This window comes from Leopardus geoffroyi, chromosome C3, assembly GCF_018350155.1.
Source record: "Leopardus geoffroyi isolate Oge1 chromosome C3, O.geoffroyi_Oge1_pat1.0, whole genome shotgun sequence".
NCBI classification, from domain to species: Eukaryota; Metazoa; Chordata; class Mammalia; order Carnivora; family Felidae; genus Leopardus; species Leopardus geoffroyi.
The window spans coordinates 17,512,184-17,584,272 of NC_059338.1; the positions used below are offsets into that span (position 1 = coordinate 17,512,184).

Genomic DNA, 72,089 nt, shown 5'->3' on the forward strand with positions numbered 1-72,089 from the left:
TTTCTTATTGAACATCAGTCTAAATATTTTAATGTGTAAGATCTTTCACAATATAATAATAATTTAGGTTTTCAAAACTTAATTCCAATTTTTCCTGCATAAAATCTTTACACATTTCACATGCACTTAAAATAGGGGTACTACAGGAGGGAAGGGCCAATTCTTTCAAATACTGTTACAACTCATATAATACTATTCTCTGTGCTCTTCAGACACTAGCTCAAAATAGTAATCTTTTATTTTCTAGCTAGAAGTAATTTATCTTTTGTTTGATATTTGTGAATTAACTGTTCTATTGCAAGTATATTGCTCTAAACTTTTAATTTTGATGAAATTCAACAAGGATTTGGTAAATATCTGCTCAATTCAGAGGACCGTGTTAGGATATAAAAATACAAAGTTTTATCAGCCTCAAGTGTCAGAAGTACCTAAATGTTATTTCAGTTTTACAGAAACAAAATGCCAATTGTGAATTTGGGAAAGGGCACTAGGCATCATGTTTGTGACTATTACTTTTATATTATAAAGCTTGAAAATTGGAAGATTAGAAATTGAAAATTAGAAGTTTGTTGAATGGATATGTCACATTTTATTACACATTATTATTGGCAAGTCTCCAATGGCTCCTAGTATTTGGAACAAGATCCTGTAGTTCTATAATATGAGGAATGAGCTATACCAAAACTTAGCTGAAGAAAGAAGCCTGACAAAGTAAGATTAAATGCAGCAGATGATAATGTAACTCCCTGAAAGTCTTTTTCTCCACCCTCCAAATGTAGTTCTCTGTGCCTATTGGTGTGTCAACATATGGTTGTTTTGTTGGTTTCTACAAGCTGAATTTTGTGCTTCATCATAGTCATTTTATACCTACAGCTTATATCACCGGTCTGTAAGATTCTTTGCAAATAACCAGTTTGAGATATGAACATAGCTTATGAATTACAAGCTAATGTTTCTTCGTATGTGTATCTTTTTATAAATGAGGAAACCTTTCTTGTTTAAAAAAATATTTATCTTTGGGAGAGAGAGAGACAGAGAGAGAGAGAGAGAGAGGCTAATGTTTCTTCGTATGTGTATCTTTTTATAAATGAGGAAACCTTTCTTGTTTAAAAAAATATTTATCTTTGGGAGAGAGAGAGACAGAGAGAGAGAGAGAGAGAGAGAGAGAGAGAGAGAGAGAGAGAGAGAAAATGAGTGGGGGACGGACAGAGAGGGAGAGAGAGAAACCGAAGCAGGCTCCAGTGCTTTCAGCACATAATCCAACGTTGTGTTTGAACCCAAGAACTATGAGATCATGACCTGAGCTGAAATCAAGAGTCGGATGCTTAACCGACTGAGCCACCCAGGTGCTCCAAATGAGGAAGCCTTTCTAAGAATTCTCAACAACTTTGCCCAAGTCTCATTGTCAGAAATGTTATACCAGCTACCTCAAAGTTAGTAACCAGTTAATATGGGGAACCATATTGTCCAGATTTGCCTAATCAGGACTTAGCTCTGAGCTTTTTAGAGGGTCATATTCCTTTTCCAACTATTTTAGAATAACCTTTCATAAATGATGAAACACTAGTCCCAAGTATTTTTAATATGCTTTTTTTCAAGCATAAATTTCCCTACAAGAGGAATTTTATTGATGACACTCATTTATTTCCCTCTCGAAAGACCAACTGCAATCAAATGAAGTGAACATAACCTGTAGATTTTATTTTCTTCATAATATAACAAAATATGAAGCTTGGAACTGGATCACTTGACCGTTTCTCTTCTTACCTCTTCATACTTCAAAATGCTTGTATCTCTTAATAGCCAGCATTCTCTTAGATCAGCAGTTGGGTTCAGCACATCGAAGCCTCAGTACAGTCTTCTTTATATTTTTTTTCCTTTTTCTGGATAATTGGCTGAGCTTGCCCAACAAAGCCACTCTGCTCCCTGTCATAATGTCACTTTTCCTGGGCATAAAGAGAATCTTTGCCTTTCTTGTACTATGTCACTCTGTGGGTTGGTGCTTGCCACACTTCTCACAGAAAGTCTGGTGGGTTTTAGGAACATTCACCATGGTTGTGAGAGTGCTATCAGCAAAGAATGACAATATGTGCTTTTAAAAACAAAGATTTAATGATGACATTTTTAGATAAACAAGTCTGAGAATTCCCGTGCTAAGCAAAGTCAAATACTTTTCCTTCCTTCAGGCATTCTCAGAGCCTTTAATATACTAAATCACTTTGTGGAGAACATAACTGGAAGCCTTTTTTCTTTCTTTCTTTCTTTTTTTTTTTTTGTAAAGTTTTAACTAATTAATTAATGTTTTAGTTCCAGCATTGCTAACATACAGTGTTATATTAGTTTCAGGTGTACAATATAATGCTTCAACACTTGTATACATTACTCAGTACTCATCATGATAAGTATACCCTTTATTCCCCTTCACCCATTTCACCCATCACCCCACCCACCTACCCTCTGGTAACCTTCAGGTTGTTCTTCATAGTTAAACATCTGTTTTTTTTTCATTTTTTCTTTTTTCTTTGTCCATTTGTTTTATTTCTTAATTCCACATATGAGTGAAATCGTATAGTATTGGTCTTTCTCTGACTTTCTTATTATTTCACTTAGCATTATACCCTTTGGATCCATTATGTTGTTGCAAATGAAAAGTTTCCATGATTTTTTATGACTAATATCCCATTGTATACATATACCACCTCTTTTGTGACCATTCATGTATCAATGAACACTTGGGTTGCTTCCATATCTTGGCTACTGTAAATAATGAGGCTTTAAATATAGAGGAGCATGTATTTTTTTGAACTAGTGTTTTCCTACTCTTTCAGTAAATACCCTGTAGTGGAATTACTGGATCATATGGTAATTCTACTTTTAGTTTTTTGAGGAACCTCCATCCTGTTTTCCAGAGTGGCTTCACCAGTTTGCATTCCTACAGATGGTGCATGAGCGTTGCTTTTTCTTCACATCCTCGTGATTGCCAGCATTTTCAAAACTGACTTTCCCTTCTCACGAAACGCTTGTTAAATCTATGTTCTGTAGAACACATTTCCATAAATATTACTCTAGTAAATGACCACAATGTAAAAATGTTTTTCTCTTCCCTATAGAATTCAAGCTTAGGAACTGCCAGTTGGTGTTGGATCAGGGCTTAATAGCTATTTAAAATAATTTCATATAATGAAACTAGTTAGAAGAGCAGTATATTACTTTAGATAATGTTACATAAATAAGAGCTACCAAGAAGGGATGACTTAGTGAATTCACTTGAAAAGTGGGTAGTTAAATAGTGATATCACAAGACATTTATCTAGTTTATATTGCCAGCATAGGAAAATAATTAGTTGAATGGAATGAAGATTCTTTTACAGAAATCATGCATTTTGAAGTTGGTTTCTCAATAACATTCAAACAGCTGATCTCCTAGTAAGACTACTTGGAGAACTAAGGTTTTGTGCAGTCACACACTGTGTTTAATTCTGTTTAATTTGGGATATGTAAAAAATAAAGATGTGAGCACTTTGAGGAGAATTATGATAAAAATGGAGGAGAAATAATTTGAAGAAATGAGATTAACTATAAAAGTAAAAATGTCAGGTCTTAATAGTATGTTTCTGATTCAAGGCTAATGAAAGTATTCATTATATGGTGAGAGAGATTGAGCAGAATAGAAAGTGTAAGAGAGGTCAGCAGTTGCGAGACTAGTTGCTCCATTAAACTAGTGAGTAGATCACCTTGGTGACCTTCCTGATTGGAGAATAAGAACAAGAGCCTTTAAAAAATTATGAAAGGAGACTGACCTCTGATCTCGTCTTGAAACTTTTTACTATTATAAAAAGTAAAGATAAGGAATGTATAAATGCAAGCAAAAAAAACAAAAACAAAAAAACCCTGATGTTCTTAAATAATCCTAAAGAGGTAAGCAGGAATTATGGGGAGGCAAAAGAACTCCCCATTAAAGAATAAAATGGAATTAAATAAAATCATTCAAAAATAATTAATCTATGGAAATAAAAAGACAAAGGAACTCTAATCTCAGTAGTTTTTTAAATGTTTATTTATTTTTGAGAGAGAGAGACAGAGACAGAGAGAGAGAGAGAACAAGCAGGGAAGGGGCAGAGAGAGAGGGAGACAGAGAATCCGAAGCAGGCAGGCCCCAAGCTCCCAGCTGTCAGCGCAGAGCCTGATGTGGGGCTTGAACTCACAAACCGGGTGACCTGAGCCAAAATCAGACACTTAACTGACTGAGTCACCCAGTTGCCCCAAATCCCAATACGTTTTTAAAAGGGTATGTGACTGCATATCAACTTCATCAAAGCCATTTGATTTTATACCAGCACAATATAACAACCAACTATGGAAGGCTCTTCACCATTGGAAGAGAACTTACTAAACTGTTACTTAATGTAACAACGAAATTCCATCTCAAAATACATGAGTATGCAAAGAAAATACATGAGTATGCAAACAAACAGATGCAGTCAAATCCAGAGCCAATCATTATTTATCTGAAGATCTCGATATGATATTGTGATTTTTAACATCAATGTGTTTTAAAATAAACATGTTTTGAAAAGCATTATCAGCTTTGCAGAGTTTGGCAAAATGTAAATAGGAAAGAAATATGCTATTGCAAATAATAACAAGTTCTTACTACTCCCAGAAGAAAATATTCCCATGCATGGTTTCTACAGAGGTTATATTGGGACTTACCAGTATCTAAGCTACATGTTTTTTCATGGACATACCATATCAGGTGGCCTGCCCTTGGAAATGTACAGAAGTTGAATGTAAATGCCGTGGGGTGTTTCTTGTTGAGCTAATCCAACAATTCTTCCCATAAATATATTTATTAGCCTCGTCTTCAGTATAGTATAGTCTCAGCAATATGTCACTTTTTTTCAAGAAAATCAAAATGTAACTAAAATTTTTGCAGGCCTTGACTAGTAGGAAATATGTTAAAACTTTTATAACCAAACCCTCCACTTTCTGTTTGCTTCACCTGAATTCCTGTGGTAATCAAGTCACAAAAATAGTCTCCATAAAATATTTAAATATGTGACACAACCGAATATATATATTCATGGTATCTTACTACCTGAATCAAATGCATCCTCTTGTCTTGACATTTTTCCATGAGAATTCAGCTAACATTACCCTAGAAGATGTTGTCTAAAAATGTTACATGAATTTTTTCCCATGATGTCTTTTTGACAATTGAGAAAGAGCAAACAATTATAAAAAGGCTTTTGCCAAAAATAAAACATCTCAGTATGAAATAAATCTTGTGGGATGCTCAAATCACTGTACCTAGTGAGGGAAAGAATTTTGATTGAATATTATTTAGCCTTTCACAAAGTTCTAAAATCCTTAAAATTATTTTAATTCATTATGAGTTTTAAATTAAATATTTGGAGTTTGTATTCATATTCACTCTGAATCTTTTTTAGGAAAAAGTAATCAGGTAACTAATTTATTTCAACCAGACTTCTATAATTAATTGTATGGTTGAGTGTGCTGGTGTTACAGCAATAAAAAGAGAAATCCCTCCCTTCACAGAACTTAACCTCTGAGCTGTGAGAGGTGGACAAACACCTATAATAAATACGTAAAAAATTTACCTACCATCATATTTAATTTTTAGCATTATTCACTCTTGTTTTTCTTCCATAATTCACCACTGGTGTAGGTTATGGACACTTTTGTATTACTAAAAGAATATCCAAATGGTTGATATTTGTTTCAGTATCATGATAACTGTGAGCAATTCTTTTGAAATTTTTACTTTTCTTCACATTAGCTACCCCTGCTGTTTCTAAATAAATAACTACTCACTCCTCTATCTCAGTTATTCCTTCTCCTGTTTTCCACAAGTCACATGTGCTCTTTTGGAACTCTTCTCTATGTACAGAACCTTTTTTCTTCTCGCTCTACACACATCACATGAGTGACCTCATCTCCTCTTGCCTCACTTATGGTCCACATGTTCCTGAGTTATACATTTATATCCCTCTCCTGAGGACCAGAGATTGATGTTCACTACCAACTGGTCTTCTGTATTTGGATTTTATGAAGGCGTTTCAAATTTAGTATATTCAGAACACCATCTCATCCTTTTCTCTAAAAGCTCTTTTCAGTTCTTCCCAATGTCATCCCCCTACATAAGTCAGGCTCCTTCGTTTTTTGAATCTCATCCCTTCAGATACTCAAGGAACACTATCTTTTCTATTTTGTTTCAGTGTTTCTGTAATCTATTTATTTTCTGCCATTCCTGTGTAACTGTCTCAAGCCACCAGTATTTCTCAGCTGGATCATATCATTTTGATATACAGCTTCTTTATACTGGCCTTTCTGCTTCTAGGCTTTTCCCATTCTAGTCTTTTTTGCTTCCTAGTAGTGTGAGCTTTCAATGTAAATCTCTCTCTAATCATTTCTCAGTTTAAATTCCTTGGATATAGTCCAGATTCATTAAAACAGTTCATTAGCTGACCCCTGATTATTTCTCTAACTTCATCTCTTGTCGTTTCTCTGATTTATACTCTAATGTCCCGATGTACATTTCTTCGTGTTATGTATTATGTGTCAGTCTTTTTGCAAGCTTTTTCCTCTTCTTGGAATGCATTTTCCATCCCTTTCCACAAGTCTAATTTCTACTTAATGAAGTATGTGGCTAAAGAGCACAGAATTTCACATCAGACAAATCTGAGTTCAGATATTAACTCTGTCATTTATATTGAAATATGAGTTGAAAAAAATTTAAGACTCTATAAGTCTTTAAAATGAGAGTAATTGTGGTACTTACTTGATCAGGTTGCTGCAAGAATTAAGTGTCATAGTGTATGTCAAGGTCTAGGTACAGTGTCTTCTGAAGGGGTACAGAATATGCCACCCCAAAATATGTGATTTTGGCATAAGGATTATTTTGAGCTAAAACCAGTTTAGAATCAACAGATTCAGGAAGTTTTCTGCGATCCCCTTATTTGCTTAAAAGCAGGGCATACATTTCCCTTCGTGAAGGTGTCCCTCTTGTATCAGGAAGAGAAGATCACTCATCTTTAGAGACTGAGAGTCGACACGGAAATGGGTTTGCATCAACAGACCTTACTAAAGTATAGATAAAATAACATTTGTCTTCCATTAGTTTATTAGTACCATATTTTCCTAGTTACTTCCCGTGATTTATCATCTTTTGAAGCCCCAAAACCCCTTTGCTGTGTTAAAATGGCATATAAGTCCCCGAGACTACTTTTTTGAGTTTCACTTCTTTTCTGTGAACTTCTATGCACATAAAATCTTAATAAAATTGTATGTTTCTTTCTTCCTTTAGTCTGTCCTTTGTTAGTTTAATTTGCAGGTCCCAGTGTCGAGATTTAAGATGGTAAAAGGAGAAGTTTTTTTTCCTTCCTGACACTTGCTTACCAGGGCAAGAATCATGTCTAATCACAATTCTCAAATGTTTGCTGGGAAAAATTTAATAAATAAACTTAAATATATATGTTTTTGTAAACAGTTTTTAATTTTACTAATTTGTTAAACAGTATATAGATATTAATAATTCCACATAACAATTTTATTCCAAGGATTTTTGGCTTTTATTTTTATCTTTATTTTTGCACGTACGAGAAAAGGCTAAAGATACTTTCAATAACAAAAAATAAATCTACTGAAAAGTCTAAAATCTTCCTGTGCAACATGGTCTGTCTTATTGAAGTATAGAAATTACTAAATACCTTTAAAATTTTGACAATTAGTTATCCTGTTCCCCTGATCACAGTGCCTTTGAGAGGGATAAGAGGCCTCTGAAAATTAAGTAGTCCTTGAAATTAATATACCTGAGATGTTTTCTATGGATACTTAAAAATAGATAATGGCTTCTTTATGTCCTTTAGTTCTGTCCATTGTCACTGTTTTGTGTCAGAGTTTTGTCAGTGACTCACCACAATATAAATAGATCAGATCAACAGTTTGATAGCAGTCATGTAAAGGGGTAAATAGTCATTAATATAATTACTGGCACCTTATTATCATACAAAACATAAGATGATGATGCTCCTTGAGAGGATGTAACTCTGAATTACATTCTCTTCCACTACATAGTCAGATAGTGGGCAGTACAGAGATAGGGACAAAATAATCGAAAACAATACACATATCATTCTAATTTCTCCATAACAATAAAAAATATGTAACACGCTTAATGCAAATATTATCTTGCAGAAATCTTACATTTAGCAGCATTTCCAGTTGGCAGTGCATTTAATAGCTATATGTATAGCTGCTGCATACAAGATAGGAACTATGATCTGATACATCAAGTGAAATTAAATTAAATATAAATATTTCACATGTAAATTCCATCTATTATTAATTCATGATTATCTGGCTCATTTATTTGATTTCAGTACCAGAATGTTCTGCACAGTTTATCCCACAAGATCCCTCATCCTTGAGGTGATTATAATGTACAGAGGGTTATCTTATTTCTAGTAAAATAAATGATGCTATTCAAATGCTTCAAGACATACAGCAGGTAGTTTCAGAATTTATTAAAGGTTTCTTTATCAGTAAGCATATTTCTGATATGGTTATGCCTATCTCGTTTTTGTATGGTAAAGAGTACATTTGTTTTCTTTTGCTGCTGTAACAAATTACCACAAACTTAGTAGCTTAAAACAACAAACATTTATTATCTTGCAATTCTGTATATGTTTGAAGCCCAACACAGTTCTCACTGGGCTAACAGCAAGGTGTCAGCAGAGTTTTGTTCTTTTATTCTAGAGGCACTATGGGGAAATGTTTCCCTTGTCTTTCCCTTGTCCCTCCAGTTTCTGTTGACTTTTGGGCTTCTTACCCCATCTTCAAAGCCATCAAAGGTGGGCCGAGTCCTTCTCACATTGCATCACTATGGTGTCTTCTATACCTCCATCACTCTGACTCTCACTTCCTTTTTCACTTTTAAGGATCCTTGTGATTGCATTGAGCACACCAATACAATTCAGGATAGTTTTCTTATTTTAACATCATATGATCAATGTATTAGAGTTCACCAGAGAAACATAATAAATAGGATGTGTGCACATATTTGTAGAGAAAGATTTATTTTAAAAAATTGGCTAGGGGTTAAATGGATGATGGGTTTATTAAGGATGGCACTTGTGACGAGCACTGGGTGTTGAATGTAAATGATGAAATCACTAAATTCTCTGGAAATTACACTTATATGTTAACTGACTAGAATTTCAATAAAAAGTTAAAAAGGAAAAGAAAGAAAGAAGATGGCCTCAAAGGGGAAGGAAGGAGGGAGGTAGGAAGAAAGGAAGGAAGGAAGGAAGGAAGGAAGGAAGGAAGGAAGGAAGGAAGGAAGGAAGGAGAAAAAAAGAAAAGAGAGAATTGGGTGATGTGAGAGTAAAGGCAGGCAGGTCCAACATCTGTGGTGAAGACTGGAAGGATAGTGCCCCAGGGGAGAGTTTATGTTGCAGTTCAAGTCTGAAGGCAGTGTAGGGCAGAATCCCCTCTTTCTCAGGGCACTTAGGTCTTTTCCTCTTAAACCCTTAAACAGATTGGATGAGGCCCACCTACGTTTTGGAGGGTAATCTTCATGTAAAATCTACTGAATTAAATGTTAATCTCATCTAAAAAATACCTTCATAGCACATCTAGACTGGTGTTTGACCAAACATTTGGATACTGTGGCCTAGCCAAGTTGACATACAAAGTGGTAGCCTCGTTTCCATCTGTAATCTTAACTCCCCTTTGCCATATAATTTAATTTACCTGCAGGTTTCAGAGGTCTAGGATGTTGACATCACTTGGGGGGTCCCTGTTCTGCATACACAATGTGTGTGTGTGTGTGTGTGTGTGTGTGTGTGTGTGTGTGTGTGTTTATTCATATCTGTCCCTTGACCACATTTTTTTTTATCTCTTCTTTTGCCCACAACTCCTTGTGCAGTGCCTAGTTAGACCAAAAGGTTACTGCATAAATAGGCAATCATATCATTTCCTTTTCTCCAATTTCTTGCTTCCTAACCTGCTGTCACAATCTAAATTCAATCTTGGCAATGTCTTTTGGTTCTTTGGCTTCTCCTAAACTGTCTGATTGCTATTGTTGAATTTCTTTTCTTTCCTTAAAATTTTTATGAATTTTGTGGTCTTAGGCAAATTACTTTCCTTTTTCTAAACCTGAGTATCCTCATCAATAAAATGATACTAACAGTCACTGAGACTTATTTTAAAATAAATAAGAAAATACATGAATAACTTTTTTGAAAATGTGATACCTGGCACGTTAAAAATAGATAATATTAATCTTAATATTTTGAAATTTTTTAATCTTAATACTTTGATAATAATTGTTAATGTTTTTGCCATATTTAGTGGGGGTATCTTCCCAAGTAATGTTTTTTGTATAAATATTTTCTAGATCATGTTTTTCTATATATTTTAAATTTTCATTTAGTACAAAATATATCTTGGTGATTTTTGTGTACTTTATTAAGAATTGAAACATCATTCCTTCTCTTAAAATCCACAAAATATCTACCTATGTTTTCTTTTTTATGTTTTCATTTTTATATATTACCTTTGAAGCATAGGCTCCATGCCTGTTCTAAAGCTCTCTTAGCAGGACTCACAGAGATTTCTGAGGAATTGGCAGGGCTATACAACCACCAAGTCACTTTCCTTTCTTTATGGAAATTTAGACTTCACTGTCCAGCCCTTAAAGTTAGATGCCACTGTATAACTGAGTTCAAGTTGAGACATGAAGTGAGGGAGTGATGAATGCCACTTTCATAATGTGTCTAATAAAACTCTCTCCATAGTCCTCTGTACCCTTCCCCACCAGGTCCTTGTCTGTTGGCCAGATCATAAGGCCCTGGGGAATGGAAGAGCCTCTAGACAGAAACAATCTGAGTTCCTGAGTAAATGCATGAACAAAAGCCCTGGCCACTAACATACAGTGATGTTAGTGAGAGAGAAGGGAAATAAACACAAATGAAAACCAGCTCTTTTTCCGTTGAGCCACTGAGGGGCTTGTTAGAGTAGTTAGCCTGTGTAGACTAATAAATACTCCTGTTCTAGTTCTACTGCTCTGAGTTCAAGAGAGCACTTGAATTAGGCTGCCTTGGTCTGGGAAGGCTAAAGATTGAAAAGTGAGGACTGAGATTTATGCAACTGTAATATGTACTTCATTAAATTAGATATCACATGCATGGTTTTATGAGAGTATTGTCACATAAAAGGAGGTTAATAGCAGTTTTACTCTTTTGAAAGTGTTTATAGATCATGGATATTAACAACTTCTTCCCACCAAATCCTGTATTCACATTGAACATTATCTAAACTAAACATGTAAGATAGCCTTATCACAGAACAATTCTAGCCTTGGTTCCATGAGGCTGCAGAATCCAGAGGATTGAAGACCTGATGTGCCTCTGGTTCACTCACATGTTATTATCTGCAGCTCATCTCTCCAGGTGAGGATTTTTGAAACCTGATAGTGTGTGGTGTCATCTTTCCTAGCAAATCCTGTTGATCATTCCACTATTTATCTTGGATTGACTAACTTCCTTCCCTCTATACTTTAGGTAAGTAAATCTTGTTTGATTTATCCAAGAGTGTGCAGGGCACCCCTCACAATGTTGGCATGCCATCTTTCCGTCAGTCTGAATACACTATTCACATATATCAAGACAAGTTGCACACTGCCTTTTCAGCCTGATTTTATTTTGGTGCGTGGTGCAAACCAATGGCCTAATTGATATAGGCATTTTTCATTTTTCCAAACAATTTGTTGAAAATTAAATTGCTTTTTGTTATGAACTAAACTTTTTTGCTAGCAAAATTTATATGTTGAAGCCCTAACACCTAATGTGATGATATTTGGAGGAGGAGCCTTTGGGAGATAATTAGGTAAAGGTTAGGCCATGAGAGTGGAAACTTCATAATGGGATTAGTGCCCTTATAGCAGGAGGAAGAGAGAGAGAAATCTCTTTCTCCAGGAGTAATTACTGAAGAAAGGGCAGGTGAGCACATGGTGAGAAGGTGTTGTCTACAAGATAGAAAGAGGGCCTCACCAAGAACTGAATCTTCTGGCACTTTGATCTTGGTTTTCCTAGCCTCCAGAACAGTGAGAAATACATGTCTGTTGAAGGTGCCTGGTCTGTGGTGTTTTGCCATAACATCTGAGGCAGACAAAGACACTTTCCATAAAAATTTGACAGTTGTATTAAATAAGATCATTATCAGTTAGTTATGCCTTATGATTACTTCCCAGTTTCTACACTATTTTGCTAGACATATAAAACAGTCATACATATTTTCTGAGTACACACACTGTACCTCACACTCTCTCTTATTTCCAACCACCAAGTAAACCGATGTTAATAATCAATGTGAGTTAACCAATGTGAATTATCTTCCTAATGTGTTATGGAAAAATTAGACTAGCAGGAAAGAAAAAGAGATAGAGGATGTTAGATAGAAATCCCTATTTCACTTTTCACAAAAACAAACTTATAGTATAGATATTATTCTCACTCTTGTTTTATTAACAATTTACTATTTGTTTTTGTTTAATATGTATCGCTTTACCGTCATCATACAAAATAAATTTTTACTTTTGTAAATGGTTTCAAAGCATTGACATAGTAGTATGCCCAATAAATACAGTGGTTTTGCTATCAGTAGACATTCTGGACGGTTAAGTTTTGCTTGTTTGTTTTTTTCTTTTTTCTGTTATGAAGCAAGCTGATACATATCATTGCATACCAATCCTTGTATTTGTGATTTTTTTCCCTGACTGCATTGTTGAACTATTTCTGACGTCTTGAATGAAATAATTAGTTTATTTTTTATTACCTCCATCATATGGCAAATCCATTTCAAGTTATACATTGCCATACAAATAAAGGCGGTTTTCACTATACCCAGTTCCTCTACGCACAAATTTTTACCATAGCTTAGTTAAATGTCTCATTCCCCCTCTAACATGACACAGGTTTTAGTTACCATAATAGATCAGCCATGTGTAATTTCATGTTATAAACTTGGCTGCTACCTCTTCAGTCCATAAATACTATGTAAATAACAGACACACGTTATGGTCAGTGACCGGTCACATCCATTCTATCAAAGTTGGTCAGTATTTGGTCACTATGCTACTTAGCTCTTGCACAAACAGCAAAGTGTGTATTTATAATTGTCCAACAAAGATGAAACTGCAACAAACAAATAAACGTGATAAATCTGAAAGGAAAATTTAAATTGAATATATAGTAAACCATAGCTGACCACAGGCATGTTAATATGGTTGCCTATCTAGAGATTCTGGGTATGTAGACAGAGAAACTTACTCTACACAAACTTATCAACATAAATGAGAGAAGTAATTGTGACAAAAAGGATGAAGATGTCCCAGAGGAAATAACATCCACAAAAACTTTCCGTTAAAGACCCTGAGAGATATTTTATGACATTAAAACTTCGAAGGATAAATGGAAGCTTATCCAAAATGAGAAAGTAATTATAATTCATCAAGGCATAGAAAGATGTTCACTGTGTATCATAAATCATATGGTAAGAAAAGAAGGAGAGCATTATTCAAATTTGTTTTTTTGTTGTTGCTGTTTTTTAAACAGAAGAAAGTAACACTATAATTCTCAGTGTGTCTGATGTTTACCATTACAGTGCCCTAAATATTATTAGTTGTACTAGTTTGTTAAATTTCTTTATTCATATTTGACCAACAGAATTTTTAATGCTTTAACAAGAAAATAAGTGTCACAGAAGTATTATCATTTTCACATTGATTTTTTTAAATATAATTTATTGTCCAATTGGTTTCCATATAACATCCACTCATCCCAGCAAGTGCCCATTTTTAATATCGCTTTGCACTGTAATTTTTGTGGTTTAGATATTGTTTTTCTGTTCACAGATTTTCATATATAAATTTAATTTTTTTTAATGCTTGGTATTTCTGACACACAGTTAACACCCCCAATATAGTTTTAGATAATACAATTTAATAACAAAATAAAAACAGATTTACATAAATAGGTGGCAAATTCTAGAATTTTGGTTAAGGAAATGCTGTATTTTATTTTATTTTTAAAAATTTTTAATGTTGGGGCGCCTGGGTGGCGCAGTCGGTTAAGCGTCCGACTTCAGCCAGGTCACGATCTCGTGGTCTGTGAGTTCGAGCCCCGCGTCAGGCTCTGGGCTGATGGCTCAGGGCCTGGAGCCTGTTTCCGATTCTGTGTCTCCCTCTCTCTCTGCCCCTCCCCCGTTCATGCTCTGTCTCTCTCTGTCCCAAAAAAAAATAAATAAACGTTGAAAAAAAAAAAAAAGAAAAAATTTTTAATGTTTATTTATATTTGAGAGAGCGAGAGAGAGAGAGAGAGAGAGAGAGATCATGTGTGGGGGAGGGCACAGAGAGAGACACACACACAGAATCCAAAGGAAATTCCAGGCTCTGAGCTGTCTGCATAGAGCCTGACATGGGGCTTGAACTCATGACCATGAGATCGTGACCTGAGCCAAGTTGGATGCTTATCCAACTGAGCCACCCAGGCGCCTGTGAGAGAATGCTGTATTTTATAAAATAGTACAGCTTATAAAGAGTGAGTCCATACCAGCATTTAGACCTACATCTTTTTAAATCTTAGCCAGATAAATCCTGATAAATGAATAAATGCTTTTCTAGTATGCCATTTACTTTTTGATGAAAACGTGGATTTTTTAAAAAAATTTTAATGTTTATTTATTTGAGAGAAGGGGGGGAGGGAAGGAAGAAGCATGAGTGGGGGAAGGGCAGAGAGAAAAGGAGACACAGAATCTAAAGCAGGCTCCAGGCTCTGAGCTGTCAGCACAGAGTCCAATGCAGGGCTCAAACTCATGAACTGAGAGATCATCACCTGAGTGGAAACCAAGAGTCGGACGCTTAACCCACTAAGCACTGACTGGTGCCCCCATGATAACCTGGAATTTTAAAAATATAATGCCTGCAACAAATTAAGAATTCCTTGGCCCTAGCAGTTAGTTATATTTTAGATAACCTGTCTCAAAAATCTTCAATTAGACAAAAATGAATTCTAATGACTTTATCAATTAGAATTTTTATTTACATAACCAGAATACAAACAAGAGAACTACTTTTATTCAAAAAATACAAAATATATGTCAGACAACACAGATGTACGGGCATTTATTGTAAACAGCACTAATTTGTGTTTAACAAAAATTTACAATTAAACAATGATTTAAACTTTTTATTATTTGTTTGAATTCAGTAACTTATTAATATAGATTGACAATCTTATTTTCAGTAAATCATTTAATTTTCCTATGCTCATTTTCACCTGTTTAGTCATATAGTAATTCCTAAATGCATTCAAGTTATTTTTGTATAATTACATGTTACCAATAAATGTGAGTACTGCATATGAAGCTAGCTATGTCTACTAATGTCTTATATGCCATATTGGGAGTAAAGGCAAACTGGCAATCTCTACTGGACTACCAATAATCTTGGTATACTATATATACATATTTTTCAATATTTTAATATTCTTTTTTGTTTTTAGTTTTCTCAGCTTTGAGTAGTTTTTTAAAATAAGATTTGCAATTCTTGTGACTGAAGAAAAGTATATTAGTACAAAGTATGTTTTCTTTAAACTCCTTTGATGTATGGAAGTTGATATTTTCTACTTCATATCATTTTGAAAGATCAAGTTTTGATTTTGAAAGACTTAAAATACTAATGAAACATATAGATATTCTCTCATGTATTTTTGTCCAATGTAAAATACGAGTATATTTGGGTGTTTATGTGTATATAATAGATATTTTATATCTATACACATATATATATACATACACATACATGTGCTATATATGTACACTATATGCTTTTATCACATGTAATACAAAGAAAAAATACATTTGTTGAAATCTGATTTGTAATTGGCTGTCAGATTTTGCAACAACTAAAATTATATAATGTCTAAATTTCTCCTGGCTACATAAGGTTGTCCTATGGACAAGATAGTCCTTTGGAGTACCCTGTAGAAGTTTTGGGATTTGCAATAGCTCTCAGGATTCAAAACTTAATCTTATATTGCTAAAATTTTTTTACAGTATTATATTAGCTTTGGAGCCTGGTTTCACTAGGATACTTTCTACTGATGTTTTGAAAAACCCAAATGTGTTTGCTTGAAACAGTGAAAGCTTTCTTGGATATGAGCATTTAGGTAATGCAGTGGGTTTTATTTAAATTATACTTTCAGATTACCATCTAAATCTTTGAAGGTGGAATATTTAAATACACAGTGCTTTGATCAAATGATAAACCATTGATTGAATAAGTTATATGTTATCCAGGAGATACTTCTAGGATGTTGGATTTTTGCTATTAATGTACAATATATAGCAGTAAACAAAACAAATATTTGACTAAACTGTAGAAGACTATGTAGGGCTATCAAATTTCCTGAAACGTGACTTATGGCATTAATATTTTGAACCTTGCAGAAGATCTAAAAACTAGACATAATTTTAGTTGAACAAATGACACCAATTATCTGCTTGTCGACAGTTGACAAATCATTTATTTTCATGGTTCAGTGTGGTAGTAAAAAAATAAAAATGTCTGTTACTATAATCAAAGTGTATTGCTGTATATCATTCAATGACAATATGGAGCAGTTTTCAATTACTCTAAGGACAGAATTTTTTTGGCAATTGACTGAACAGAAAGTGTAAGAAAGATTTAAGAAACATCTTGTAAGTGCTGAGCTCAGAACTTAGCACTGAATATCATCAATCTATATCCTCCTGAGACCAGAAGACTTACCAAAGAGTTATATCAAACTTACATAAGTTATTCTGCTTCACAGGCTGATACTGGGTAGTACAAATTCCTGAAACAGTATTGCAGACAGATACGGAATAACTAAATAACAGGTATTTACTTTCTTATAAATGAAAGCTATTAATGATCAAAACACTAATGCAAATATCTAATCGTCATCCAGAACACTTTAGAAAGATATTGTTAATTTTTTTTTTTAGCTTTATTGTACAAATGAAGTTTCTGGAACATAGTGTCATGTAGTAGTTACAGACACACCTTTGGGCAAGGCACGGCAGACCTGAATCTTGGTTTTGCAAATTTATTAACTTAGAGCAATTACTTAAATGCCATGGGTAGGTTCTTTTTTGTCTGTAATATAAGGAAAATAATATGGAATTTGAGAAATAAATAATATATAAAATGTGCTCATCACAAATTAGTGTTCAGACAATTGAGTTAGTCTTCCTGCTTTTTATTACATACGTTATTCTAGACACAAGTTTCATGTAAATACTGTTATCGCAAAAATCCTGTGATAAATTACTTTGCTATGATTAATATATTCTTTATGACAGCTATATTTCTGTAAATATTGAAAGACAAAAGGAAAGGAATTAGATAGAATGACAGGTTTAAAATTGTTTATTTTGTATATATTTTTTAAATTGAGTATTAGTTGACACATTACATTGGAGACATTTTTCCAAAGAAAACAGATGGCCAACAGACACAGTTTAAGATAATTTAGTGAAATAAACTTGCTACATCCTGTATCTATATTTATGTATTTATGGGAAGAAATTAAAGATCTTTGCAGTGTTGCTCTAGTCATATAATAACATTAGTCAAGAGAAAATAAGATTTTTTTTTTTAAAAAGAGTAGACATAAACTGATAATCTGTCCAAGTGAGTAATAGAACTGGTTAATTCATTTTTCTTTAGTTAACCAATAGAGAAATTTATCATAAAATCTTAACTAGAATTAACATGACATAGTTCCATCTTGCAGAGTGTTGATTATGGCAAATAAGTATTACGTTATATGCTAACTGGAATTTAAATAAAAACTTAAAAAGAACCTTTACAGTTCACCCTTGAACAGTGCAAGTGTCATGGGTGCTGACATCCCACAAAGTCAAAAATTCACATGTAATATCTGAGTCTCCCAAGAGTTAACTATAGTCTACTGTTGACCAGTACATAATTGATTAACACCTATTTTGTCCGTTATATGTATTATGTACTGTATTCTTACAATAAGGTATGCTAGAGAAAAGGAAATGTTAAAAATAATCATAAGGAGGAGAAAATATATTTATAGTACTATACTAAAGAAAGAGTACTATACTCTAAAAGTATAGTACTGTACTTTTGAAAGAGAAAAAATAAAACTGTATAAATTGGCCCACACAGTTTAAACCTATGTTGTTCAAGGGTCAACTGTAATTAATTAATTCTTTCAGAAAAAAAAATAGTGAAGACCACACTGTCCAGTAACCTTTAATATAAACAAATCTGCCTTATTAAAATTTCCTCTCATCTTGAATTTTGTCCATGACAGATTTTTTTTATATTCAGTCTTAAAGTGACTTTTTGAGAGATAGCAGATAAACTTTCTACCCATTAGCTCCAGATGCCTTATTCCTGATTTGCTGACTCATCCAATAAGCAATCTCAAAACTGTCAATTTGCTCAAGAGGGAAAAAAAGAAAAAAAAATTAAAAAAAAAATGGAACCTGTAGTCTCTACCAAAAAGGAAGTTACTTTATGAACAGCTGTTCTCTGAATGTTCAATTTAATGAATCACCAAACAAGAACTATCAAATATTATCAAAAATGTTGCTATTGAAAAACAGAAGTTGGCATTGAGCTTAGCTTCCCTCTGAAGAATCTGAGCCCATCCAGATGCTGAATTTGTCAGTAAAACGTGGTTCCTTCTGTCAGTGACACCAGTACTGTACTTAAGGTGTTTGAGTGAGAAGAAGAAGTACCTAACCTGAGTTAAATCTAAATTACCAAGACCAAATATCTCAGAAATCAATGCAGATAACTTATCAGGTATGTCTCAAAATGCTCCATCCATAGTGATACAAACCTAAACTCAGCATTTTTATGAATAATTTGTGAAATTGCCTCTTTTCTGTGGAACTACACTCATTTCTCAAGCATACCTAGTGTATCATAATGAGGACATGGTATAGAGTTCACACCCACCAAGAAGTTTATATAATGTTCCCTCGAGGCTAGTTCGTTCAAAGAAAACTGACTTGAAAACTAAATTAAGCTGCAAATGTATTAAAAACCTTTGTTGTTGCCATGGATACTTCTATTTAGATGATGGTTAAATGGGGGATTGGCATTATAGTATTTATAGTCATTATAGGAGAGGGTTATATTTTAGCCAACTTTCTCCATGATTTTTAGGAAAAGAGAAAATCCAGGAAATACAATGTCATGTGCTACAATATTGCAAAATGGAAAGAGTGAGTATAGATTTTTTTTAAATCACTAAATTCACATTAGAAAAAGAATGATTATTTGCTTTTTGAAAGGCTTATAATTTTGGCAGTAGTAGTAGATTTTACCATCACAATGGTTTTATTTTTTAAGTTTATTATTTATTTTGAGAGAATGAGAGAGCAAGTGGGGAAGGGGTGGAGAGAGAGGAGGAGAGAGAATCCCAAGCAGGCTCTGGACTGTCAGTGCAGAGCCTGACATGGGGCTTGAACTCACAAACCATGAGATCATGACCTGAGCTGAAGTCGGACACAACCGACCAACCATCACAATAGTTTTATCATAAAGTTTACTTGAAGGTCTGTGGATATTTGTTGCTTATATATTAACATTGTGTCATCTGATAACAGCAAGTCTGCATGCCAAATATCTCTGTGGCAAAGGTAGTAACCACATATTTTGTTTTCACATGTGAACTGCCTTTGATCAACTATGGTTTCTCTTACATAATTAACACTTCATATATTTAAGAGCCATAGAAATTGTGAGTGCTTACCATGATTAAATTAGTGTGCAGTATGTTGTACCAACTCATCAACTAAATGAAAGATTGTCACCTACTTTGAAAAAGCATACAGTTCTACTTGAGATGAGCAATGCTTAATAGGTGTCAGGTTTATTTAAATCAGGAGAATACAAGTGTATACACACACACACACACACACACACACACACACACACACACACACAAGGAAAGTTCCAAGGAGGCATTAGAGTAAATTTCTTACTATTGGTAGAGCTTTAATGGCAAAAGACATGAAGAAAAATATCTTAAAATATATATAAAGAACATTTAAAAACAAAACAATTGTAATGATTTTCTTCAATATTTTATAATAGTTTGTTTTCAGTAAGCAACTTAGGTATTTTCTCATAGAAATAATACTTATAAGAAAAAATCATGCATATATAGAAATTAAACAATAAACAATTATTTTATTTAAATGTTTTAAAATCCATTTTAAACAATGGACTTTATTTTTAGAGAGGTTTAGGTCTACAGAAAAATTTGCCAGAAAATTCCCATATACCTCTACTTCCCTCACACACGATTTCTTCTATTATTAAAATATTGCATTCTTGTAATGTATTTGGCACAACTGATGTGCTAATATTGATCCATCAATATTAGCTAAATTCTGTGGTTTACATTAGAGTTTACTCTTTGTGTTTATAGTTCTGTGGATTTTGACCAATGTGTAATGTTATGTATCCGCCATTTCAGTCTCATTTAGAATAGTTTCACTGGTCTAACATCCCCTCTGTTCTATATGCTCATCCCTCCTGTCCTCATCTTGAACCCCTAGAAAACACTGATCTTTTGCATCTCTACAGTTTTGCCTTTTACAGAATGTCATAAAGTGCAATCATATAGTATGTAGCTGCTTAGCAATATACACTTAAGGTTCCTCATGGCTTTTCATGGTTTTATAGCTCACTTCCTTATTTCTCTTAATAATATTCAATCATATGGATTTACCCCAGTTTCTTTATCCATTTCTTTATCCATCTATCTATTAAAGAACATCTCGGTTGTGTCCATGTTTTGATGATTATTAGTACACCTCTACAAACCATAGCTGCAGGTTTTTGTATGTTCTTGTTTCCAACTCATTTGTATGAATATCTAGGAGGATGAGTCTTAAATTTTTATGCTACGATTATGTTCCACCTTTTAAGAAACTGCCAGACCATCTTTCAAAGTGGCTGCACCATTTTGCATTCCCACCAGCAATGAATGAGACTTCCTGTTACTTCACGTTTTCCTCAGCATTGAGGGTTGTCAGTGGTTTGGATTTTAAGCACTGTGATTAGGTGTGTAGTGACTTCTCATTGTAGTTTTAATTTACATTTTTCTGATGACATATGACGCTGGACATCTTTTAATATGCTATTAAAAGGTCAAATATACATTAATTATATGATGAATAGTTATAATGCTATTTCTCAGACATTTTCCAAAGGAGTAAATGATAGAAGGACGGGCTGGCATATCCAAAACCTGGACAACTGTTCATTTTTAAAAATATATACTGTGGAATAATAATTTGTGGAACAGAAAATTTTTAGTTTATAGTTGTGAAAAAAAAGACTATGCGCCATTTGAGGTATATGATCCCAATTTTGAATAAAGAATAGCATATAAATGTTTTTAGTATATAAGAAATTTTAGTATATATTAGTATACATATATACACACTATATTTAGGGTTTCGGTCACTATTTGGGGTTTCGGTCACTACAGACAACTCTTACAAGATGTTCCCATCTCATGAATCAAAACAATTTATATAACCTGTATATAATTAACAAAGCAAAGATGTAAATTTTGTGATTTTCAGAAATGACGAATGTGTGTTGTTTTTTTCTGATAGTGTATGCATGAAGGCTTACAGGCAGTCTTCTTCAACTTACTGCAGCCTATAATCTGGATTCTTAGAATCTGTTTTAGCTGTTTGAGCTCTTTATCTAGGTTTTTGCATCCATTTTGTATTTTCAATTTTAGATGTAGCGTGTTGACTTACTATTATGATAGATGAGTATTAGGCTCTTCTCCATGGCCCTTGCGTGCGCGCGCGTGCGCACACACACACACACACACAATAATATGTAATAACATTGTTCAATTTTGATACGCACTAACGTGTCCTTTTTTTTCATAAGAATCTGAAATTTCAGAATGGGTTGATATTCATTTTTTGGCTTCACTTGGTCACAACCTTTTAATTGGATACATGTGATTCATAGAGTTCTTATTTCTTTTATTATTTTCATGCTTCAGTTTCCTCCATTCTCTTTCTGGTGCAGAGAATGATTGCTAACTTCCCTGAATTTATCTCCCAATTTTCTCAAGTCTCTTATTTTCCATATTTTGGGTTTTATTCTTCATGTGACATTTCTTTTCTCAACTAAAAAAAAAATAGTTAAATATAATTAACATACAGCATCATATTGGCTTCAGGTGTGCAACATAGTGTTGAGCAGTCCTACACAATACTCGGCACTCATCGTGATAAGTGTACTCTTCATCCCCATCACCTATTTCATCCATCTTCCCACCCACCTTCCCTGTGGTAACCCAGCTGTGTTTTTTCTATATTTAAGAGGGATTTTTATCTTTCTGTATTTTTTGTTTCTTAAATTCCATATGAGTGAAATGAATGGTATTTATTTTTCTCTGACTTATTTCACCTAGCATTTTACTCTCTAGATACCTTCATGTTGTTGAAAATAGCAAGATTTCATTCCTTTTTATGGCTGAGGAGTATTCCTTTATATATACACCACATCTTCTTTATCCATTCATATATGGATAGACACCTGAGTCGCTTCCATATCTTGGCTATTTTCAGTAATTTTGCAACACCTATAGGGATGTGTATATCTTTTTGAGTTAATGTTTTTATTTTCTTTAGGTAAATACTGAGTAGTGAAATTCTGGATCATATGGTAATTCTGTTTTTATCAAGTGGAATCTCCTTAACTCTATGTTTTAATTCTTCCAAGATTTTTTTTTTTTATTTCTTGAATTGTATTTGTAATGTGTAATACTTTTTCTGAGAGTTGTTTCTTTTAATGTTATGCTATTTTGTTTATAAATACCCAAATCTTCTAAATTCTTTATTATATTTTCTCTCTTTCTTATTATTATTAATTTTGTTTCTTTGTTTGAGAGAGTGTTGATCTCCCACCTTTGATGATTACTTCTGTATGGACGGAAATCTTTAACATAACATACCTATTTTTCTCAATCCCCTTACAACAATGTAACCCAGAGGAGGTGAATTTTGAAAACCCCAGTGGTGAGTTATGAAGGAGAAAATAAGTATGTATAAATCTGTGCTCTCCTTTTTTTGTTTCTTGGAATCAAGTTGCTTGTCTAGGCTACACAGTGCTGTGTGCCACATGCAAGCTTTGTCCCTTCGAGGCAGAGGTGCAGAGGACTGGAAGTGGCACAAGTTGTTTCTGCCATGTCTGGATAATTTTGGGATCTTATATTAAGCACGTTTACTTATAGATCTTATTGATCTAAGATTTAGGAATAGCTTTATATGTTAGTAACAAATATGACATTTTAGTCTGTTATTTGCCAACCCTCAGAGTTTTTTCTCAATTAGTTTGATATTGATAGGGGAATATTGTAGGAATATATTGATAATCCTACCCACCCACATTAAGACAATAACATCCAGAGTTATTATTTTCTCTCCAGATTACTATTTTATTTTTAATTCACTTGTTTTTCTTAATCTCTTTCATATAGTTTCCCTCAAGCACCACAGGTTATTAAGAATGAAGCACTGAAAGCTAATTAAAAGTTCATATGAAGTGGTGGGATTTATAATGCACAGGATTTATCAAGAGTAATATCATGGACATTTAGGACTGGATATTCTTTGCTGTGCTGGCTGTCCTGTACATTGTAAGATGTGTATCCATTGGATGCCAGTAGCACCCCCTCAGTGTGTCAGTCAAAGTGTGTTTATATTTAGCTACATATCACCTGCGGGTAACCTTACCTCTAGTTGAGAACCACTTATTAAGGGTAGCATGGAGAAAAGATGGCAACATTTTTGTAAGATTTACAAGTAGCACTTCCAGTAGGGTTTTCACTTACATTAATTTCTCTAGAGAGAAGAATCTGCCCTGGCACAATCCATCCTCTGTTTGATGTCCAGATACTTGGTTGATATAATTTCTGTTGATTTGTGTTATCCTAAAATCTTTGTCTCTTTAAAAATTGCCTTACTGTTGTTTTAAAGGGAATCTGACTCAAAAAGGAGGCAAGTAGGTAATTATGTGAGGGTTAATTTGCATGTTTGAATAGAATTCAGGCAGAATTTGTAGCCCAAAATGGCACAGATATTCTAGGTCGGTTATTCATTTATTCACTTACAAAATACTTATTTAAGGTTTATAGTTTCCATAATTCAGTGTAATCTATAGAAGTAATGACATTAATTTGGGTATAGATCATTCACATTTAGATATTAGGATTAAAAGTTGCTACAAATATCTCTTATAAGGAACATAGCTATTTTTAGACTAGATGGAAAATCCAATTTAATTAAAAAACAACTCTGGATTACTCGATTCAATCAGGCTGAAGTAGCTGTGTTTATTTTCTTATTTACATACACTTGATAGCATAAAACGAGTAAAATGCCTAGTACAGTTTCCTGATAGACATAACTGATTTTGAATACTTCCTGTTTTAGGCTTACTGTATCCACGCAAAAGTCGAAGTCTTGACACCTAGTCCCTCAAAATGTGACTGTATGTGTTGATAGGGCCTTCCACAAGGGAAGCATGTGGAAATGAGGTCACACTGGTGTGTCCTAATCTAACATTACCCGTGTCCTTGTAAGAACAGGAGATTAGGATAGGCACACAGAGGAAAGACCACATGAAGATGCAGGGAGAAGACAGCCATCCGCAAGCCCAAGAGAGAGTCTGGGAGGAAACCAGCCCTTCATCTCAGACTTCTAGCCTCCAGAATCATGAGAAAATGTAGTTATGTCACGTGAGCCACCTCACCTGTAGTTCTCTGCTATGGCAGCCCTAGCTAACTAACATATACCTCCCAAATTCTCACGTAAGTGCCAGTAAAGAGAAGAATTAAGTCATAAAGAAAGCAAAGGAACAAAGGCAGCAAAACGACCACTGATTTCACAGCACAACCCAAGATGGCCAAGGGGTATCCCTGAAAATATCAGTTCACATAACAGAACTTCTAAAGGTTTGAAAAACTGGTGTGAAAGTGGTCACGTGGGTGTGACTGAAAACAGGAGGACAGATTATAAAGCCTATGTACGAAGCGGTAGTACCTTAGACTCTACCCTCACCTCCATTTCCACACCAGGATCTCATTTCAGCTTACAAGAAGACTTGTGGGGAGTCTTGTACACAAGTCCAGCACTTTGTATGGAGAAACAAAGGCATTAAAAGGAAGCTGAAGCCATGAGAAGTAAGAAATTCACCTTCTGTTTAGCAAGACCACCTCCACACACCTCCACTCCTCTCCCTACCCAGCCCTTTCTAAATCACTTGTCTTACAAAATGATGACAGCCCGGCATTCAACTTTGTCACATTATTGGGAGATTTGTTATTGAGCAAATGATAAAGCTACTTGAAAAATAGCAATATATACCTGCCTTAATATGTGCTGTGCATATATATCTTCTTTAAGTTAAATATATAGTAACTGATAATCTTAACAATTCTATGAATTAGAAGAATTACTAATATTTTATTTTCTGTTTACCGTGCAATACAGTGAAAGTTCCAAGAGGGCCAAAGCTGGAGATTTAGTCACTTTCTCACTAATTTGTTTCCAGTAGAAAAATATATGTCTCACAATAGTAAGTGCTCAGTAAATATTAGATGAATGAAGGGATGCTTGAATTACCATTTCATGGATGAAGAAACTAAAGCACATAGGAATTAAGTAATTTTTTAACCTGCAAAACAACAAAACGGCACACCTAATCCTTTTCACTCTCAAAGACTTGTAGATATTAATAGCTGGAGGTCTTTTCCCAAGGAGCCCGTATTTGTCATCTACCACACTGCATGGCATACACATGATTTTTTTTGTAACTGAGTTATAATTTAGGTACAGCAAATTTTGTTCCTTTTATGTGTACAAATCTAATAATGTTGACAAATGTATAGAGTCATGTAAACATCCTCCAGATTCAAGGGAGAGAATATTCTCATCATCCCCCAAAATAGTTTCATGTCTGTATAATCAACCCCATTTCCCCTTTCCAAGCCCTTAGCAACCACTGATCTGTTTTCTGTCCCTATACTTCCATTTTTTTTGCAGAATGTCATACAAATGTAATCATAGAATATGATTGTATATCTGACTTCTTTAATTTAGCATAGTGCTTTTGAGATCTCTCCCCATATACATTTTAAATTTTTAATGTGTCACTATTTCTTTCCTTCTTATTGCTGAGTAGTATTGTATCATATAAATGCACTACAGTTGGTTCATTCACAAGTTAATGGGTATTTAGTTTTCAGGTTTTGGCAATTATGAAGAAACCTGCTATTACCATTGGTGTTAGGCTTTTGCATGGACTTGTGTCTTTACTTTGCTTTGACAAATACTTAGGAGTATTGGTTTGCTGGGTCATATGATAGATACATGCTTAACTTTATAAGAAACTGACAAAGCAACTTCCAACGAGAATGCTCTATTTTGCATTGACAACAATATTGTGTAAGAGTTCCAAATGCTTCAAATGTCCCTAGCAATTAGCATATACACTGTATTTTTCTTTCTTTGTCTTTCCTTTCTGCCATTCTCCTGGGTGGTATTTCATAGTGATTTTAGTTTCATTTCCCAAATTGAACATATTTTCATATGTTTATTTACTATTCCTACTCATGAGTGTTTTATTCAGAAATGCCTAGATTAGAACCTCTACTCTGTCTCTTTAAGAAAAGTTTTTCTTGGGGCACTTGGGTGGCTCATGACTTTGGCTCAGGTCATGATCTCACGCTGGGCTCTTGAGTTAGAGCCCCACTTCGGGCTCTGTGCTGACAGCTTGGAGCCTGCTTCAGATTCCGTGTCTCCCTCTCTCTCTGCCCCTCCGCCGCTCATACTCTGTGTCTCTCTCTCTGTCTCTCTCTCTCTCAAAAATAAGCATTCAAAAAAATTAAAAAAAAAAGTTTTTCTTGTTCAGGTTGTTTATTCATGCTTAAAATGCAATAAAATGTTTTATGAGGATTAAATACATTTGCACATGAAGCACACATATCCTAGGCTATTAATAAATGCTATTTTCTTCCCTCTTGTTTATCTTTTTAAAAATATTTATTTATTTATCTATTTTGAGAGACAGCAAGAGAGAGACAGCGTGCAGGGGGTGGTAGAGAGAAAACACCAAGCAGGCTCTGTGCAATGTCAGCCTGAGCTGGACATGGGGCTTGATTTCACAAACCACAAGGTCGTGACCTGAGCCACAAGATCAAAAGCCGGGTGCTTAACCAACTGAGCCACCCAGGCGCCCCCTTTCCTCTGACTTAAAATTTCATTCTTCCTTTCTGTATTCAGAGATACCACCATTTGTAGGAATTAATTACAGGTACCCTCAAACTGTTCTAACTGTGCCCTTTCTTATGTTTCTTTCCTTGTATTCATTCTATAGGCTGTTCATTTTTCTCAGAACTTATTTGATATGTCAATTCTCTGTTCAGTGGGGACAGATTCTCTGTTCCCTGTTGTCAGAGGGAATAATGTATGATTTAAGCTTGTTCTTAATTTCCTTTAGAGTCTTCCTTGATTGACTATCTCCAATTTTATTTCTGATTAATCACATTATGTCCAGGTTAGGAAATATACTGTAGCTGCTGCTGCTGCTGCTGCTACTATTACTTCTTCTTCTTCTTCTTCTTCTGCTTCTGCTTCTGCTTCTGCTTCTGCTTCTTCTTACTATATTCCAAGTACTATATTTGCCTCCTCATTTCTTTACTTTTACTGATTCTCTCTCCTCTAATTTAGATACATTTTTTTTATATCTGTAAATTTCAACAACTTCCAAGTTTGATATAGACAGACTTCTTCTGTCTTGTTGACCCTTAGATATTTCCCTTGAGTAGAGTGTGGCACATGTTATGTGCTTAATCTATATTAACAATAGTCTTTTAAAGACTAATGTTACTAAAAAAATTAAAGCTACTTTACATGAGAACTAAAGGCAAAAATTAATATTATATGTCAGAGAAAAATAAACCCTTTTAAAGTAGAAAAGGAAGTAGATAATCGATGCTAGTAGAGTTTATTCCTTCTTTCTTTAACTCAACAAACATGTAATTAACAATAGTATGCTACAGGTATTGTATGTTCACGCTGTATTTACCAACTAGACTAGAAGTTGATTGAGAATAAAAACAATTTATTACTCCAATGATGGGGAAATATTTTATGGGCCACTGAAGAAAATAAAATGCAACAAATGATATAGGTTGGGTTTCTTTGTAAAATAATATTAATCAAGTGGCTTACAGACTACAGGACTACAGGCTGAATTATTGCTTAAAATGCATTATTGATGTCTATGCAAAAAAAAAAAAACAAAGCAAAACTCAAGGTATAGTCATTGAAGAAAAGAGAAAACTGTATGAGTTATGGAAAGATATTTTCTTGGAATTTGTTGTTTCTTGTGATTGTGGACTCTTTTCCCTTAAAAAAAACCCTACACTGATATTCAAATCAAACTCTGAAATGCAGTTAAAAATAGATTTCAAGTAGTTATTTAATAGATGACTTTGATTAATTTCCCTCCCATACACAGTCAATGTACAAGGGGTTTTTTTGCCCCTTATAATGTTAATTTATGAGAGATGCTTTTTTTAATGAGCTAACCAAAGGAATTAACTTTTAAAAAGTTCCTTTTTCCCACAAGCTATTAAAATAGTAGTAGCTGATTTGGAATATATGCAACCCAGGGATTACTCACATTATTTCTACTTGATTGTGGTTTGAAAACGACTGCCCTGCTGTGCACCCTGGCCAAACCTAATGAAGGTCTGTCTGTTCCAGGAATTCCTCAGATTGGTGTCCTTGGTGTCTCCAGGGGCCTCTCAGTGTTTTGTTAAAAGCACATCACCAGTGAGCTTACTTTGATCAAGATTGTCACAGTATATATAGGTCCTTCAATGATTTTTTTAAATTATGAAGGGTATTTTTATATAATTGTGAACATTATGCTTGACCCCGGAATGATAGAAATTCTGAAATGTGTGGTTCAGCCATTATTAGGTTTCAGATAAGTTCAACCATTTTCAGTTCTCAAACCCACACAGCATGCTTTCAGGAACATATCTTGAACAAACTCACATTGAATAGCTTTCACTTTATGCATTATAGCATGTTTATGTAGCTGAAATATTTAATAAAAAGCCATGGTCAGATCATTTAACCTATTTTGAAACATATGAAGTTTATAAAGTAGGGCAGCCTTGTAAAATGAGAAGCAAGCACAATTTGAATCAGGACCCACGCTGTCTAGTCTGCCACACTCACTGTCCTTGTTCTGACCCGGATGATCTAAAAATGGGAGAAACATGCAGAGCAATTTGTGGAGTAAGAGTACATGGGGGGAGGGGGTATAGCAATTCTCCCACTTACTGACCGTGCATTCGTAATCAAATTGGGTTGATGTAGTGATTAAATTAAATTGGATTATCCATACAAGGTGCCTGCATATAACAAACACTTAATGGTTATTAGTTATATTAATATTATATGTTATATATATAATATATATAACATAATATAATATATAATATTAATATAATTAATATTATAATCCTCCACCAGCTATAGACAATGTTGTCTAAGGGGAAGACAAAGGGAATGAAACTGAAATGCAGTAAACCATAAATCTAGTCCTTCCATTAGCATTAATTTTTTGAGAGATTCTTTGAAAGGTGAGAGTGAGGAAAATGCAGAGCTCATTCTGATCCTGGAAACATTTTTCTGTCTGGAAAACGCCCTTAGCAAGAGTGAGTACCAGACTCCCAAACTCTGTGTGTCCCTTACTACATTGCTCTTCCTGAGGCAGGAATGAAATGGAGAACACAGAGTATGATGTGCGTGTTTCTAATGACAAACAGAAAAACACTCTCAACTGCAACCACACCAATCTGCCTAAGAAACAATCAGGACACGACCCCTCATCACATTCATGTCTGTTCCATCACTCACTTAAGAAACCCACAAGTCCTAGGATGTCACTTATCACCTATCCCTTCCATAGCTGCATAGTTCTGTACATTCCCTTATGCACCCCCCACATGCACCCTGTCCCAACTGCAAAATATGTATTGCCAATATAATTACACTCTATCTTTAATCTCTACCACTACTACCTCTCTCTACTTTCTTCAACTGCTGTCTCTTAACTGAACTATGTGTCTCCCTTGAGAACATTGCTAGTGGCTGTTTTATTTTATTTTGTTTTGTTTTTTTCTTTTCTTTCATACCACTCTTAAATTGAGTTTATGAGATAGCTACATTCCTAACTCCTCCTTGCTGATTCCTGATCATTGTATTAGTCTTAGCCACATTGACCCCTGAAAACATTAAGCACAGAAATACATATCATTAGACTATAACAGGTATCTTCAATAAGTATGATTATTTAAAAGGATGTGATATGGGGCGCCTGGGTGGCGCAGTCGGTTAAGCGTCCGACTTCAGCCAGGTCACGATCTCGCGGTCCGTGAGTTCGAGCCCCGCATCAGGCTCTGGGCTGATGGCTCAGAGCCTGGAGCCTGTTTCCGATTCTGTGTCTCCCTCTCTCTCTGCCCCTCCCCCGTTCATGCTCTGTCTCTCTCTGTCCCAAAAATAAATAAACGTTGAAAAAAAATTTTTAAAAATAAAAGGATGTGATATCTTTGGCATGTAAATATGGCAAACTGTCTAACTTCATTCTTTTAAGTGGCATTTTCTTCCTCTGGTGGAAAACACAATTCTCAGTTCAGTTTTCACTAGAGCAGTGAGGTCCATAGACAAGTAGTTTCCATGGACAAGTGCCAGCCCATAAATTGTTATTATATGTCTGTAATACAATAAATACAAAACTTGAAAAAACATTTGGAAAATTATAATAACTTGATAACTACATTCATGTCTATTGAATCTGGTATCTTTAAAGGCTTCTATTTTGTATGTATTTTTATTCTATTTTTAAATCATTTATTATGGTTTAGAAAGTTATCAGTCTGAATTGCTTCGGGGAAAGTAAAATAATCAAAAAATCAAGATGAACATAACAGGCACCTCCAACCATGGTGGAACGGGTGAAGAAATTAGATTCCGATTCCAGTTCACAACTTCATCCACATGGGTGCTGCACTCTCTACAACACAGATACTGAGGGGAAGCCTCAAGGTTTCTAGCAAAAAAAATTATATATATGATATAATATAAAATCATAACCGACATAACATAGCAGAACTTAGTACCAGGGAAATTAACCCAGCAGTGTGGCTCAGCCTGACAGAAGTTGACTATGTTCAAGCTGAAATAAACATACCATGCTGCTTGCAAGTAACACGCTACCAAACAAGCTGCAATGATGAAGGGAAGGCTGATCTCTGCCCAGAACAACCAAGAGAAAATATTGGTCTGTTGATTTTGAACTATTGAGAAGTTTCACTCACATTGGAAATAAAACTTATAGTATGTTATAATCCTTTATATGGTTCATAATTAAGATAAAATAATGTTGTGTAGTAAAAGCAAACGAGTGACTCTGCAATTAGGAGAAAAATCCATTTCCATAGATTTATCTATCTGTTTCTATCTATCTATCTATCTATCTATCTATCAATCTAATATATACAAACATATATGTATGACCAAATCATTTGAACCACTTAAATGATCAGGCTCAATTTGTTATAAGCTATTAACTCATAGGAAACTCTTTTAAAAATAAAATTATTTTTTAAATTCAGGTTTGTAAGAAAAGAAAATATTATACTTTAAAGATCTGTAACATATCAAGTTCATTTACTTTGTAATCTTAATCTGCACTATTCCAGGAAAGTATCATAAGATTTGAGAAGTCCTTCCCAGATTCAACTACATATGGTAAATGAAACCATTACCTTTTTAGTTTAGGAATTCATAGATATGAAGTCACTGTATGAGCAGTAACTGTGGTTTGAAAACCCCACCAAACTCCACCTTTTTTTTTTTCTGGAGCTGAGATGTAGAAGTACTGATTTTATTGAGAATATCTAGATCTTGTTACTTGTATAGACACAGCTTTATTCATTTATTGAGTATTTTAGTGAAGTTATATTTAGTGAAGTTTAGTGACTATGTGTCAGGTAATGATCTAGGAACCAGGGTTATAGCAATGAATAAAACCAACAAAATTCTTATGTGCAGAAGAAGAAATTAAATCAAAGATGAAGATAAGACATGTTGAGACATTTCCAAAAGTTAAACATGAAAAATGTCATTGAGATCTGACTTCTGATCTGAGTTCTGAAAAGTGCAGTAAGCAAGCTTGTGGATATCCCTTGTGGGAAAGGGCATTTCAAGAGAAGAGAAGAGCAGGTATAAGTGCCCAGAGGCAGAACTGTCCCAGGCATGCTGTAAAAATAGCATGGAAGCCAGCATGATTGTAACAAAGAGGGCAAGGGAGTAATGGTACCATATGCAGTCAAAGAAGGGGTAGCAGGTCACATAGGGCTTTGTACGTTTTTTCTGTGAGAAGATGGAGAGTTGTTGAGAGTCTTGGAGCAGAGGAGTGACGTGATCGGAATGCTGAGTGTAAAAGAACACTGTTACTACTCTATTTTGTAATAATCAATTAGGCTAAGAAAAATAAACTACTCAAATTTGTTAAAAGGCCTTGAAAACTTAAGTGACCCAGTGGTAATTCGATCCTCAGCTATGAGATGGTCAAAGATAGTCAAAATTTGGATTTCCTGATGGATTGGATAGGGGGTGTAGGAGAATGTGGTTGACTCTAACATTTCTGGAATTAGCAGCTAGATAATTGTATCATCATAAACTGCACAAAGACCAGATTTGTGATGAGTGAGGGTCAGGAACTCTGTTTTGTACACTGAGTTGGGCAACTTTTAATTATGCACATTATACGTTGTCAAAGTGGTCCTTTGACACCAAGTTCTAGTTGATACTGCTGAATAACATTGAAATTAGGCATGTGGTACAATAGCAAGCCAATAGCTCAACTTCAGTAGCATTTGTAATCTGTGCCAATAGGGCAATGCTAGCTTGTATAAGAATTTAAATAAATGTAATTAATTTTTAATTTTTAAAAAATGAAAGAAAACTAGCAGAGTCAGAATGGTACCTATGATGAGAATGGAAACTTCATAAACTCCATACCATTTAGACAAACGGGGAAATCCCTAGGCATGGCAGAAGCCATAGCAAACCTTCATCTTTTATCAAATGATACTGGATTTAAATGAATGAAAATAGTACCATTTATGAACTTGTACACAAGTCTGACAGTGTATTTTAATGATGGTGCCTAAAGTTGATGGAGAATTTTAGACATTCTATGTTTCAAATTCCCTGAGAAAAGAGCTTCCTCTTACCCTATGAAGATAAATTTCATGTTTAACTTTTGCACCCACATTTCAATACATATTTTCTGTTATTCTTTTATGTAAAAATGAGGTATTTACTTGACTAGACTTGATCTAGAGAGAAACTGCCATCATTAAGTCATGCGAAATCAATTGATCTCATAGAATAAAATTGGATGCATCATGTTCAGAGTCCTATTACTTTCTGCCTTAACTTTACTTTCAAAAAGAACCCTATTGAAGAAACAAAAAGAATATTTCAAAACTCTCTTTTGATGGAAAGGGAATATATTGCACAATATCGTTATCAGAAAGTAACAGGGAAAGAATTCTCATACCCTGGTTCTGAATTATCTTTATAATTAATTGATATATTTTACTTTATTTTATTTTATTATTTTTTATTCTTGTAATTATTTTATAATTCCCTATTTCAGCGATTCTTTTTGGGAGGCTTAACCATAGGCTTTTTCATTCAGTTAAAATGTTAGAATCCATAGTAGAAATTTCAGGAGTATTTTCCTCCCAACAAACTTCTATTTCTCTTTACAGTTAATCTGCAGGTGTATTTGATTAAGAGATAGACCACAATGAAGCCAGATTCTAACTTCTAGATGTACTGTTGGAGTACCCAGCAGAATTACCACTATCTTGGGAGAAGATTATATTAGTGTTTAAGTGTATTAGATTTTTTTTTAAGTAGATTTAGACTCAAGACACAGGGAATTGAAGTTTTACTTTATAGAATATGAGAATTGTTGGGAAACTAACAATTTCATGGAAATCATGAAAGACAAAAAATATTCTCTTAATGGGTTTGTTTCCTCTTAGCTTATACAAAATGAGAAAAATAAACTTAAATAATAGAAGTAAGTATACAAAATCAGCTGACAAAACAGAAGGAAACGAAAATTCAATATATACTAAGAGTAAACAAAAAACAGAACATATTAAAATTAAGAAAACATGATAAAAGATTAAGCTAAATTAAAGGAAGAATTTATACAATATACTAGACACAAAAGTGTTAAATGTAATGAAACATAAATTAAGCTAAAAGACACATGAAATGAGCAATTATTCCTCTTCCTTGCTATGCTTTTATGTGCAGGTTCAATCTTTCATTGATTTAGGATAATCAACATATAAAATTCCTTTATTTTGCCTTCCCTGGGCTGCAATTTCATAGTTATGTTTTGAATTTGGGTTCCAAGTTATTTTTTTATTTGAACTGCACATTTTCAAAATATGCAGTCATTTCAGTGTTTGAATTCTAGCAATAATAGAAGATACACCACCATACAATTTTTGTTTCACTTATATTAAATTGAAACAAGATAGCTGTTAACAGATGTTTAAGAAAATATTTGTAGTAATTGCTACTATGTTGTCACTGCTAGGATATCAACCATATATAAGCCGATGAAAAGAAACAGACCAAAGCCGTTGTATTCTCAGGTCAGAAATGTCTCTAAGTACTCATAAATGTACTTGAAAGCGTTTAATTGTATCATAACTGGCAATTCTAAAATTGCAAACGTCACAGCAAGCTTAACCAAATGCAAAACTCTTTAGAATTCTTACTACAGGGAAGAAATATATTTCAAACCCGGTCCAAGGACAGGATTTTAGCTTGCACAAGCTTTTTTTCAGCTATCTTCTTTGGCCATGATGATCACTTTTAAAATGCACTTCACTTATTCCTCTGATTAACCAAACTTACAAAAACTTCTTTGAAGTGTTAAATATTTAACCCAAAAGAAAATTTCGCAGGATAAAAAGGATTTTACATAACTGCTTGTCCATTAATGAAGGAGGACTAAAATTCATGCATCTAATAGCTAAGTAGAATGTCAACTTATAGAGCTCTAAGTTTACTTATTCAGTTAGTTTTACTCCAGAGAAATTGGAAATATGAATGAAAGTAATCAGAGATAATCCTTCTAAGGGAGCAAAAAGGTTCTGAGGTTATTTTTTTTTAATCTAGGTTTTGTGGATTGGCTCTAAATTTAATTCTTCCAGTTTCTCAGTCCCAGATCTTGAAGTCATTCTTTATGGGTCTCTTTGTACACATCCCATCCAATGTATCTTTGATTACAGCTGTCTCTATCTTTGATTTATATGCAGAATCTAAATACTTGGCACCAACCACCTCAGCCCAAACCAGCCTCATTTCTGACTTGGACTATCTCTATATCCTCTAAATGGAAATGCTTCCTCTGTTTTTATGCTTGCCCCAAATAGATAATTCCCCAAATGATCTCATTTAAATGTAGCAGATCCTGTCACTCCTGACTCAAATCCTTCCAAAGGCTTCCTATTGCTCTCAAAAAAATAAGTAAAAAGTCTGCTTTCCTTATCAACATTCTTTGCCTTCATTTTGCCCCCTTTTCCTCTGCTTCTATTCATTCCTCTCTGTTTGGACCCAACTTTACCTCCATCCTATCATTTCAGCCTCACAACACAGATATCCCATCCCAGCCTTCACAGTGCTGGAGCCTGTGCTTAGACTGCTGGTCTCCAGTATCCTTAAGACTTGCCTTCTTAGATCATTTGGGGTTTCTGCTCAAATACTCAAATATCAAGTAAAGATATTTTTTTAAAACAAGACCTCCTGCTCTCCATTCACTCGTTCAACTTTGCTTATACTAAATACAACTACCTGGATTCAACATTTTGTTTTATATTTATTTTGCCTTTTTCTACTATACATCTCTTCAAGAGATGTATAAGATCATGCCTTATATGATCTCACACTAAGGTATATTTAAATAATTCAAAATAATAATAATAAATTTTAATTTTTTCCTGTTATCATGATTACCAAATGTAAGAAATGTAAATTAGAAGAAAGTTGCCAACATTACATATCACATATATCAATTGAATTATGCATTCTCTTACTCTCTCTGCTTTGATTTTTGGTTTATTTCCCATTTATCAGATATTTACAAACATCTTTTTATCACATAGATTAGCAGAGTGGAAAGGTTCAGGTTTGTGGAGATTAACTGACCTTATTTTGAGTTCTAAAGTTTGTCAGTTAAACACCATTGTGATTTTGCCCAAGTCACAATTTTAAGCTCTGACTTCTTTACCTGTGAAATGGATATAGTAATATACCCTAAAATTTCTGCAGTATAGCATTCTGAGTATTGACAATGAATTGGGACAATCTATATCAAGTATTTATCATTTTACCTTGCAATAAGAGTCTTAAAAATTTTGTAGCTTCATGGATTTGGTATCAAGCTGATGTGGCCTCCTAAAATGTGTTTGGAAGTGTTCTTTGCTCTCTTTTTTGAATAGTTTCAGAAATGTTGCTAGGACTTATTTATTTATTTATTTTTAATATGGTAAAATTCACCTGTTGCGGGCTTTCTTTGTGAAAGGTTTGTAATTAGTGATTCAGTCTCTTTATTTTTGGTCTGTTCAAGCTTTCTATTTCTTCTTGATTCAGTTTTATTGTTTTAATTTTTTAAATATTTATTTTGAGAAAGAGAAAGAGCATGAGAATTGAAAGGGCAGAGAGGGCAGGGAGTGGGGAGAGAGTGACAGCAGGCTCTGGGCTGTCAGTGCAGAGCCCAATGCAAGGCTCAATCTCATAAACCATGATATCATTACTTGAGCAGAACTCTAGATTTGGAGACTTAACCAGCTTAGCCACCCAGGTACCCCTCTTCTTGATTCAGTTTTGGTAGGTTCTATGTTCCTAAGAAATTGCTCATTTCTTCTAGGATATCCAATTTGTTAGCATATAATTTTTTTTGTAATAGTTTGTTATGACTTTTTTTCCCCTGTGGCATTCTTCTGTCTTTATTTTTTATTTTGTCTATTTGAGTCTTCTCTTTTTTTGTTCTTGGTATAGTTAGGGGGTTGTAGATTTTGCTTATCTTTTCAAAAAATTAGTTTTTTCAAAATTTCCCATAATTTTTCTATTCTGTATATCATAAATGTCTGTTCGAATCTTTATCATTTCTGTTCTGCTAATTTTGGGCTTAGGTTGTTCTTATGCCCAACTTTGCTTTTTCTTTTCAACATATTACTGGAAGTTCTAGCCATAGCAACTAGGCAAGGAAAAAAAAAAGCATCCAAAATGGAAAAGAAGTGAAATTTCTGTTTGCAGATGACAGATTCTTATATGTAGAAAACCCTAATAACTTCACACACACAAACTTTTAGAACTAATAAAAAAATTCAGTAAAGTTTCAGGGTATAAAATCAACATAAAAATTAGTGCATTTCTATTCACCCATAATGAACTATCTGAAAATAACATTAAGAAAAGCAATCCCATTTACAATAGCATGAAAAAAAAAAGTACTTAAGAATAAACTTAGCCAAGGAGGCAAAAGATCTGCACCTTGATAAATATAAAACACTGGAGAAATAAATTAAAGCAGACAGAAATAAGTGGAAAACATCTTATGTTCATGGATTGGAAGAAATAATATTGTTAAAATGTTGATACTATTTGATGTGACCCACAGGCTTTATGTAATCCCTATCAAAATTCCAAAGACTTTTTTTTTTTTACAAAAATAGAAAACAATTCTAAAATACCTATGGGGGAAAAAAAAAAGATACTGAATAGCCAAAGTAATTTTGAGCGAGAAAAATAAAATGGGAGGTTATCATACTTCCCTATTTCCAAATACATTACAAAGCAGCAACAGTCAAAACAGTATGGTACTGGTATTAAAACAAACAGATAAACCAATGGAACAGAATGGAGAGCCCAGAAATAAACCCGCACTTATATCGTCAACTGATCTTCATCAGGGGTGTGGAGAATACACAGTGGCTATGGTGACTCATCAGGTTGTGCAAACTAAATATGTACAGCTATCTTTTTTGTCAACCATTCCTAAATAAAATGGTTAAAAAAAAAAAGAGGAGGCATCCAAGGAAGCAGGAAAAATGAAATATGTTAATAAAAGTAATGATGTCATCAAAATTGCATGAGAAATGAGACATATGTTATAATTATCAGGGGAGGTTATTAAAACAGGAATTATAATTGTATTTCAAAGGTTCAAAATTTAAATAGATGCATGAAATTTGCCTTTTTCATGTCTTAATATAATCAGCATGTAAAACTTCAAAAGCCAAATAAATACAGTCTTACATTGTATTTATTTAGATTCATACAATATTTAACATTTTGTATATTCTTTATTCCTTTCTTCATTTGCTATTTTCCATTCAGAGCCATTTTTTATCTCGAAGTCTCTCTTCAGTTATTTTTACAACGGCTGGTTAATGTGAAATTCAAATTTAATAGTATGAAAATTATTTCATTTTTTGAAATATTTTTTTAAAATAGAATTCTAGTATTCAGTACTTGAAGATATTATCCATTGTTTTCTGGCTTTCCATATTTCTATTGATAATTTGACTGTGGTTTTATCTTTGCTCCTTTAATGATAATATATTTTTTCTACTCTTGCTCATAATTTTTCCTCTGGGTTTTAAGGAGTTTTTTTTTTCCTCTGATACACCTAATTTTTCTTTTATTTATTCAATATGCTGTTCTTAATATGAACCAAGTCTGTATGTACACCATCCTTTCACAGTATATTTAATCCACGTTTTTCTCAAAATAATTACCTCTGTCATAGTCTCCTCTCATTTGGGGACTCATTACATGGACGGTTGCTGAACTTCTTTTTTTATGTGTGTAACAGTCTGTCATATGACTCATCTCTTCATACTTTCTATGTAAGTTTTGTCTCTTTATGATCAGTCTGGATATTTTTTCTGACCCTTTCTCTTTTTTTCTTTTTAAATTTTTTAAATGTTTTTATTTATTTTTGAGAGAGAGAGAGAGAGGGAGTACTAGTGAGGGATGGGCAGAGAGAAAGGGAGACACAGAACCCGAAGCAGGCTCCAGGCTCCAAGCTGCCAAGCTGCCAACATGGGGCTCAAACTCACAAACTGCGAGATCATGACCCAAAGTCGGACACTCAGCTGACTGAGCCAGAAGCCTCTTTCAGACCCCTTTTCTTAGTCATTATTACTATCTGCTGCTGTCTTGCATACTATTAATCTGTTTATTTCTTAAATCTTATGATTTTCTTTTTCCTTTCTAAAATTTGTATTGAATAATGTAGACTCCAGATTTCAGGGAGTAATTTTCCCCCTTATTGAACATTCTGCTCAGAAATTAATAACAAAATATTGGAGAGATCATAGATGATAACTACCATATATTGATCACTTCTGGATCTATTCTGTTGTCTGCCCCATCTACCTCACAGGACTATTGTATGCATGAAATCAGAAAACTGAAAGAAATTTCTTTGAAAAGAATAAAGCCTAAAGTCTATTGCAACTGTAAGAAATGGTTTTCTGTGTTTACCTGACATCAGTTATTTGACAACATCTTGAGTTTTGTCATCTGGTTCTATTTATCACACTGCTTACTTTCTTTTTACAGAATGATTGGAATTGCATATAAAAAATTTAAAAGTTCTTGATGGTATCTTTCTGCAAAGGGGAATTAACATTATTCCACAGGTAATTATAATAGGATCAGATTTCTTATATCTAAACAGTAATTGAATTGATTCATGTGAGAATTTAGTTTTGAAGAGGATTGAACTATTTAATTTTAATCTTAATGTATAGCCTTTCTGGGGTTTTAATTGAAATCAAGGATATTTGCCAAGAACACACCTCCGTGGATATTTTTTAAAGTCTCATGTTTGTTTCCTCGGTCAATGAGACTATAAAAAGCTCTTCAGAGTGACTAGCTCCCTAGCCACTATGTTCTGCTTGGGTTCAAGATTTCTTGTTTGTAAAGCTTAGGGATTAGTAAGTTCACTGGGAGAAATGTCTCACATTGTGAGGCTTAGTTCCCTACAGTTCCCTTTTCTCCTTAAATTTGATCCCTCATGTCTGTACTGTCTTGGTAGAGCTTCATTGTCAATTTTGTCTCCTCAAGCATGGGACACTTCTGTAGCATCTATGCTTTTATTTTCTCTTTGACCCTTGTGTCCTTGTTTCTAATTGTAAATATCTCAGATAAAAAACAGAAGCTGGACTTACCGAAGCGTATGCATAAACTCATTTGTATGATTGTCAAAAAAAGAAGAAACAGCATCATTTTCTATCAGACTGAATCTATTAATGTGAATGTGCACACCAATTAGTTTTAGCCCAATGTGCTAGCTTCAGCCACTGGGACCTGATGATGGACATTATTTTAAAAGTGAGTAATTAGAAATTCCTTGTAATATCATAGATCAAAAATCCAAATATCAAAGAAATAGTAATGGTGGTATAGAGTCATTATAAGTGGCCTGCCCATCCGCCACCGAGTCATGTCATCCCTGGAGGTCCCATAATAGCCTTCATTAAATTGTTGAGAAATTTACTGATGTAGTAATGGCCACAATAATTGAAAAATGGTTCAAGTGTCATTATCTGAAAAATAGGAATGCTGGGAAAAGATATTAAAGATGAAGCTTTCCCCCTGCTTGTTAAGATGATGAGATGATAGAGACCAGAAAATGATATTTAGCTCACATAGATCAAGTGACTAAGGAGCCCATACCAAGTAGCTGATAGTGTGATAATGAGAATGTTCTGACCACAGGAATATTTTATATTTGTTGAATTGAGTTTGCATTCTCTAAATCAAAGTAGATTTCTCTTCCATTAATGCCCTCCATGGTTAACAATAACATGAATATCTTCTTCAAGGTGATTTTTCTAACACAGATGTTTTACTTGTACATTACACACCAGACCCTGGTCCAAGGTGAGATGAAAAAAAAAACAAAAGCCTTCTAATCACTTGATCACAAATGTGTGTGATTCTTATCACAATGCACTCATACAGAGACAGAAACATCTGCAAATATAAATAGTACAAACCTCAGAAAAATATATAAGAAATCCTTATTAAGGATGATATGTTTTTCTAAATGCAACAAATATAAACATGACCTTTCATGCAGAATAGATACAACTCAGCATAATGACACTATTGCAGTTCTTTCTCTAGCACAATACATGTGTGTGTGTGTACAATAACCAGATTCAGTAGAGTATCTTTTCAGTGAAGAAAACTGTAAATTCTTAATAGTTAACATTATGACACCAAGACTTGGCAGAAGTTTGAAGTTCAAATTTGTCTTGATCACGGGTCAGGTAAAATTCTGTGTGTAATTTTCTTTCCTCATTCATTCCTGCAAGTTTAAAAGCTAGAACCTAGATATCCTATTGCTTTGGTGAGACTCCCATCTTCAACATCCACTCCAAGAGCTATGGAAAGAGTCTACATTGTTTGTTATTTTAGTAGTAAATTTATGAGGAGGTGTCTCAAAAATGTGCAGGTTTTCAATTTGTCCTAGGTGATTCTGATGTTGAATATGCTTGGGAACAAGTGGACAAGGGAGACAGTGAAGAGTAAGAGTAGAAAATGCCCTAACACCACACCCTAAGGAACTTTGACATTCATTTCTAGTAGAAGATTTTTGGCTCGGCAAAGGATATAGTTTAGCTTAAACTAGTAAAGTATCAGAAATAAATGTGTGCTGGGGCACCTGGATGGCTCAGTCGGTTAAGCATCTGGCTCTTGATTTTGGCTGAGGTCATGATCTCACAGTTCATCAGATTGAGCCCTACGTCTGGCTCTGCACTGACAGCATGGAGCCTGCTTGGGATTCTCTCTCTCTCTCTCTCTCTCCCTCCCTCCCTCCCTCCCTCCCTCCCTCTACCTGACTCACAGTCTCTCTCTATATCTTTTAAAACAATTAAACATTAAAAAAATACTGTGTTCTATACTGTGAGGAATTGACTTCAAAGAGCATTTCAAGAATGGTTGGTCAAATATTTGGAATGTTCTAAAGAAGATAAAAAATGGAAAATGAAAAATTCCATTTCAATTTAACCACTTATTAAGCAAGGTCATTTTCAGTGAAGTGTAGGAAAAAAGGGAAAAAAATAGAGTAATTTCAAAAAAGAGTGAGGTATAAGGAAGAAAAAATGTTAGGTATTCATTCAATAATTGTTGAAGAGAAATTAAAATTACATGCAAAGATATATCTTTCAAAACCTAATCTTCTAGACTAAAATTATCCTATTTTTAAAAAATGTTCTCCCTACTCAAAATTGTTTGTATCATTTGCCTAAAATTATTCACACAAGGCGATAATATAATCTGTTAAGATAAGAAAATTGTAATTCTATTATAAGCATAACAGTTGTGGATTTAGCCGAGAGATAATAGCAAATGTCTATTATAAAGGGTCTATTATAATTGACTTTAAACAGTTGAAATTCTGGGGCACCTGGGTGGCTCAGTTGGGTAAGGGTCAGATTCTTTATTTTAGCTCAGGCCATGATCTCAGGGTTGGTGAGACGGAGCTCACCAGGCTCTGTATTGATGTGATGGAGCTGCCCCTCTCCCACTCATGAGCATACACACTTGCATTCTCTCTCTCTCTCACCCTTTCTCTCTCTCAATAAACAAATAAACTTAAAAAAATTAGAATTATGTTTTATATAGCTAAAATGTTTCATGGAATATCTATCAATGTTCTTTTCCTAACAACCATAATATTAAAGCAAAGACAAAAATACATTATAGTGTTCTAAAAGCAAGCCAAGGAACTGCAAAGCGGAGTGATGAAGAGTATGAATATGATAAAAGTAAATAACAGAGACTTGAAAAAAAGCAGCCAAAATATGTTCAATGTGTAACAAATATTGTGTCAACTGTTTCTTAAAAATGTAACTCTGAAGCAACTTTGATGTCAAGAAAGTTGATAATGAGGATATTCTAAGTAAAAATTTAGTCGGCTAAATACAGGTTTTAATGGAAACAAAGCATATATATATATTTTTTAAATACTACCATTTGATATACATATTCATCAGAGCTAATTCATCCAGCTCCAATTACATCTTATTTTAAGTTCAGAAGCACTGGCAGTTTTTGCCTTTATTATGAGAAAATGACAATCACATTAGAAAGCCTTGTCATTCTCCCAGTAATGAGTTTAATATGACATTTGGGAAAGTACTTTGCTGTGACTAGAATAGCAATGTTGATTTTACATTTTAAAAGATGCTTCAAAACACATACAGTGAAAACAGTTTCATACAGGGTTTTATTTTTCCACCCATTTCAATTTGAATGTGAGTTAAATTCAAAATTACAGTAATTGTGAACTGTTTTCATGTTACGATAAAGTTTCAAATTGTGGGCTAAGTCTTATTCTAGAAGCGGAATCTCATCAATAGAAAATGATTTTCAAAACTGCTATTATTGATTTTTAGTCTGAGAAATTTCCTTTATATGCAGGGCAAATTCTGATGATTGCACATTAAATCAGAAGTATTAAAATGAACACAATTGCTATCCTTCAGTCACAGTGAAGTAACGAATTTTTGTTAGTCCAACCTTTTTAAGCTATTATATCTAGTTTTAGAATTAAAACTTGTATGGATCCATATTTAAGGGTATTTTGAAGAAAATGAGAGATGACTATTCTAATACAGTTTATTTCTAATCAATAATATTCATTTGTATTTTGCACCCTGCAGTTCTTGAAACTGTCATTTCATAAAATAAAAATGACACTAAGTATTGTTAAAGCAAAAATTGCACCAGATACAGTAAATGGGTAACGAAGATTTTATTGGAGGCTCTTGCAACAGGGAAGAGAGTACATAACAGTCTAACTGTTTTTAAAAAGAGGGGCCAAGGGAGTTTTAAGAGCAGAGTTGGGGGAATCCTAGGCCATCTGTGTTTGCTCTTTGGACTTACCCATAGGAAATGTAAACTTTCTCCTCTCTTCATGACAGGAGGTAGCTTTAGGACTCTGAATAAGATGCTCACTAAGGCTAGGCTCCAATTCCCCACAGAGACTAGGAGATGGGGTAGCTAGCTACTATCCTTGATGATGACATTTCAAAGGGAGAAAGTCAGTCCTGGGTTATAAAGCTGCTCAGAGACATTTGAAAAAGATTTACATCTCAAAGAGGCAGGGGAAGAATTTGCAATTAGAAGTGATTTAAAAGCAAATGCTCCAAGAAAGGAGAGTGGAGGGACCTCTTTGGTTAAGCTATTTGGATTCTGTGAAGGCCAGAATAGGAGGGAGGTCATGTGCCTAGAGGCAGGAAGAGATCTGCCTCAAGTTTACTTAAACTTAAGGAGATATTCAGGCTATGTTGGCCAGTATTTTTTTTTAATTTGTTTCTGAGGTTATTTTTAAAAAGCAGTTTCAGGTTCACAGCAAATTGAGAGGAAGACTGAGTTCTCCCATAAACTGCTGCCCACTGTCAGATTCATAGCCACCCTCATCTATCAACACTGATAGATGTTACATTTGTCAAAATTGATAAACGTACATTGACACATCACAATCACCTAAGTCCATAGTTTACATTAGTGTTCACTTTTGATGTACATTCCGTGGATTTGGATAAATGTATAGTGACATATATCCATCATTATGATACCCTACAGAATGACACAGCCACAAAAATTCTCTGTTGTTCATCTGTGTTTATATTTTAAAGAAAAAATAAGTTCAAATGTCTTGGGTTACTATTTTCTTCAGGGTATTGTAATATGTGATTTCTCTTTTCCCTTAATTACCCATTATGTTTAGTGTTAGGGTCAGTCGTAAGGCAGGGTAAAGATAGGAGTCAAAGGCTAAAAAATTTTAGCAGTCAAAGGCTTTATTTGGGAACTAAGGTCTCGGGCAAGGTTCCATGACTCAGGGAGAGAGAGAGAGGAGTCAGGGAAGTGGCATCCAGGTGTGGTGGGTGGGGTTTTTAAGCTGCAGCGGTTCGGGTTTAGGTCTGGGTGGGCCTTTTTCCCATCCGGCCAGTCTTGCTGTCGCTGGGTGATTGGTTGACCTCCAATTCATTCTGGCAGCTACTAGGGGCTTTTCCTTGGGTTGTGCTGGCAAGATGGCTGTCCCCTCTACTGTGGTTCTAAGGACATCCTAACAATTGGATCTTGAAGTTTGGTATTTTTATTAGGATATGGCTTTTTTGTTTATCAATTTACATCATTTTTCCATAAGGTATTACGTTACCTTTCTTTTTTTCTTAAACATCATTTATTTTTGAGACAGAGACAGAGCATGAACGGGCAAGGGGCAGAGAGAGAGGGAGACACAGAATCTGAAGCAGGCTCCAAGCTCCGAGCTGCCAGCACAGAGCCCCACGTGGGGCTGGAACCCATTGACCACGAGATGATGACTTGGGCCGAAGTCAGACATTCAACCAACTGAGCCACTCAGGTGCCTTTTAAGTTACCTTTCAATATAGATGTTCAGATTTCCTTTTTATACATAAATATTTATTTTCGTATGAAGAACTCTACTTGTTCTGTTTTCTTCTCCTTTACATACCTATATTGCATCCTGTTTGTTCTTTATCCATTTTCACCAGTGCTTTTCTATTGCTATTTGTGTCTGCTCTTTCCATTTATTTTCACATGTTATTTAGATGCCTTTCGCTTATACTATTTCTCTATTCAGATGTTTGTGCATTTTAGTGCGTGTAATACACAGTTTATGAGTATCTTTTTCTTATATTATTTTGTTAATAGTTAACTCACATTTTATTTCCTCCTGTTAATTTATTATTTACTTTATTAGATGTATATTTTTTAATATCAAAGTCTAATTGCTTTGAGGTCTTAAAGAAATATATCTGAAATTCTATGTGTATTCCTAAATTAGTTATTTTCTGTGGTTTATTTTACATATGCTTTTTTATAAAATCCTCTTTTCTCCATATTTTGGTAAATCTACTCATAAATCCTTAGTTGGTTCCTTTGGTCACTTTTCATTTCTGAATAGGTAGATCCAACAGCTATATATTGAGAAACAGTGTGGAAAGAAATAAAAGGAAAACCTAAGTGTGTTGATGGAAAATTTTGAATATATTACAAAACACATTTTCACACAAAAAAACTATGCCCCCTCTGATTTGAAAACATGCTTCCCCTGAGTTATTTTTAAAATATCTTTCATTTGAAAAATAGTTGGCTCAGGAAGCACCATAAAATATAAAATGAAAAAAATATATAGCATTTATTAAGAAAGTAGATCTTAAAATTTATCATCACAAGAAAAAAATGTACAAGTATAACAGATGTTAACTAGGCTATTGTGGTCATCATTTCACAATATATATAAATATTGAATCATTATGTTGTACACCTAAAACTAATATAAAGTTATATGCCTGCATTAAAAAAAAGAAGAAGAAAAAAGAAAACATATATTGGGTTACAAAATAGTAAAAATATAATTCCCAGTGGTTTACTGTGACAGTGGATATTTCACACTCAGGTAAAGTGCACTGTGAAACATGAAGATACTATGACTAAGTCTCCTTGTAATGATTCAGTGATGCAGGCTGTTTATTACCAGTTAAAACAACATTATTTTTCTGTTACTGTTTTATTACATTTAATCTTTTACCCAAAACACTACATTGTAAAATAAAAATACAATAATTCTCTTCCAAATTTCTCAAATAAAAGCATATTGTAAATATCTATTACCATTAATATTTACTACATTGAAAGAAAAACAGCATAATAAAAATGCAAAGGTCATATGCTCAGTACCTATAAGAAAGAGTTCCTCCTTTTAATTGAAGTCATCAAGCTTTGTGAGAACCCCACTTTATTGTTTTATATTATTAACTCCATTACAAACTGGCACATTTCCAAACACCTGTTTTTGGAGACTCTGACTAGATGTCTGGCACTAGGAAACCTTTACCATTACTCTCATGATATACTATGGTAGTGGAGATTAAAGCATGAGTGAATGTTGGGTAGATGAAAAAGGATGAGGAAATTATTAAGGAAACTTCTATATATAAAGCTATTCCTGTTTGAAACCTGTTCAGAATACATAGATATGTTTACATATTTAATCATGTTATTTGATCATCTGTTAGCATTTGTGTGAATACTCAATATATCAGAGAAATCTAAAACATATGAATTGCATTATTTTTGTACTGGTCCACTGATCAAAACTATGTAACTGTAATTGCCCCAAGGCAATACAACCCAAGCACAAACTGTATTTTTTTGTCCATAATAGAGCGGAACTACATTCATAGAGAAATGATTGGAATTGCAGGGTTTTTTTCTTCAAAGAGTTGATTTTAATGTTAATTTGGTTGCATTTACTGTAATAATCACACATGTTCATTCAAAAAATTAAAAATAACTAGAACTTAACACTAATAAGCCCTATGATTAATTCTGTAGTTCATAGAAGCACAGAGAGAGAATATGAGGAAAAATATAAAATACTGATTTATGTGTGTTATCTCTTTCATTGCTCTTGGCTACTACTTATATAAGAATTTATTTTCTATGTCAGTGGCATTATGTGTTCTATAGTATTCAATTAGATGGAATGTAGGACTTTTTTTTTAACTTTTGAAAATGGGTGCATGGGTGACGCCAACAAAGGAAGGTTTTATATACTTAACACACTTTATGACAAGTCTAGCAACCTTGCAAAAAGGGTAAAACTTTCATTTCTAATTTTCTGGATATTGCTGTGGTTTATATAATGAATAGAATAAGATAATACAAATATATCAACTAGTAATGGAAATGAAGAGTTTAATAAATTATATGCTACATTAAACAAAATAGGGAAGATTTTAGTAAAGATATATGAAAGTTAAAAATATAAACATAAGGTGTGCCTAGGTGGCTCAGTTGCTTTAATGTCCAACTCGATTTTGGTTCAGGTCACCATCTCATGGTTTATGGGTCTGAACTCTGATAAGGCTTTGTGTTGACAGAACAGAGCCTGCTCAGAATTCTCTCTCTCCTCTTCCTTTGCTCCCCCTTTCTCTCAAATAAATAAGAACATTAAAAAAATATGTAAACATAAAAACATGATAGTTGAGGAAAAAATACTTGTTTTCTCAATTTTGTACATGTCCAGTAAACCCTGCATCATCATGTGCATCACACAGGCAGTGGTTTTCTCAATTAACATATATTTCAAAAATGTGTGAAGCAATATTAAATGTGGTTTAAGAGGACATTCAAATGTAGTTAAAGTATTAAATAAATAAGGATCATAGACACCAAATTTAGAATTCTTTCCTCTTGGAAAAGTTTTAGGAAATATGTTGAGGGGCTCCTGGCTGGCCCAGTTGGTTGAACGTTGGACTCTTGGTTTCAGCTCAGGTCATGATCCCATGATGGTGGGATTGAGCCCCTCATTCATCTCTGTGCTAAGCATGAAGCCTACTTAGAATTCGCTCCCTCCCTCTCCCTCTATGCCCCTCTCTACTACTCAAAAATACAGTCTCTAAAACAAAAATTAAAAATTTAAAATAAGTAATAAAATTAAAATTAAAAAAAATAAAAGGAAATGTTATTTATTTTTTTATGTTTTAAGCTTAGTTATTTATTTTGAGTGCAAGAGGGAGACAGCGTGACTTGGGAAGGGGCTGAGAGAGAGAAAAAGGCAGAATCCCAAGCAGGTTCTGCACTGCCAGCACAGAACCCAATGTGGGACTTGAACTCAGGAAACCAGCTTATGACCTAAGCTGAAACCAAGAGTTGGACACCTAACTGACTGAGCCACCCAGGCACTCCAGGAAATATGTTGGCAAATGGAATATTGGGGCTTCAGTTTTTCCATAATGTTTGCTTCTTAATGAAAAAGATCTGAAATAATTAGTATTTCATAGAATTGATGGATTGATACCCAATTTTTCTTTATATTTTTATTTCATGTTTTGCTTGATAGGCAGTAGTAAATTTTTTTTAAATGACATGCATTAACAATCAAGTCTGTTTACTGTTGTTTATTTTTTTTTAATGCTTATTTATTTTTGAGAGAGAGACAGAGCACAAGTCGGGGAGGGGCAGAGAGCGAGGGACGCATCAAATCCAAAGCAGGCTCCAGGCTCTGAGATGTCAGCACAGAGCCCGATGTGGGGCTTGAACTCACAAACTGTGTAATCATGACCTGAGCTGAAGTCGGATGCTTAACTGACTGAGCCACCCAGGTGCTCCTGTTCACTGTTGTTTAAAATTCAAATTTGTATGACAAACCATAGAGCAGATATTTGTTTCCTTCATAATACTGATATGACTTTTCTTACCTTGGAAAAGTAGAAACAAAGATGAGAATACCACATCATGCTAAGTAAGTTTTAAATACAAATATACCAAGAATTAAACAGTATTCTTTACTGTTTTAACTAAATTAAATCTATTTTCCTAAATAAAGGTAGAGCATTTCATGTAATTAAATCCCTAAAACTGACTTTTTTAAAGTTTATTTATTTGTTTTTGAAAGAGAGTGAATGGGGGGAAACCGTGTAAGTAAGAACACAAAAGCGTGTTTGAGTTATTTACGACATTAATGAGGTTAATCATGTGATTTTCTCTCAGCCTTATCAGTATGGTAGTCATATTCATTAACTTCCTAATATTGAATCATCTTTAAGTTTCTAGAATTAATGACACTTGGTGAAGATGCATAATTTTATATGCTTTTACTCTGTTAACTAATATATATCTAGGATATATGGCTATTTAAGTTAGTTTAGGTTATAATTTTATGTTCAAAGATTATAACCATTAAATTTCCATATTATACATGCCGCATAAAAAAGAATTTGGAGTATTTTAAGTGTCATTATGCCTCTGGTGTTTGAAATTGTGTTGCACCTGTGGCCTTTTTCTGGAATAGGAGTTTAGGAGTAATTATTATCTATATACAAGAACTATAAAGATATGACCCATATGGGGAGAAAAGCAAATCAGTCAAATCTGGCCTAGAAATGACCTAGATGATCGGATTAGTAAGCAAGAATATTACAATGATTATTAAAAGTATATTTCAATTATTATTAAAGTATGCATTTCATATCAAGAAGATATAGGAAATATTGAGAATGTTGGAAGGAACGTGGAGTAGTAAAGAAGTCCCATATGAAAACTCTGTACATAAAAACTACAATATCTAGCATATCAGAAGGGAGGTTAGTGGGGGATGGGTGAAATAGGTGAAGGGAATTACGAGTACACTTATGATGAGCACTGAGTAATTATCTATAGAATTATTAAATCACTATATTATATACCTGAAAGTAATAGAACATTGTATGTTTATACTGGAATTAAAATGAAAATTTAATTATAAGTAAATAAATATCCCCTAAAAAAACTACAATATCTAAAGTTAAAACACACACACACACATACACACACACACAAACCAATTGTAATATGTAAACCCTACTTACATTCTTGTCAAAAGAAAGATGACTTTAGGAGACGTTCTGAAAAGAACTGGTGAAATTTTAGTGTGGACTGGATACTAGAAAATTTCATCAAGCTATTGTCAATTTTTTTTTCAAATTATATTATTTTAATTTATGTAAGAAATCTCATTTTTAAGAGATATATACTGAAGTCTTAAAAATATACTACATGGGATTAACAACAGATTATACATAATAGGAGAAAAATAATTTTAAAACATGGAAATAGAAACTAAAATTAAATAGGAAGAAAAATAAATAAACATAGCATCAGTGAGTTGAGCCACAAAATAAAGCAATCTCATGTAGGCCAAATCAAATTGGAGTTTCTTAAGAAGAAGAAAGAAATGGGGGTAAAAACGATATTTAAATAAATATGTCTTAAAAAATAAAAATTTTATGAAATGATAAACTTACAAATAAGCTAAAAACAACAAAAAATAAGAAACATAAAGAAAACTACATTAAGTCACAATGTAATCAAATAGCCTAAAACCAGTGGCACAGAGAAACTCTTAAAGGGAGTCACACACAGGGGCGCCTGGGTGGCGCAGTCGGTTAAGCGTCCGACTTCAGCCAGGTCACGATCTCGCGGTCCGTGAGTTCGAGCCCCGCGTCAGGCTCTGGGCTGATGGCTCAGAGCCTGGAGCCTGTTTCCGATCCTATGTCTCCCTCTCTCTCTGCCCCTCCCCCGTTCATGCTCTGTCTCTCTCTGTCCCAAAAATAAATAAAAAACGTTGAAAAAAAATATAAAAAAAAAAGGGAGTCACACACACACATACACACACTTAACATATACTAGCCATCCTCCAATGGTGCAGGGAGCCTGTCTTGAAGAAGGCAATACCACTCATGAACCCCTAGGCAGTGCTGACTGTTGTAGTCATGAAGGCCAGACCCAGGCAGAGGAGTGTCCTCATCCCTACCAACAGCCACCATGCCCAGAGTACACACAGAAGAATCATCTTCAAAAGAGATTTCTTACCCTTCCAAACTGGTGGTGGGGATTATTTACCCTCTTCTACAAAGATCAGGGATATCATTGATAGCACTGACAAATTTGTGGCCAGAAACAGACCTGAATTTGAAGCTTAGAATATAACAGAATTAGATAGCCCTCAGTACAACTTCCTAAACCCCAGTGACCCTTACAATGCCTACCACCATCACTAGGTCAGTGAATGCAAGGAGGGGAAGGCTCAGGAGCCCTCAGCTTCCATCCTCAAGGTTATCAGGCAGCATTAGAAGCAAGCCACCCAACAGCAGCTGCCCTAGAATGCTCAACCCTAGGTAATTCAGGAGACCATCATGCCCAAAGAGCCTTCCCTCTAGTTTGACTTCATCATAGCATGCCCCTCCATCTCATAATCAGCCTGCATCTCAGCCTTCAACCTGGATGTGATGAAGCTGATGGCTCAGCCTGTGGCAAGGAATGGGCACTTGTTTCTGACGCAGCTGATACAGAAAGAATAGCACAGCTACCAGTTTGACACTACTTCACCATGCTGGTGGAACATTATACCAAGGTCTTAATTCCACCCAAAGGCTTATTTGCAAAGCTCAACAAAGAAGGGCTCCTGGGTGACTCAGTTGGTTGAGTGTCCAACTCTTGATTTCAGCTCAGGTAATGATCCTAAGGTCTTGGGATCTTCTCTTTCTGTGTGTCTCCCTCTGCCCCTCTTCCCCTGCCCCTCTTCCCTGCTCACACACACACACACACACACACACACACACACACTCTCCCTAAAATAAAATAAAATAAAATAATCTCAAAAAAGAGAAGATTTGGACCAGGTATGTTACTGAATGGAGCAAGCCAAGTTCCAAGATGAGAAAAAGAAGAGGAGAAGGAGCGAATGTACATTTGCAAATCATCAGATCAGTCAGTGGTGGAAGTGGCAGAAACAATGGACTTGAACTTTTCTCCCTTCACCACCTTGGAGAATCTGGGGGCCCAAAAACTCATTCAGGAGCACTGGGAAAAGTTTGGGGAGGGTAGGGCAGTCAAGATAGAGGCGGAGTCTGATGAGAAGGTTAAGAAACACTACAAGGTAGAGTAGTGTCCATCCCAGCTAGATCAGGACGCCCAAGTGCAAGACAAGGATGAGGGTTCAGATGATGAAGAAGGGCAGAAAGTGTCCAACCTTCAGAGATCTATGCTTCCACCTCTGCCCTTGACTGCAGACCAAGTCATTGTATACAGGGACTGTGATCCCAAGGCTCTCAAGCCCTGCTCAAGATAAATATTTTGTGTTCCCTATCTTGGGAGAAAAGATTTTGGCCAAAAAAAATATAGGAAAATGTGGTCATCAGGCTCAGAGGACAGCAGCATGGGACCAAAGAACACACAGACACATTATATACAGAGTTACAAAGATAAATCTTATTCTTATTGAAACTTCTCTTTGAAACAGTGTAAGTCAGAACACAGAGGAGAAACTTCTTAAAGTACTGAAAGGATAAACAAACAAACCTGACAGCTTAAGAGATCTACTCCTGTAAAAATATCTTTCAAAAATGAAGGAAAAATAAGGACTTTTTTAAGACATAACAAACTGAGAGAAATAAAAACCTGCTGACTATACGGAAAAAATATTAACTGAAAACCCTCAAACAGAAGGAAAATCATACCAACAAGAATGAAAACCACTGAAAAGAATAATGTGGGGAAATATAAAATACATTTTAAATCATAAATTTCTATACAATATAATGAACTGATTAAACCAAACAATAAAACAGCACATTGTGGGATTTATAATACATATAGAAGTAAAATGTCATAATGTGAACATCAAGGCCAGGAAAGGACACGTGGTAGTATGTTGCTGGGAGATTCTTATAATTTTATGGGACATAGTATATATTGCTTGAAAATAGAATATGATAAAAATACAGTACTATAATGTAACCCTTATATAACCACTAAAATAACATAAAGTAACAGGCAAGAGGCAAAAAAAGGAGACAAAATCACAAAAAGTTATTCCAAAGAAGTAAACAAAAAACAAAAAACAAAAAAAACCCAAGATTAGACAAAAAGCAGATGTCCAAATCATAGATTTAATCTCAAACATCAAAATTATGCAAAATATAAATTATCTGAACACACCAGTTAAAAGTAAAAGATAGTAATGATAATTTCTTATAAAATTTATTTATTTTGAGAGAAAGAGATGAGTGTTCACGAGAGAGATTAGGGTAGGGGCAGAGGGCGAGGGAGAGAGAGAATTGCAAGCAGCCTCTGTACTGCCAGAGCAGAGCCTGAGACAGACTGGTCTCATGAACCATGAGATTATGACCTGAGCCAAAATCAAGAGTCCGACACTTAACCAACTGAGTGACCCTGGTGCCCCAGTAGTGATAATTTTACAAGTATGTTGATTACTCTAATTTCAGTGAGGAAAAATTAAAAATTACATTTCCAAAAGAACACTTTTAGTAGGCAAGAATATAGCCTTTGAAATCTCTGCTGTACATTGTTTGTTTATTTGTTTGTTTGTTTCAAAGATGGAAGCCATATTTTGACAAGATGATTTGAGTGGTCAGAGTGACCAAAGGCAGGGCAAAAATCAGGGGGAACTCTGTGGGGAATGGAATCAAATGAAAAAACAAAACACCAAAGCACTTGGAACGTGACTGCCACATAAGGGGAAATAATTGTTGAAGAAAATGTGTTTCTTCTCAAAACATCAGCAGACAAAGATGAGAGAAAAATGCATTTGTACTTGTTGGATACGCTTCTCATTACTATTTTAATGTTGGCAAAATAAGCTCAATAATGTCTGTTGTGATTTTTTATTTTTATTTTTTACAACTTACTTGCCTCTTTGAGGTGTAGTTTTATTTAATGAGGTAAGAAGATAATCAACATACACGAATGCTGTAATGGTTTTAAACTAGAATTTTCAGGGGCACCTGGGTGGCTCAGTGGGTTAAGTGTCTGACTTTGGCTCGGGTCATGATCTCATGGTTCTTGAGTTTGAGCTCCACCTCAGGTTCTTGTGCTGACACCTCAGAGCCTGGAGCCTGCTTTGGATTCTGTGTCTTCCTCTCGCTCTCTGCCCCTCACTGGCTCCACTCTGTCTTTCTCTCTCTCTCAAAGGTAAATAAACATTAAAAGAAATTTTAAAAATAAATAAACTAGAATTTTCATTCCAACTTTTATAATAAGTTTTATACTTCAGTAATTTGCAAGCTTCCAAAAAGTTCTAGGAACCCGTATTTAGAAAGTTACATATGGAATTGAGATAAATAATAGGCTTTTGAGACACATATGATTTCTTTCACTTGATTTTCAGTTGTGAGTCTAACTTCATGGGAGTAATGCATCAGTTTTTGCCAAGAATTCCCTAAAGAAGTAAATCTTATTTTTGGCAGCAGAGATTTAAAAGCCATCAATAAAATCTAGCAAGATACTTTTGAATGGTGAGCTAATTGACAAGGACTTGTATCACAGCTTTAGCTGAGCCAGTGTGGTTTTGGCTCATCAGGAAAAAATAAGACTTGAAAAAATAACACTTTGGACCAAACTAAAATGATTGAGATGTTGCTGCCCAAATTCTTGAAATTGCAACTGTGTTTTTATCTGTGGACCTTTGTTCTCACTATTTTCTATGCCTACAACTTGCCCTAGATCTTCAGGTGGTTTACTCTCTCAGCTAAATACATGTCTTTGTTCAAATTATCTTCTCAGGAAAACTTTGTGAACTCTAACTAAAATCGCATGACTATTCTGCTTTATTTTTCATCATGGTGATTATCTCTCCTGGAATTTTGTTTGATATTTTCCCCTTGTGTGTTGCCTGTGTTATCCAGTAGATTGAAAGCTTCATGAAGGCAAAGAAGTCATCTTTGATATCTTTGAATGTTACAAATATATTCTACTGTAAAGCTTCACATTACTGTAAAGTCAGATGTGAATAATTAAGAACAATGTGGTATAACCTGGCTTGTCCTGAGTAGCTACTGGTCAAAATATTAGAGATTCCATATGTGTGTACCCCCAAAAAATGGACATAGTAAGAAGGAAAAACTGCTAAATTCTGATTTCTTTGTTTCACAGCATGCCTGTTTCTTAGTTATTTTGATATAAAATCTTAAAGTTTTGCAATGTGTTTTAATCCACACCAACTGATTGACATTTGTCATCATTAACTGTGTGAGGGAGACTATTAATACATTGTTGATATTGGAGGCCACCAATGGAATACATACCTCCTAGTACTCATTCTCTGCTGCAGTCCCCTCTCAACAAATCTGGGTTTGGCTTCAGTTAATAAACCTTAACAGAGCGGTGCCTAACTGGCTCAGTCAGTGGAGCTGTGACTCTTGATCTCAGGGTTGTAAGTTAAATCCCAATGTTGGGTGTGGAAATTACATTAAAAAATTAAAACTTGAAAAATAAATAAAATTTAGCAGAAATAACACTATGCTCCTTGCAGTTCTCAGCCTTTAGAATTCTGACAGCTTCTACTTTGGAACCCTGCACATGCATGAAAAAACTCCATCTGTCCAGCTGGAGACACCATGATGACAAAGCCACATGAAAGGGAAGGATGCTAAATTCATGAAGAGAGAAAGATGACTAGTTGTAACAGTTTCCTACAGCTGCATTAACAACTTACCACAAATTGTGTGACCTAAAACAACAAATTTACTCCCTCACAGTTCTAGAGCTTAAAAGTCTGAAAACAAATGTCAATGAGGTGGGTTCCTCCTGGAGGATTGGAGGGAGAATCTATCCATGCCTCTCTCCTATATTATAGTGGTCACCAGAAGCCGTTGGCATCCCTTTGCTATTGTACACACCATTTCAATCTTCCTCTCTCTTCACAAGATGTTCTTTCTGTGTGTAAGTCTTCTCTGCCTTTGTGACTCTCTCTTCTTTCTTTTATAAGGACACCATTTTTTATATTTAGGGTTCATCCTAATCTGGCATGACTTTATCTTAGCCAATTACATCTTCAGTGACCCTGTTTACAAATACGGTCACATGCTGAAATCATGGGTAGATGTGACTTTGGAAGGAAGTACTGTTCAACCCAGTACACCAGTCATCTCAGTGAGCCGGGTGATTCTAATCTCTACCCTCCATCCAAATGCAGCCACACCATAAGGGAAGCACAGCTGATCTCAGCTCACTCTAAAAAATCATGTAAGAGGAGGAAATGGGGCAAAATGGGTAAAAGGGATCAGGAGGTACGAGCTTCTAGTTATAAAATAAGTCATGGGAATATAATGTACACCATGGGGAAATTATCAATAATATTGTATTAACTTTGTATGGTGACGGATGGTAACTGGATATACTGTGGTGATCACTTCACAATGTATACAAGATGTCAAATGGCTTGCTGTACACACAAAACTAATGTAATAGTGTAAGTAAACTATATTTTCAATAAAATCAGAAAAAAGAATAGTGGAAGAGAATAATAATTGTGTTACACGTCTATGTTTTGGAGTTGTTATACAGCAATATATAATACAATGATTGGTTAATATTCTTCCCCTCAAACCCTTAGAGATTCATGTTAAAGGATATAAATGTGAATAAATAAATGAGCAACTAAGTGAGAGTAAGAACAAACAAGGTCTTGTGTCTCATATCTTGAATAGGCAGCAAAGATGTTCTAAACCAAAGCACAGCAGAGAAGCCCTATTCAAAGCAAAGTCACTATTACTCATGGTCAATAAATATAGCCAAGTTGTAAAAGCACCTGTTTATGCTAGCTAACTTTACAATCAAGGATTACAGTTCACTGAAATGTCCTTTGGAAAAAAAAATCTAGCATTAGTCAACTTGAACTTTTACTTATTGATCAACTATGCCAGCATTAGCTAGTGTTTATTTAATGTAGCTTTATAAAATGTTTATGTCAATGTATCCTATTTCAGTCACAACAGTTAGATCAACTTCACCCTCACCCTCCAACAAGCATTTATGTACATGATAACTTTACAAAAGCAGTCCTTTGGTCTGTTTTTGTTTGTTTCTTTGTTTGTTTTGTTTTTTCACTTGGTTTTGTTTGTTTTTATATGGAAGATGTAGTTTTTGGGAACAGCTGTTCCGTCAGTTTGTTTGTTCCTTTATTTGATTAGTCAACTTTGTATTTTTAAGAACTTGAATCTTCTAAAATCTTATGATAAAAAATGAATAACTTGCTATTGGACAACTTCAGTGATCTTTCTTTCTTTCTTTATTCTGACTTGTCTTCTTTTTTGTCTGCCCACCTTTTTTTTCTCCTTTCTTCCTTCTTTCCTTCTTTCTCTTCCTTCTACCCTCTCTCCCTCTCTCTCTCTCTCTTTCTCTCTCTCTCTCTTCCCTTTCAACAGATGCCATTTTTTATGCCAGAGTTGTTGTTTTTCCAGTATAAAAATTCATGAACATTTTATGCTCTGGAATTATGATTAATTTTCCCTGTAAAAAAAACATCTGGTGCTAAATCTTTATTAATCTTACTAAAAATTACAATCTAATTTTCCAGAATTTTGTGGAGATACACAAGTGTGATAAAGAATTTCAGTTTTGAACTTACCAGACTCAACACCCAAATACAAATAATCCACTGAAGAAATGGGCAGAAGACATGAATAGACAAAACTGCTGATTTGAAGGGGCACAAGCACCCTGATGTTTGTAGCAGCATGATCACGATAGCCAAAATATGGAAAGAGCCCAAATGCCTATCAACTGATAAATGGATTAAGAAGCGGTACATATATATACACTGGAATGTTACTCAGTGATCAAAAAGAATTAAATCTTGCCATTTGCCACAACATGGATGGAATTAGAATGTATTATGCTAAGCAAAATGATTTACAGAAAGATGTCATATGGTTTCACCCAAATGTGGGATTGGAGAAACTTAACAGATGGACACAGAGGAAGGGAAGGAAAAACAAGATAAAAACAGAGAGGGAGGAGAACCATAAGAGACTCTTAAATGCAGGAAACAAACTGAGGGTTGCTGGAGGGGTGTCGGGTGGGAGGATGAGTTAAAATAGGTGATGGGCATTAATGAGGGCACTTGTTGAGAGAACACTGGGTGTCATATATAAGAGATGAATCACTGGGTTCTACTCCAGAAGCGAAGACTACACTGTATGTTAACTAACTTGAAAATAAATAATAAAACAAATAGTTTAGATTTCTTAGAAAATAAATATGCTTAATTAAGTGTGTACTGGAATTCAAGTAAATTTAATAAAAGGAATCTTACTCCTTATTCTTCACTTCTAACAACACATTATTCCAAGAATACTAACATGGAAACTTCATGTGTACTCTTTCCCAATTATGTTGTTAAATTGTTAAAAATTATAGGCCACAAGTGTTATTCTTTTTTATGGATGTCGGATTTGCATGTGAAAAGTTATAGAAAGTAAGGCGTCCGGTGACTCAGTCGGTTTAACATCCAACTCTTGACTTCGGCTCAGGTCGTGATTTCAGGGTCATGGGATCAAGCCCTGCATCAAGCTCTGTGCTGAGCATGGAGCCTGCTTGGGATTCAGTCTCTCTCCCCCTGCCCCTACCTAGCTGTCTCTCCCAAATAGTAATAATTTTAAAAAGTTACAGAAAGTGACCATTTTTCTCTTTCCAGGAATGTACATGTGAATGTATTTGCCCTCACATGAACAGAACAGTTAAGTGAAAACAAAAAGATAATTTTGTTCTCTGCACTGGTTCTTTAAATACAGGGAGAAAAAAGCCCCCCCTCATTGGCTACATGGAATTATTTCTTCTGATCTTCAGTCTGAAAAATCAATGGCTTTTATTTTAAATAAATTCTAACAGATATGTGGATATAGATCTGAAATTTCACTAATGTGTTTTAACTTTCTTTACTCAGGCAGAAGTGGCATTTCTTTTATTATTCTTTGGAATCACATAAAATCACCAAACACAACTATTAAATGTAATAGCTGCACACATTAGATATTCAAGGTTGAAGTAACTAGAATGAAACAGCAGATTTTAAAGGAACAAGACTGTCACTTAGTGTCAATGTTACAATTCCATTTATCAGCTCCATTAACTTAATGGTCAAAAAAAAAAATTCTCCATACTTTCTTCTCCCTGGTGCATATTCGCTCTCATACACATCTAAACTAATGCTAATAGAGAGTAAAGTGATGCTATCAGCATTCTTTTATGTAGCTTTTATTGTTTTCCATAAAATCCTGTCACTGGGATAAAACTAATGATTTTATACATCTGGCTCAGCCATACAAACTCCAGTTTTTTTTTTTACTTTCCGTATTTTCATTCAATCCTTCTTTTCCACTTCAACTTAGACCACTTTTGTCACGTGTAAGTTGAAATACCAAAAAGAAACCTCATCAAAGAAAAACAGGTGCTTTACTACCTTTTGATTCTCTGTCTTCATATGAACCATTTTAGATGACTATTTACCTCTCCAGTCCTCATTTATATTGCAGACAGCTACACAATAGACTTTCTGGTATTTAATGCTGAAAAGCCCAATTGGTGAAGTGTAGTAAAATTTTACTGCTTGTCTCAGTAAAAAAGGGAGCAATTCCTATACCTACTTTGCAGTTGAAAAGTTCAACCTTTATCTGTTTAGCCAGCTTTAATTCAAGAATAGGTCTCTTTCCACAGAGAAGAGAATTGCTGAGGCATCAGGCCCTTTCCAGCAATCCCCTGTGCAAGCTGATTTGCCTGCTGATGCTCATGCATTTTTTCCCCTCCTGTCGGGAAGTTTATATTGTTTTATTTATAAAGAACTCTTACCTGATAAATTTGTCAATAACTCATCATTTTCTGGCTTTACCAATTTTTGTATGTATTAGTTTACAAATATTAAGTATGCCATTTTGTTACTCAGTTATACACTTTTAAAATTGCATGAAATCTCTTGAGGGTCCTGTGTTATATCCAGAACATTTAAATAAGATGTGTAAATTAATTTTGACATGTAGTTTATTGCCACAAATCAATATGTCACAGATGCAGGTACTTGTTTATGAAACTAATGATCTCACTTAATATCTCTAATGTTTAGGTTTTTTTTTTAATGCACACATTTTTAAATTTTTAACTAAAGCTATACCCTCCCATTTTTTTTCCTCCCACATATAGGCATTCATATAAAATGTGCTAAGGATATAAAAATGATAGTTAAAAGAAAACCATTCATATTTTCATCGGTTTTATTATTTCAGTTTTAATAGAACTTTTTTTTTTTTTTTCAACTCCAGTGTTTCCAAAGACTCACAAAAGAATAGCAGCCATAAAACCACTTGTGTGTTTGGTTCCTCTGCTTACAAGTTGTGGAACTTTGGTTCAGTCATTTAAAACTTTTTTTTATTATTATTACAATTATTTTACCTGTTCCAAGGGGATAACAGTAACTGCTTACTTCACAAGGTTGTGTGTAAATCATGTGAGATAAAATATAATTGTCCTTTTCTGAAAACCATAGTGTCATAACTAAAATATGAAATTCCAGTACTAAAATTCATACAAAATTAATTCAAATATGTCTTCTTTTACACATCTATGATTTGCATCAGGTAATAGTAAACTCACATTATACATTTGGACAACGGGCACTTTTCTCAATATTGTGAAATGCAGCTGTTGAGCACAAGTAGGAAAATTTCTGCCTTCCTGAGGGCTAAAGTCTTTTTATTTTAATGAAATATTTACCTATAAATATTGTAGATGTTACTGGTCTAGTAGACAAGTTTTACAAATGTTCTTAAGTGAGATACTGAGATGATGTGTTTTTGGATACAGTGTTTATCTATATAAAGTTCTTTTTTTTATAAGACATAAGATGAGCTTTAAGGAATAGTGGGTCAGGTCTATTCATCTTCCACATATGAAGACCCTGTATTTAATTTGAAATGCATAGTACTTCCTGAGGTTCTGCCCTTTATATTTTTACTTATTGTCTGCATAGCAAATGGGTATGTGAGAATTCTACTTCATTTCTACATTTCACTCAAATGCACGTTACCAAAGTGAGATAGAAAGCATAAAATGTCCCTGGTTTCCATTAACATCTTCTTTTTTCAGGTGCTTTTGAAACTTGCCAAATGAAATTTTAATTACCTGGTAAAGTATTTTAAATTTAGTACTCACCTGACAAGTGATTATTTAAGATTTATGCTTGCATATTGACCATGCTTTATTTTATGCATATGCTTTAAATATAAATTTTCCACTTTTTTTCCAATTGTTGATAAATTTTTCTGTTCTAATAGTTCTTGAGATCAGTAATAACATGTAGGATTTCATTTATCTTCTCTTTCATTATGATTTGAAAAAAGATAATTTATATACAAGTTTATTGTTCAATATAGAACGTACAGTTGCAAATTGAAATGAATGTAACACTGAATGTCCCACAAACAGTATTTTTAACTACAATTGCATGAGTAAACATGAGATAAGGATAAATATCATTATTGTATAGTAATATAATTTTGAAAATATTTGAAATATGAGACAAATATTAAAATAAGAGAAATAAACTTGGTAATAAATGGGATATGTACCAGAGTTAGTTTTATATGTATGTCTATAAATCTAAACATAAGTATAAATATAATTATTAGAAGGAAATATATTCACAAGTTCCTATGTTAGTGGAATACTAACGGGTACTGTGGGTTTTAATGGGTACTGTGATTTAGACAATTTAAAAAATCAGGGCACCTGGGTGGCTCATTCGTTTAAGTGTCTGACTTCGGCTCAGGTCGTGATCTCATGGTTAGGGAGTTGGAGCCCGCATTGGGCTCCATGCTGACAGCTCAGACCCTGGAACCTGTTTCAGGTTCTGTGTCTCCCTCCCACTCTCTTCCCCTCCCCCCCTCACACTGTGTGTCTTCCTCAAAAATAATAAACATTAAAAACGTTTTTTTAAAAAGTAATTTAAAAATGTTCCTTTGATTTTGTATGTGATTACTAACATTGCTGCCATAAATATGTCTTTAAGCTTTGTTCTGAGATTTGAATTTAAAATATATTTTTAGAAGTATAGTAAAACCTTAGATTGTTACTAACTTGTTCTGTGAGTGTTCTGCAAATGAGTAAACATTTCTACTGAATTTTAACTTGATAAAGGAGCGATGTCTTCCAGTACGAGTAGCACATGAAACCAAATGGCACGTGATCGCAACTGAGGAATGGGTCTTTTCTCTTACTCTCTCCTGCTGAAGGACTGTGAGTTATCGTCTCCCATGCTCAGATGTTCAGTCTCAGGCCACGGTGTTTGGCAGTAATAAGTGGCTTTTCAGAACATTGGAAGGTGCCCATAACTGGCACTAGTGTGTTTTTTGTCACTTCAAAACACCTACGGACAGTCCTTTGCTTTTGCATAAAAGAGGAAACTTAGGAATGCTTTGCTTCATTCTAGGTCAGGATGCCTGCAGATACAGACCCTTTCTCCTCTGGTGCCTTATTTTTTTAAATTTTTTAACGTTTATTTATTTTTGAGACAGAGAGAGACAGAGCATGAACGGGGGAGGGGCAGAGAGAGAGGGAGACACAGAATCGGAAACAGGCTCCAGGCTCTGAGCCATCAGCCCAGAGCCTGACGCGGGGCTCGAACTCACGAACCGTGAGATCGTGACCTGGCTGAAGTCGGATGCTTAACCGACTGCGCCACCCAGGCGCCCCGTGAGTTTCCATTATTTCTTATGGGCAGATTCACTTTGATATACAAGTGCTTTGGATTACAAGCATGTTTCTTGAAAGAATTATGCTCGGAAACCAAAGTTTTACTGTATTAGGAAATCAAGTGATAGGTTCTCTAACATAGTCTCACATGAACAAAAGTATTAAAATGTTGTAAAACACTTTCTTAATGTACTATGAGACAGGCAGAGTCTTTTATAGCTTTGTGACTATTTTTATTCCCATGCCATTTAATTGAAATGCAGATAATATGTTTTGGGTGCCATGTGCTGTTATTTAATATAGTTTCAGATAATAAGGAATGTACTATATTTCAGATAATAAAGAATTAGTGTTCTGTAATCCTTTGATGATGTTTTCTTGTTGTGTCAAGCAAAGTTCATGTTATTGTGGTATATAATTAGCAGTGACCAGATTCTCAATTCTACGTTGGAATTCTGGAAATTGATACCATGGTCTCAATAGGATATTACCATGTAGTTTGATGTGACATAGCCTTGGTTCAGATCAACAGGCTTAATACTCTAAAAATCGGTTGACCTAAAATGTACTTACTTTCTTAGGGCTTATGACTTTATTTGTTAAAATGGAATAATGATGCATAATCACTTAGTAATTGAGTAAGCTAAACTCTCTCTGATTTTTAACGTTGGCCTCTCAGTGAACCAAAGAAAGGTAGAGAAGTCAGAGATAAATGTTTTACCAACATGCAATCTTTACAAGTATATGTAATTAGCTTGGGCTCTACCTCAAACCATTTTCAGAAAATAAAATCATTTTAAATAGTTTTATGGATATTTCTACCTTTAAGAACCATATCTTAAGTAAACTCCTCTCTGGTTGTGATGTAATTGGTGCTTTGTGGGTCTCATCATATCCTTGACTGGATGTTTGAAACTAGTGATTTTCTGTCTGGTTTTGTGTCTCATTTTCCCAATTTTCAGAGTATATGCACTATTTCTATGTTAGTTTGTTACTTAGTTTTCTTTCTCTCCTCCCCCTCTCCTATCCTTTCCCATCCCTCCTCTCCTCCTCTTTCTCTTTCTTCTCCTTCTTCTTTCCCAACCATAATGGGAAGAGGTCCTTTCTTCCTATTTAGTCCTCTACTTTATAATTTAGAAAAGCCATTTTGCAGTATTCTTGAAGATTTTGAAAGAGTGAAAAAAGGTAACTAAGTACAGTTTTCTAAGTACAGTTTTCTAGCTTAAGTCAGTAAAATTCTGAGTTTAGGCCTTCTTTACTTTATTTCAATGCTCTGCAAGCCTTTATGCCATTCAGCATGAACAAAACATTTAGACAATTATAAGTAATTTAATGAGTGATTAATTCTATAATAATATGTCAATGAAGGATCAGAATGTCCAGGTAGTGAAGAAATAGAATGACTACGGCCATCACATCAAACATTATTCATGGGATTATTCATGTCTTCTTATTTAGCATACTTACAGGTTTTGGAGAAAGTATCCATCATATCTTAAGGGGTCACACTGGGAAGTCAAGCCAGAGTGCAGATAGAGAAGCAAGACCTGAGCACATGTCTTTATTAGGGTTCATGGGTGGATTGCATTGGGTTTGCCGGGCTAATGTCAGATTGGGAAATTCAAATCAAAAGAGTAGGATGTTGGTAAGCTACATGAGAGTTTTATCTAAAGAGTACATAAGACTGTGGGAATCAGGGGAGACTGTTGGTCACAAGGATGTTGGAAAAGTCATAAACTCCTATCAAGGACTTTTATTTGCAGGGTGCTTTGCTGGTTCAGTCAGTAGAGCATGCAACTTTTGATCTGGGGTTGCAAGTCAAGTCCTGTGTTGTGTGTAGAAATTACTTAAAAATAAAATCTTTTAAAAAATAGACTTACATTTGTTTATGACTGTGCAGGCTATTATCTACAGCATGTACTTATATAGGGAGCTGATGTCAGTTGAAGATCACTGCAGGTTACTTGATAAACCAAATGGATACTGAGCAATATCATGGAGTAGTTTAGCTAAACCATCAACTTGTAGTTTGAAATCTGGAAATGTGATGTCTCTAGCTCTGTTCTTCTTTCTTAGGATTCCGTTGGTTATATGAGGTATTTTGTGGTTCCATACAGATTTTAGAATTGTTGTATTTCTGTGAAAATGCCAGGGAATTTTGATAGAGATTGCAAATCTGTAGAGTGATTTGAGTAGTGTCGACATCTTAACATTAACTCTTCTGATTCATGAATACAGGATATCCTTCCATTTATTGGTGTATTCTTCAGCTTTTTCATAGTGCCTTGTAGTTTCCAGTGTGCAGATCTTTAACTTCTTTGGTTAAATTTATTCCTAAGAATGCAATTGTTTTTAATAGTTTTATAAATGAGATTGTTTTCTAATATCATTTTTGACAGTTCATTGTTAGTGTATAGAAATGAAGCAAAAAATTTGTATGTTGATTTTTTCCTGAAACTTTGCTTGCTAGTTCTAATAGATTTTATTCAAATAGCTTTTTTTGTTGTAATAGATATTTTGTTTGTTTTCTAGACTCTTTAGGTTCTATATGTAAAATAAGTTAAATTATATATATATATATATATATATATATATATATATTCTGATTTGGAGCACAGGATGGGGGAAAGATAGTCTCTTTAATAAATGATGTTTGGAAAACTGGATTCAATTAATGGTGTTGGGAAAATAATGAAATTGGATTTTTAGCTTAGAACATACACAAAAATTAACTCAAAATGGATTAAGGGCTCAACTGTAAGACCTGTAATCTTAAAACTTCTAGAGGGAAACATAGAGAAAAAGTTTCTTGGTCTTGGTAATGATTTTTGGATATGATACTAAAAGCATAGACAGCAAAAATAAACAAGTGAGACTACATCAGTTAGTAGTGTCTGTACAGCAGAGGAAACAATAAGATGAAAAGGCAACCTACACATTGCAAGAAAATATTTACAAACTGTATATCTAATAAAGGGTTAATATCTAAAACTTATAAGGAACTCATACAACTCAATAGCAGAAACACAAATAACCCAATTTTAAAAATAGGCAAAGGACATTTATACAAAGAAAACATAAAAATGGCCAACAGTCATATTAAAGGGTGGTCACAACCAGAGAAATGCAAATCAAAACATAATTAGATACTACCTCACAACTGTTAGGAGAGATATTATCTAAAATAAAAGTGTTAAATGTTGGTGAAGGTGTAGAGAAAAAGTACCCTTGTACAAAGTTGGTGGGAATATAAATTGGTGTATCCACTGTGAAAACAGTATTGATATTCCTCAAAAAATTAAAAATAGAGTTATCATATGATCCAATAATCCTTCTTCCAGGTATATGTCCAAAAGAAATGAAATCTGGATCTTGAAATCCTCACTCCCACATTCATTGCTGTTATTCACAATAGCCAAGATACAGAAAAAATTTAAGTGTCTATCAGCAGAGGGATAAAGAAAATGTGCTAAATATATACAATGAAATAGTATTTAACCCTGAAAAAGAAGAATATCCTGCTATTTGCAACAATGTAAATGAACCTGAAGGATATCATGCTTAATGAAATAAGCCAAACAGAGAAAGACAGAGTATGTGATCTCACTTGTATGTGGAATTTGAAAAAGCCAAGTTCATTGAAGCAAGCTCGTTGCCAGGGACTGATGACTGGTAGGTAGGGAAAATGTGGAGATATTTGTCAAAAAGTACTCATTTTATTTTGTAAAATGAGTAGGTATCTATTGCATGGTAACTATCGTTCATAATACAGGATTCTATACTTAAAAATAGCTGAGAGAGTAGATCTTGAGTGTTCTTACCACATACACACACACACACACACACACACACGTATACTGACACACAAAGAATAGTAACCATATGAGGTGATGGATGTGTTCCATATATATATATATATATATATATATATATACACACACACACACACACACACACACACACACACACACATACATATATGTAAACACATCACATCTTCTTTATCAATTTATCAGTCAGTGGACATTTGGGCTATTTTCATAATTTGGCTATTGTTGATAGCACTGCTATAAACATTGGGGTATATGTGCCCCTTCAATCAGCATTTTTGCATCCTTTGGATAAATATCTACTAGTATAATTGCTGGGTCATAGGGTAGCTCTATATTTAATTTTTTGAGGAACCTCTCTACTATTCTCTAGAATATCAGTTTGCATTCCCACTAACAGTGCAATAGGGCTGCCCTTTTTCTGCATCCTTGCCAACATCTACTGTTTCAGGGTTGTTCATTTTAGCCATTCCAATAGGTGTGAGGTGGTACCTCATTGTGGTTTAGATTTGTATTTCTCTGATAATGAGTGATGTTGAGCATCTTTCCATGTGTCTGTTAGCCATCTGGATGCCTTTGGGAAAATGTCTCTTCATGTCTTCTACCCATTTCTTCACTGGATTATTCGTTTTTTTGAGTGTTGAGTTTGCTTGATAAGTTCTTTACAGATTTTTAAAGTTATTTATAAAAAATAAATAAATAAATAAATAAATAAATAAATAAAGTTATTTATAGATTTTAACCCTTTATCTGATATGTCATTTGCAAATATCTTCTCCCATTCTGTTGGTTGCCTTTTGCTTATACTGATTATTTCCTTTGCTATGCAGAAGCTTTTATACTTGACAAGTTCCCAATAGTTCATGACTGCTTTTATTTCTCTTGTCTCTGGAGAACTGTTTAGTAAGAAGTTACTGTGGCCGAGTTCAAAGAGGTTGCTTCCTGTGTTCTCCTCTAGGATTCTGATGGTTTCCTGTCTCACATTTAGGTCTTTCATGATTTTGAATTTATGTTTGTGTATGATGTAAGAGAATGTCCAGTTTCATTCTTCTGCATGTCACTGTCCAGTTTTCTGAGCACCAATTGCTGAAGAGACTGTCTTTTTACCACTGGATACTTTTTCCTGCTTTGTCAAAGATTAGTTGGCCATACATTTGTGGGTCCATTTCTGCATTCTCTGTTCCGTTCCACTGATCTATGTGTCTGTTTTTGTGCCATTACCATACTGTATCAAACTTTCATGTAAAAGGTCTGTATGCTGAAAACTATAGAAAACTTATGAAAGTAATTGAAGACAGAAAGAAATGGAAAAACATTCCATGCTCATGGATTGGAAGAACAAATATTATTAAAATGTTGATACTACCCAAAACAAACTACACATTCAATGCAATTCCTATTAAAACAACACCAGCATTCTTCAAGAACTAGAACAAACAATCCTAAAATGTGTAAGGAACCAAAAGAGACCCTGAATAGCCAACGTAATGTTGAAAAAGAAAACCGTAGCTGGAGGCATCACAGTTCCAGACTTCAAGCTATATTACAAAGCTGTCATCATCAAGACAGTGTAATACTGATGCCTTTATTTTTTTTTTTTATTTTTAAAGATTTCATTTTTTAAAATAATCTCTTCTTTCAACCTGGGTCTTGAACTCACAATTCCAAGGTCAAGAGTTGCATGCTCCACTGACCTACCCAACCAGGTGCCCTTCACAATGTATATGTTTTAAATCATCATGTTACATACCTTAGATATATACAATTTTTATTGGTCAATTATACCTCAATATAGCTGAAAAAAAAACCTTACTAAGAAAAATCCAGGCCATGGAAATATATTTAAATTATGTTCATGTGTGTGCATGTGTGTGCTTTGTGTACAGACACAAATATCCAAGGCAATGTCTCAATATATCTTTAATTCTTAGCTTGCCCTTTCTTCTCTCCATTTTTAAATATTCTTTTTAATCAGCTTAAGTTTGTTTATTTTATCACAATCCTCTTATTTCTGCAGTTCTCCGTATTACTAATTATGTATTTATACAATAAACTAATGTACATATGTGTATGAATGTATGTGTATAAGTATGTGTATGTACTATAGATAAGGGAAACAATAAAACAACAATATAAAATGATTTCACTGAAAATAAAACATACTTATTTAACAAAGTAAATTTTATAATAATAACTCTGAGATAAAATACTAGTATCTCAGTAAAATTTAAACAAAGTTATTTCTATTAAACTTAACCTGAATCTCTAGATATAAAAATGTACATGTTAGGTTTCAGAAAACATTCATTTTTTAAGGAATGTGATAATTGTGACTTGACTGTATCTGCAAAGAAACAACTCTATATTAACTGCATAAAAACAGAGCACTCTTAAATTTGGCTTTACTCATTAATTTCAATTTGCATTAAGAAATTTACATGTGCACCATTTTCACCCTTGCTGTTTCTCTGCTGTAATTAGCTTAATTTAACTGGAATCTCTAGATAGGTCACAGCTCTCAAGTTTAATAAAATAGAGTAAAATGGATTTAATAGAAATTCATAAATTATCAATGGTCTTTGGAGTAATACATAATTTATTTCTTGTCAATACCCAGAACATTTTGTAACATTCAAATAAATAGAAGAACTAGTAGTGTTATATATAATATCCTTCTTAGCAAGATCATGGTGTTACTTCGGAAAAAAGAAATCTGAGAGTGCTGTGCCGTGGCTAGTATGGCATGCCATGTTTTACACAAACACTATTTAACTAATGTGACCTTCTTAACACAATAATTAACTCCTCCTTACTCCAAGTTCTCCCTTCTTCCTTCCCTAGGTTATTTTTTATAGCATGCATTGCCATCTGACATCCATGTTTTAATTGTTGTTTGTGTGTCTCCCCACCTCCTCACATCCAAGCTGATAAGGTACGAGTACCAGGGTTTTCTCTTAATTCACTACTGTACCCTAAAGGCTAAGAACAAGGCATGGTAAAAATAGTATTCAAAATTCTTTATTGAAATAATAAATATTGAAACCACTATTAACACACACCATTAAAAATTAAGGTAAAGGTACTAAAGTAGGCAAAATGTACACAGTAAAAACCTTTAAATTATCTTCAACAATGGGCACCATCATGAAAGGGGTTTGTATGTATTCCAGTCATTCTTAAACCTTGCTTTTGCTTACTAACTAAATCAAAAGGATGTATCTGCTAATTAAAGGAAGATATATATTTATAGATCAAAGGAACAGAAAACTTGCGTCATTGAGAATTACTGGCAAATTACTAAAAACTTGCAAATAAAGTTGCAAGAGCTTAATTTAAACAGTTTATAATATGATAATTGAGTGGCTTTCATTAAGTAGGAAGTTAAAAGTTTGAAGTCAGGTAAGAATTGATATGGCTGAAAATGTTATAAAAATGATTTTTCCCCCAATTTTCCTCTCTACCTTTCAAAATCATTTTCTTTAGCAATTGACTGACAGAAGTTTCTGTGCAAAAACTTTCTTGCTCAGGTCCATTGGGAAGAGAATATTTCATTCTTGAAACTACAGTGAAGAAAGTGAAGATTTTTTTTTTTTTTCCCAGACTCCTGCTAAATACTTTCAAAATTAGGCATGGGTGAATTGGGTTATATGACAGTCCCTGAGGCTGGGTTTTTAACTGAGACCTTGGCATTGAATCTGAGATTGGAATGAATGTCACTGGAACAGCTTTGTTTCCAAGAAGAGAAGAGAGATTCTCCAAGAGATGTCTTCAAGGAACAGTTAGCATGGCGGATGTGGAATGAATGCTGGGCAACAAAACCTTGTATGTGCTACACAAGTTTAGTCTTCATTTAGGCCCTTGCCTTGGATGTCCTTCCTCACTGCCAATCAACTGGTGAAATGGTAGTTGCTAATAATTTTGAGGAGATATAAATAGAAAAGGCCATTCAAGAATTCTGACACATTTCTCATTTCACTGGATTTCTCTTTCCTGTCTAGAATATAGTAAAAAGAGATGAGCAATTTCTTGAAAAATTTCCAGAAAGGAGCAGAAAAACTAGTCAATGATTAGGGAATAAGACCTGTGAGAAAGAATTAAAAGAAATTTAATCTATATAAAATCTGTATGATGGTTAACTTAGTAATTTTAAGTTATAGAGGTGTTAGCTCTGCCAGCCCTGCTTATTCTGAAACTTCCATCTTAAATTTCTACTGACATGCTACTTGATAAGTGCGGACTGAATTCTAGTGTGGTACACATACCAGGCGATAATAATTACAATAATAAAAAGTTCAGTGCTTGAGCACTCAAACATCATTATTTTGCTAAGCACTTTATGTCTATTAACTCATTTTATCACTGGAACAACTTCAGTTCATATTACATTAAAAAATGAGTTTGAAGAGTTTTACTACTTGTACAGTCTCTGAGAGCTAGTGAATTACAGCAACAGGGTATGATGCCAAATCTTTCAGGGTGTAATAACTTTGATGCCTGTCATAATTCCTGGATGCTGCTCTCTGTCTAGGATGTTTATCAAATTTCTCAGAATCCCTGTTGTTTTATTCTCAACCATCTTAGTCCACTGACCTTCCATTGACAATTTAATAAATGCTTATGAGAGCAGTTACAATGTGCATAGTTGTGCATGATACCTCATATCTAAGGTTGGTAAGATAGGAAAAAGTCACTGCCCTAAGGAACCCACAGTTTGTTGGAGAAAAGTTGAAAAATATATAAAAATATAAATAAATATAAAAATATAAAAATTGTGCTTAAAGACATCAGAGTGCTAACTAGGTAACAGAAGAAAAGTAAGGCATCTCTGAGAAAAATAAC

General features: G+C 34.2%; 1 pseudogene; it reads left to right on the top strand.

Annotated features, from left to right (window-relative positions):
- The first annotated feature begins 31,178 nt into the window (after window positions 1-31,178).
- Window positions 31,179-53,023, top strand: LOC123586018 (annotated as a pseudogene).
- Window positions 53,024-72,089: the final 19,066 nt, after the last annotated feature.